This window comes from Canis lupus, chromosome 24 (assembly GCF_003254725.2).
Source record: "Canis lupus dingo isolate Sandy chromosome 24, ASM325472v2, whole genome shotgun sequence".
NCBI lineage: Eukaryota > Metazoa > Chordata > Mammalia > Carnivora > Canidae > Canis > Canis lupus.
In genome coordinates, this window is record NC_064266.1 from 16875842 (window position 1) to 16946716 (window position 70875).

Sequence of the window (70875 nt, forward strand, 5' to 3'; positions counted from 1 at the left end):
TCAATACATCCAAGAATGGAGGGGGAGCTTTGATGGAATGTAACCTTTGGGTTAAGGAAACTTGAATAGATTCCTAGAAAAATTATGTGAAATCTCCCATCTAATATGAAACACGGTTCCGTTACCAAATTCTGTTTATAAGCACTTTGTTTAGAGGGATAGCTGCTCAGAGAACTTCGCCTTATGGCTCTCTACCAAATAAATACTTACTGGGAAAAGATGCATATTTGCAAGAAATGAACTGAGTCTAAGCTATGTACTCTGAATCCTTTTCTTTCCTTTCCCCCCTCTCACAAGTGAGGGAAAAATCTAGTAAGGTAAGTCTCCTATCTGGGGCCCAAGACTCGAGCACTAAAGCCTACTTAGATGCCAACTGTGTGAGAGCTTTAATCTACCCTCCAATCTCCAAAGATGAGAGTCCAGACACCGTACTGTATAAATATTTAAGATGCTATGGAAATTTCTTAGTGGTGGATAAGGTGGACTCTTTTAATTAAGATAGCCCTTCTCCATGAAAGACAAACCTGTGGGGTTCAGTGACAAAGTCTGTGTTACTCAAATTTCCGTAGATCTCTCCACTTTATGAAAACAAATAGTCACATTAACAGCCATAAATAGAAATTTCACCAGCTCACTGAGACTTCAGCCATCTATAACTCTATACTGTTTTTGGAAGTGGGGTGTCTGTAGGGGAAGAATTCCCAGAAAGCATCTACCACAAGCTTGTAAACAAAGCCAGGAGACTCCAGACTTGTGTCCACCAATATTCTGGTTGTGTCTGCCTTGCCCATTTTATCTTATTAAGCTTTTTCTTCCTTTGTATTAAAGGTTTTTATTTTTTGTGTTTTCCCCTCCGGCTTTATTGAGATATAATTGACATACAACACTAATGTAAGCTTAAGGAGTACAGCATGATGATTTGATACATGTGAGCATTGCAAAACAATTACTCCAATAAGATTAGTTAACACATCCATCACTGCCCATAGTTACTATTTTTTAATCCTGTTAAGTTCTTTAATAGCCACTGCTGTATGATGAACAATCTGGACCTTAGTGGCTTAAGATGACAATCATCTGTTTTGCTTGTGCTTTTACTCCTTCACACAGCAGTGGTCAACTCTGGATCAGGTAGGGGGCTTTACAGATTTTGGCTGGGTCTTTCACATGTCTGGGGCCTTGGCTGGGACAGCTGGGTTGCCTTGGCTCTGGGTCATGAGATCTCTCACCTACCAGCAGGCTAGCTCAGGCTTACTCATAGGGCAGAGTAATGTTCCAATGGAGAGAGAAGAAGGCAAGGCTTCTTGAGGTCAGGCTCCAAAAAGGTACTGTTCAGTACCTGCCACATTCTATTGGCCGAAGCAATAGTGTCAACCCAGATTCAAGGTGGGGAAGTAGGTTCTCCTTTTTGTGGGGAGAACTGCAAAATGTTTACAGGAAGGGGAATAATTGTGACTATTTTGGCAATTCATCTACTACTTTCTAGGTAATGTCAACATCCCAAGCTCTTGAAATGGAGAAGCTGAGTAGAAAGTAGGTTCCTGAAATGTTACTTAGCAAGAGGGTCCCCAAAGCATTGCTGCTTGGGCCCCAGAGTCTCCCTGCAGTTTATGAAATACTCAAATTGTAACGTAGAACTTCTTCTATCTTCCTAGGATCCCTGGTGTGTCCAGAGGGCCAAGTTGGGGGCAGAGGTGAGTGACAATTTCATCTTCCTTCTGTCAACTAAAACTTTGTTACCGGACCAAACCAAACATGGTTTCTTCTTTCCTTGGAATTAAAATGATCTCCCAGGAGGACTTTTTTTTCCCCCTCTCAAGCAAAGCAAATAGATTTCCAGCCAGCCCACTGTGCTGTGCCAGACATGTCCAGGTATATTTGGGTCCCAGTGGCAGACCTTGCTTAGTCTTCATTATGTCTCTATAACGCGTTAGATATTCTATTGTAAATCCTCACCACCTGGGTGGCGCAGGGAAAAAAACGGGATCTGAGGCAATAATTCAAACAGTCTCTCTGGTCTCCTTCAAAACTTCCCACGTTTCTCCTGTGGTGGCATGTGAGATGATGCCTCTGGGTCTCCCCTGGGCCTCCAGAAAATCTGCTCTGGATCATCCCTTGAAAGCAGAATGCTGAGGGGTCATGGCTTCATTCCGAGTGTTCAGCTGCTGATGCCTGAGGCTCATGTATCTCATGGTCTGGGTGTTCCATGCTCCTTCAGAGCCCTGTAGTAGCCCCTGACCTCCTCAGTGGTGTTAACCAATGTTCCCTCACCAATGTTCCCTCTGAGTCCCCCTCATGTCCTCCCGTCAGCCCCTGACCTAGCCTCCAGGATCAACTTGCTCCTGTCCATGCTGGGTCTCAGAGCAGATGATTTGCATGTTCTGTGTCACAACCCCTCAGCTCCCCTCTCACCCCAGCAGAGCTGTGGTGGACAGCTTCATGCATGATGACTCATCCCACTCATCCCCGCAAGTGACAAAGGCAGTGGCTCCTGCTTTTCTGCCTTAGATATTTCCTTGAGACCAAAGAAGTCCACACAACCAGGAAGTAAGAAGAAGTAAGCTTTCCTGGGAGTAATCCTCAACTGGTGGGAGATGAGGTAAATGCCCCAGTCCCCCGACCTTCAGAGAGGATAGTTCTGAGGCACGTCTTATACAGTTCCTCAGAGGGGCCCCAGTTGTAGACCGCTTGTTAGCTTCTCTTGTCCCCCTGCCTTACTTCCCTGCTATCTGGGATCAACTCCAAGTAAGTAGCCTGCACCCGTCTTTATCTCAGGTTCTGTTTTTGAGAGAACTCAAACTAAGATAGGCCCTATAGGAAGCCTGGGACTCACAAGTTAGCTTTCTTCTAAGGCCTGTGGTCCTCGGGAGCAGGTGGAACTTTGGCATCTTGTCTGCTGGCACCACAGCAATTGTGGGTGGCTCCAGAAAGCTAAACCCAGGCCCTACCTCTGCATAACTCATAAGTAGTGTCTTTATATTGTTTGCATGTTTAAATGGTAATATTTTGAATATATTGGGTTAAATAAAATATATTATTAAAATTAATTTCACTAGGATTTTTTTAAAAATATTTTTTATGTAGCTAGACAGCTGTAATTGTACCTCGGCTTGCACTGTTTCTGTTGGAGAACAGGTTCTAGACAATGCTTACCTGCTGCTTCCCTGGAGTCATGTAGTTCATAGGCCAGTCCCCAGGAGTGCATGGTGGCAAGAAAACATGGTTTGAAGGTGGACTTTCATGTATCAGTTTAGTATTTGTGAAGTATTAAACCTGTTACAGATGTATTGTCCCTGCACCCCCTGGAAGGATAAGGACCCTTTCCTTTCTCTTCTGTGGCTTCCATATGGGGAAATTGATGAAAAGAAAGATGTTTTCTGGTGTCTTGAACTAATCAATCAATTTATTCACCAAGACAAAAAATATAAGTAGAGGGGAATGGCTTATGTGTTTTTTAAAGATTTATTTTTTTGCGGGGGGATGGTGCAGAGAGGGAGAGAGATAATCTCCAGCAGACTCTCCACTGAGCATGGAAGACAAATGGGCTTGATCCCAGGACCCTGAGATCATGACTTCACCCTAAACCAAAAGTCTGATGCTTAACTCACTGAGCCAACCAGGCGCCCCAGGCCCGGGATTGAGTTTTAAATCAGGGTCCCTGGCAGCCCAGTTTGTAAGTTGATTGGTCATAGGATGGTCACCTGACCTGAGCTGGGCCCAGGAGCTGCTCTTTTGGGGGACTGGCCCACAGACTTTAAGGGATTCCAGCTCTAACAGGCTACTGTCTTCAGTAGGAGAGCTCCAAGACCCAGCGATGGAAAAGGCCACCCTTTGTCATGTGTCTAGGGTGCAGGGAAGGCCATTCTAAGATGAAAGGGAAGAGCTGGCCTCTCAGAGAAGACTTCCTGGGTTACTGGAAGCTCTCCAGGCTCTGGATTTGCTTATTACTGAGCTCTCTCTGCAGTTCTGACCTCCAGGTCATAGAGAAACATCATGTCCTCAGAATACATTCCCCTGATGGTGTTCATGTTACCTGCAAAGGAGAGCAGCTTACCAATACAGACTAGTGGCTGAGGGGTGGGGGGAGAATATTAATGGGAGATTTTTGTATTTATAGGTCAAGGGGAAAGTACAAGTAGATAATTTTTTTTTTCCCTACAGAAAATGCTGATCAGTGGCCTTCTTGTTCCAGGGTAGCTGACACAGTTTTCAGCACCACCCTACAGCTGCATTTTGGGTTCAAAGGCTTTTGTGGCTGGACTGGGAAGCACATCACCATTTATAACATTGTTTCTAAGGGAGACACATTCCAAGATCCAAACAATGAATTTAGTAAAGAATGTTTGGCTTTCAGGAGGGATGAGCAGAGCCGGCTGTACCCTGGGGGTTAGCTACCCATTAACCATTAGGCTCCCTTCCCTTTAGACAGGGAGACTCACACTGCAGGGTTGAGGCAGGTGAGTCTGCGAGCGGGCGCGTGCTCACTGGCGCGCTCGCGCGTGTATGTGTGTGTGTGTGTGTGTGGGGGGGTTATGATAAAAGGAAGGAAATAGATAAAGGGCCCGCACCTGGGATGCTCTAAGGCATCCTCTGCTCTGGGAGCCCCTAGAGTCCAGGGATGGATGCGAGAGAGGTGAGAAGTGGACAAAGAAACTTGGCCTCCTTCACTCACTGTCAAGTCTGCCCACCGGCCTGTCGAAGGGGGCTTGCTGGGCCCTGCTCAGCTCAAACCCTTTTTGGAATAAGGCAGGGTGTTAGAAAATGAATCCCGCATCCTCTGCCGGGGGAATCCGGGGCGCTGCAGGTGGGCTCCGCGGGGCAGCGTGACTGTTCCCCGGGAGTGGCCGCCACAGCGCGGGCCGAGCTCAGGGGCTTGGGCCAAGACTCCATCCGGCTGGAAGAGGGAAGAGGCGAATGGGGTGAGGGGATCCAGACCGTCCTCCGTACCCCCTGCACTGCTACGCCCCCGTCGCCCCCCGTCGCCCCCCTCGCCCCCCCGTCCGGCCCGGAAGAGGCGCTGGCAGCCGAAGCCCCGACTCGCAGGAGGAGAAGGGGACGCGCAGCCCCAGCATTGTCTGGGAGGGAGGGGAGAAGCTCCGCCCCCCAGGGGGAGGGGAGGGGGAAAGGGAGGGAGGGGAGGGAGGGGAGGAAGAAAGGCGAGGGAAGAGGGGCGGGGGAGAGATGGAGAGCTAGAGGAAGCCGGGGGAGACGCCGAGCCGACGCGGTAGGGACGGATAAAGGCGGGGGGGGGGGGGGGGGCGGGAGGGGAGAAGGGGAGGCGAGGAGGGCGGGGCGCCCGACCCCCAATCGCGCGGCCGCCGCCTGCGCTGCGGGGCTGGGTTTGAGCCGCGCCCGCCGCTGGCTGACCCGGGCGCGGGCTGGAGCACGCCCCCGCCCCGCCGAGGCACCCCCGCCTCCAGCCCCGCGGGCGATGCCGCTGGCTCGGGACGCAGGCAAGGCGCGGGGCGCGGGGCGGGCGCGGGGCGCGGGGCGCGGGGCGCGGGATGCGGGGCGCAAGGTGCCGGGCGCGGGCCGGTCTCTCTCCCCAGCCTCCCTCCCTCCAGCCTCGCCGAAAGTTTTCCCGCGGTGTCCCCGGCCCGGCCCAGGTCAGCGCCTCAGCCCTCGCCGGCCGCGGTCCCCCCCTCGTCTCCCGGCCGCGGGGGGTTCCCGGGCGTGCGGACCCCCCGCGGGCCGCGGAGGAGCCACCCCTGCGCTCCCGGCTTCGGGCCGGAGAAAGTTGTGCCTCCAAGCGCGTCTTCCCTCCGCGACCCCTGGGGGGTCCCTCCTGCCCTCCGCGCCCAGGGCGGCGACAGGAAGGCGCCCCCGCCCCATCCCTGGGGCTCCCGGGACTCCCCTGGCGAGCTGGGACCCGGTAGCAGGTGCAGGAACGGGAGGCCCGGACGGCTCCGGGGAGGGCCCGACCCCCGCCGGGTCCCGACTTCTCTGCCCTGCGGACGGTCCCCAGGGGCGGGCAGGAGGCGCGGGGGCGCGGGGTCCTCGTGGCACTTCCCCTCCGCGGTCTCCCCGCGCGCCCACGGAGCCGGTGCCCACAGAGCTGGCGCGAGGTCAGCTTTGCGTCCTCTCTCGCCCGAGAGGGCAGGCTCCTCGGGCGACCCAGCCACTTCTGCATTTGGGGCTCCTGCTTTGCGTTCAGCTCCTAGGCTGGGAGAAGCCTGGGGACGGCACGGAGCGGCGCGGGGCCCGGCCGCGAGACCCAGGGCTCCATCTTACTGTGGGGCTCTGTGTCCTGGGCTGTTCTCGGCTAATGCCACGCGGTGACAGCAGGAGCGGAGCGCCGCTGCTCAGTGCCGCATGTACTCTATTCCCAGGTGTCCGGAGTCCGGGTTCTCCCAGAGGACAGAGGCTGTGACTAGTGCTGGCCGGGTTTATAGTAAGTACTTGAACGAAATGAATGAAAGTTTGAATCAGGGAGCTGCCAAGTAACAATTCATCCTGGAGCGGGACTCTGTTCCTGTCACAGTTGATCCGGGTACAATGGGAGGAAAGAATTAGAAACAATGATTCTTTTTAAACAGCTGGGATTCAGAGCCAGGGGCCTTCTTTCTAGAGCATCTGGAAGAGGAATCTGGGGTTGGATTTATTTTACGTATCAATCCACATTTATTTACTGAGAACTTTTTCTGCAGGTGGTCTGAGGAATTAAAGAAACTTCTCAGGGCTAAGATGTATTGGTTGTTTGAGGAGAGGTGGTTTTGATTGTTGTTGTTTTTAGCTTGTGTCCAAAGGCAGTGTCCCAGGGACTGAGTGTGGAGCCAGCCTGGGAGGTGCCCACTTGGGATCAGAGACCTTGGACTGGGGTGGTGAGTGTGGGCACCAGCTGTGTTTTCTCCTCTGGAACTGGCAGCCTGATGCCTGTGAGCCGCTGCAGTCCCCAGGGCCTTCGCAGGCTAAAAGAGGGCCTCACATGGTGGCCGAGCTTGGAGAGGTGGGGTTGTTGGGGAAGGGGGGCAGGTGGTTCTTGCCCTGGCAGAAGAAGAGGAAGCCCGCCTGGGCACCTGGGAGTGCGGGCTGGCACAGTTGGGGATCCCCTGTGCTGGAGAGGCTGAGGGGTGAGTCCTGCCCCTCCTTCAGAAGACAGGAGAGCAGGGGTGGTGTATTGGGATGGGAGACAGGATAATCTAGCTGGGGTACTGTTGAGATATATCCCTTGCTCCTTGCCCTCATTTTTGTGCTGGTGAAATCCAGTTAGAATGAAGGGCATCTTCAGGGAGGGGCTGAAAGAAGGCCAGGTGACGGGGGCAGGGGGTGGGCACTGAGGCATGCCCCTCTCCAGGGCAAGGGATGTGCCCTTTGCACCTGACTACAGGGCCGAGCCATATGCACCTGTGCCTCCCGCGGCAGCATCCCCCCCTTCCTGAGGGGCATCTCCTCCTGCCCCACCCCCCGGGCTCCAGAACCCACCCCTCTGCATTTCTGCACAGTGTCTGACTGGGGCTGCAGGCCCTCTCCCCAGTGTGTGCTTAGAGGTCAGCTAGCGGGGCAGTGCCCTACACCACTTTTTCAGTCCCCCAGTCCTTCCTATTCTCAGCTGTGCTGTCCTACCTGGGACCTTTCAGTCACCCACTAGTTTTGCTTTGATTTCTTGGTCTATTTCCTGGGGCCCCGGAGCCAAGCTTCGTGTCTGCCTTCTGTGCGTGAGCTGCTTAGGAATGGCCAAGAGACTTGGCTGGAGAGGTGCCCAGGACTGCACATCCTGGCACCTCCGCTGGAGTGCCGATGGCTGTCCCAAAGCACAAAAGAACATTGGCCTGGGTATTGCCTTCAGTCCTCCCTACGATCCTGGGGCAGGAAGTGCCCTCACTGAGAGGTGGTTTACAGGCAGGACCAGATTGCCAGAAAATCCTGCTGAGAGGCCTGGGACTTGCCCATGTCCCCTCTCCCCCAGGCTGAGGAGCTGGGCAGGTCTCAGCAGAGTCCTTGGAACAGAGCAAGACGTCCAGTCTCTGTCTTTAAGACACAGCTGCTGAGAGCTGCTGCCACTGCGTTTGTGAAGCTAGGGCAGTGGTCCCCTTCTGCCACTTCCCTGTTTCTCCCACCACTCTACTATACGGTCCAGCGATTTACCCTAACGACCGGCTGTCCTCTTTAAACACTTCCCTGCATCTCCAGAAGAATTTGAAATAAGTCCTTAAGGTGGGGTAAGCTCCTGCAGGCCTGTGATTGCTGGGTTTGTTTCTTTGGCCTGCTTGTGGGTTCCCATGGAGGAGGTGTCTGGTGAGGATGAGGGGAGAGGAGAGGGCAGCAGGCACTGGGAAGCAGGGCACCGTAAACAGGGGCATCCTCCAGACTCGGCCGGCTGGGTGTCCAGTGGGTCATTTTTGATCATCCCTGGGGTGGCAGGCAGACTCTGGAGCCTGTAATCACAGGTTGATGCCGCTGCTTAGGAAGACAGCTTGAGGCTGTAGCACTCTTCCCACGTCAGCTGTGGCTGAATCAGAGGGAAACCTTACGCCGAAGTAGGGGGCAGGGAAGCGCTCTTGGCTCATTCCCCTTGGATGAGCAGAGTGACTTAGGAGGGCTTTTCCTATTCATTCCCTTGATAAAACTTGAAAAAAAGATACTTGTGCCGTCCTTGGACATCTCAACCCAAAGTGATTTGGCAGGGTGGGCTGACTTCACCAGCATGGTGCTTTCCCCATAGTTGACACTCAGCTAACTGCTTGTTTCTAGAAGAGTAACGTAGAGTATTGGATAGAAGTGGGTATTACGATGGCCCATGAATGGCCGGTTATAATGCTTTGGAGAGAGGCTATCCTTAGCTAGGTGAGAAAACTGAGTTCACCTGCTCATGGCTTTCGCATCTAGGCTGTGACCAGTGATAAATGTTGAACAACTGGCTCTACAGGGGTTGGGGGTACTTATTGATTTCTATAGTGTAAATAGTCCCATCATGGCTGATTTCAAGCTACCAACATGGCACCATGAACACTGAGTCGGGAAGAGATGTGCTTAGTCAGCCCTTGTGAGCCAGTAGGAGCAGCTCCAGTAGGTAGCTGACCATGACTGAGCTGGGATGTGACGTCACTGAGCTTAATTTCCAGATTTTGTAGACTGAGGAGGATAAGAACTGTATGAGGCATCTAAAATTTGGGGTACGTTGAAGCTCTGACCTTGAACAGCCAGCCTAATCACTGTGTGCGATGCTTCTGGGATTTATTTAGACACTATTGAAATGTTGATGCTACAGTCTTTTTGGGTCTCAGTTTTCCCATCTCCAAGGCAAGGGATTGAATGATTCCACTGGACCCTTCTAGCACCGAGTCTCTTTAGGAAGAGTCTACTGCATTCTTCTTATGTCTACTCAGGAACAAGACTTTTAACAAAAGAAAGTCTTTCACATGTCCACACTTAAACGTTGTCCACCACAGGGCACCCAGCCCTGGGCCATCCTGGAATTTTGCTGTAGTCTTTCCTGCTACTAAAAGGGAATTCAGTAGCTACTAGCCCAGCCACTTTCTGCCTTCTTTGTGTAGCGGTTTCTCTTCCTGACACAGGCCTGGTGTGTCCCCTGAGGAGGCCAGGGCAATGGGGAGGGAGGAACTGATTTCTTATGGAAGGGACGGCCCCTACTTCCCTGAACTGCGATGCTTTGTCACAGACACCCAGGTGAAAGCCAAGAAAAGCCCACGCGGAGAAAGAGACTTAAAAAAAAAAAGATTTTATTTATTTATTCATGAGAGACACACAGAGAGAGGCAGGACATAAGCAGGCTTCCTGTGGGGAGCCCGATGCGGGACTCCATCCCAGGACCCCAGGATCATGACCTGAGCTGAAGACAGATGCTCAACCACTGAGCCACCCAGCTGCCCCGAAAGAGGCTTTCTTTTTTTTTTAATTTTTATTTATTTATGATAGTCACAGAGAGAGAGAGAGAGGCAGAGACATAGGCAGAGGGAGAAGCAGGCTCCATGCACCGGGAGCCTGATGTGGGATTCGATCCTGGGTCTCCAGGATCGCGCCCCGGGCCAAAGGCAGGCGCCAAACCGCTGCGCCACCCAGGGATCCCCGAAAGAGGCTTTCATATGACAAAATTCAACATCCCCACTGTGATTTTACTCATAAGGGCTCTGTTGACAGTCCTCCCAGGGGAGTCCCTGACTCAGCAATTGCACTGGTAGGAAATCTTATCCTAAGGATATAATTGGACAAGTGCAGAAAAATATGTGCACAGGGATGTCCCTTGCAGTATTATTTGTAATAATAACAGCAACCAAAATGGAGGCTAAATCCCAACAAAAGCAAACTTGTTAATTATGGTACAGGTGTCCGTCAGTGTTCCAAAGTGGTTTGCCTTATGCTGCTTGGCTTTTATGAAAGACCTACGTTTGTACCCGTTTTGCTAACAGAAAGAAATCCGAAGAGGATTTTCATTTTTATGGAAAAAAAAAAAGGCAAAAAGCAAAAATAGTGTTCAGCATTTGTTTTGCAGCGAGCTCTTACAGAGGCCACACACACCCCAGTGCTTGAGAGCGGGGCCCCCCCAAGCTCCTTCCCCGGGACCTATACTCAGCATCGCAGCATCCAGCTGCTACAACTGTGTCTGTGGGCATCTGTGCTTTATCTCAATTTATTTTGTGTTTCCATTAGCAAGACGTATCCTGAGGTATCAGAAAAACCTAAGACATGTTAATTTTTGGGTCTGGGAACACTCAAAAATTTTCCCATATAAATTAATGGTGATCGCTTCTTTGCTTTATGCCACTTGGGCTCATGAAAAGTTTCATAGGAACACTCCACTTTTGGGTGGCAGGGAAGGCCTGCTTATCTATACACTGGACTACCATGGGGCTACAAAAAAATATAAGGTAGAGATGTGCATCTGTTACCATGGAAAAAACATGATATTTCTCAAAATCAGGTTACCAAACTGTGCTATTTGTTTTTGTTTTTGTGTTTGGTTTAAGATTTTATTTATTTATTCATGAAAGACACAGAGAGAGGCAGAGACAAAGGCAGAGGGAGAAGCAGGCTCCCTGCAGGGAGCTGGATGTGGGACTTGATCTCAGGACCCTAGGATCATGACCTGAGCCACAGGCAGAGGTTCAACGGTGGAACCACCCAGGTGCCCCTCTGTGGGGTCTCTTATAAGGGCACTAATCCCATTTGTGAAGGTAGAGCCATCCTCATGAATCCTGCCCAAAGACCCCACTTTCTAATGCCATCACATTTCAGGTTAGGATTTTAACATATGAATTTGGGGGAGACACAATCATTCAGACCGCAGCAGTGACATTAAGTGTACTCACAGCGTTGTACAACCATCACTAATACTGTCTCCAGGACTTTCCCATCATCCCACACAAAGACTCTACCCGTTAGACATTAACTTTCCATTCCTGACCCTTGAGCCTCTGGTAACCTCGATTCCACGTACTGTCTGTGTGAATATGCCTATTTTAGGTATCTCATAGAAGTGGAGTCCTTCGATAACTGTCCTTTTTTTGGAATAATCTTTTTGCTTATCTATATTTTTAAGATAAAAAAAATGTTTGTTTTACTTAGGTCATAAAAAGGAAAGAAAGAGAAAGCCCTGTGATGGAGTGGTGGGTGTGTTTTGGTCCCAGTGGTTTCTTTTCTTCTTCTTTTTTTTTTTTTAAGATTTTATTTATTTATTCATGAGAGACACAGAGAGAGAGAATCAGAGACACAGGCAGAGGGAGAAGCAGGCTCCATGCAGGGAGCCCGATGTGGGACTCGATCCCGGGTCTCCAGGATCACGCCCTGGGCCGAAGGCGGCGCTGAACCGCTGGGCCACCCGGGCTGCCCAGGTCCCGGTGGTTTCATTCCAGGCAGGGCCGCGTGGTCCCGGCCACCGTTCACGCCCCTGCCATCCTGGGGTCTGGCCTCCACGTCAGCCTGGCAGGGCAGGCCGGCGACCAGGCACTGACGAATGCCGCCTCCTGGCCTCGGAGCTGACCGCAGGTGGCTTGCTGGTTGCTGGCAGTTGGGCCCCAGGCCTCAGGCAGTGGCCTCTGTGGTGGGTTTGCGTGGGAGCGCTTGGGGTTCACCGTGCCTTGAACCTCAGAGCTGTGCTGCAGTGAGTGAGGTCCAAATCACGTAGAGGTGGCTTGTTGAGACCATCTTTCTTGAAGAGACTGAGAATAACATCCTCAGTATTTCAATTTCAAGCATCCTTTGTGTGTTCCAGATCCTGGGGCTCAACTGGCCCTGCTAAATCCTCACCGTGGCGGCTGTGGGTATGGCTCCCGAATATTCTGTCCACAGGCAGAGTGGCCCGGCTGGCATGCAGGGTGCACTTCAGCTGGTGGGGTTCATGAGGCCTCACGAGCTCCGGAGAGATGGTGGTATCCTGAGGTAGTTGGCACCCTCTTCCTGAAGCCCCAGATGGGATCTCACAGTTGATCATAACAGACATTTGAGACAAGGGATGCTTTCTTGTGTACATGACAAGATAACCCGGGACACGGTGCAGTGGGCTGGGGGGCAGGGGAGATGGTGTGTATGCTTCAGGTTGAGTCTGAGGTAAAAGGGGGTTGGGAAGTTTCGGGACCCAGAAGTAAGAGACCAGGTTGTGTGGCTCTGACGTCACGGGAGTGGATCAAGTGGCTTCTCAATGGGACACCTTGTTCTGTGAGAAAAGCTTTACATTCCTTGGAAGGGGAGCTCCCAGAAGGGCCTCTCCAGCGAGTCAGTGTGAGGATTTAGGTGTGGGAGGGACAGACTCGCCCACTGGACTCTGGAAGTTTCTTCACCTGGCTCTGCCTGTTTTCTCTCTGTCCAGTGGGAGGCTGCTCTTTTAACTCTAGACAGTCGGCAAAGTGTAAAGATTTTACAGAAATGGCCTTTGAAGCCCATTTTGAGAAGTTCTGGGTTTCATGGGACTGATTTTTCTTTAGGGTCAGTCGGCTGGTCGCAGGGCAGGCAGAGGAGGGTGTGGACGTGGTTTTGTTCAAAACTCCCTCAGCCTCCTGGAAATGCTCTGGAAACCCCCAAATGAGCAGCCTCCCCTAGGAAGGGCCTGAGATCTGTTGTGTGGGGGTGAATTCTTCCACACATGGGTGTTAAGGAAATGAAAGGAGGGTGGTTGTGAGATGCCCCCCAATGGCTGCCCCAGGGGAGGGCTGAGTGAATGCTAGATCCTTCCTTTCCTCTCCCTTCTTGACTGCTTCTAAAGTGCAAGGAACCTGTTCATCTTGGCTGGGAGTAGGAGTGGGGAAGGGGTGGGCGGGATGGGGGTGGGGGATGCCTGTGAACCTGGCTCTCGGGGTTTCCAGTCCTGGCCCCAGGTAGCCAGGAGCAGAAACCCCAATATCTCTGCACACAAAGCTCGATCTTAGCCTATAGCACCAAAAAAGGAAGAGCTGCTGGGGTTCCCTGAGGAAGGGGAAGTGAGGTCAGAGATGAGTCTCGGAGAAATCACTCAGTAAACAGGAAGAGTGGCCAGAAAGAAGCCTGTGCTTGTAGGAAGTGGGGAGCTGGAGGCAGCCCCCCCTCACCTGCCTGGCTAGGTCAGTATGTCCCCTGCAGAGTTGAGACTGACTCCAGACCGCATAGGCACTGATACAGGCCTTGGGCCCTCCCTGTGGAATGGGGCTTCACCTAGATCCCATAATTATTGGGCAGGAGGAAAGCTGAATTTGCCCTTCCCAAGGTAGACCATGAAACTGACCTATAAAATAGCCCTGGTTTCGAGAGATGCAGGTCAAGAAATGCTTCCTCTTGTTTGCCTTACTAGGGCCACTGTGGCTTCCACCTACTTCCCACTCCTTCCTCAGGCCAGCTCAGCCATACAGAAGTTTGCACATTGCTGAACTTTAGCCCATGGGTGGGGGGTGTAGTCTTGGCAAGAACTCTCTGGTTGAAGGTGGTGAAGAGGCTGCTATAGGGAGGCAGGGCCTTCCTTGGTGGATCTGTTGAATTGGAAGATTGGCTTTCTATACCTCTGGTTCCTCTGAGCCAGAGTCTAAATTCTACACATAGACACACACACACACACACACACACACACACACACACACACAGAGCTTTTTCTGTCTGGAGTGTTTTTACTTCCTTAATGCCTTATTATTATTGTTTTTTGTCCTGCTCCAACACCCTAGTTCTCTGATATGAGATTAAGGGCCTTTGGGTTTCTTTCTAAACATCATCCAGAAGGTCAAAAACTTGTGGACACTGGTGGGACTTTTCTGTAAACAAGGAGTGGCTCATCCGGGCCTGTGAAGTGATTGGGTGAGTACTAGTGGTGATTTCCCAGGTTACTCACCTGGCCACCACCCACTGGTGGCGAGTGGGAGGCATGTCCCTTCTGGCGGGAATCCTAGGACCAGTTCCTCAGAATGGCCCCAGCCACACTGGGGGCTCAGATCTGTGCACAGAAGGCCTGAGCAGAACAGGCCAGGGTCCCAGTTTGGCAGTGGAAGAGCCAGGGCTTGTCAGATCAAGCTGCCTGCAGGGAGCCTGGCGTGGCTGGAATCTCGGCTCCGCATCTGGATGGTCCAGGCAGGGGCTGCCTCCTGGGATGGGTGTCAGCAGGGGCCTTGTGCCTGTCATCAGTCAGGCCCCAGGCTTTTTCTGGGTTGGAGGAGCAGGTGGTCTGTGGGACCATTGAGCGTGAGGGGTGGGTAGCTCATTCTTTGGACAGAGGGTAGATATGACTTTGTGGTGTGTGGCACGGTGACATTGCAGGTGCCCAGGTCCATGGCCAGGGTCTCTATCCCTGGCTCCCGCAGGGTCTGCTCTATGGACATCCTGTCCGTGCAGCCATTCACTCACTTGCCTTCCTTCCCCAGACCCTCCAGGGCCCGCTGGGGCTGGCAGCCGAAGCCTGCCTGTTCCTGCCTGCCCTGCTCAGGGTCCCCCATATCCAGTGCTTGGCCAGGGCACCACAGACAGGGCAGTGGGCTTCATGTCGGCTCTGTGACCTGGGACAAGTTGCCTAACCTCTGGGACCTTCTGTTTCCTCATCTGTCAAATGGTGAAGATGAAGCATTCCCCATGGGTTCTTTCTTGTAAAGGACAAAGAAAAGCTTCTAGAGCCTGGTTACTGGCACTGCCAGCCTCACTTGGGAGCTTGCTTGTTAGGAATGCACATCCTCAGCCCTCATCCAAAAGGACTGAATCAGAAGCTGGGGGAGGGGGGCGGTTGGGGGGGGAAAGGAATATGTACCTAATGAGCCCTCCAGGGGCTTCTGGACTCCAGTGTGAGAACCACTCCTCTAGGATATGGCTGGGTCAGTTGAGTTTTAGCTGAAAACTTTTTTTTTTTAAGATTTTATTTATTTATTCATGAGAGACACAGAGACATAGGCAGAGGGAGAAGCAGGCTTCCTGCGGGGAGCCTGATGTGGGACTCGATCTCAGGACCCCAGGATCGTGACCTGAACCGAAAGCAGATGCTCAGCTTCTAAGCCACCCAGGTGCCCCATTAAAACTCCTTTTTTTCCCCTTCAAAGCAGAGGGTTCTGCTTTGCAAGGATTCGCAGGGTCCCAGGTTTGACCCCAGCACCACCTGCTCCAGACTGTGTATTTTAGGACAGTTCTTTGGCTTGCTTGTGCCTCATTTGCTTCATCTGCAAAAATGGGGATATTAAGGTTTCTCCATAGGTTTGTTGTGGGGACTAAATAAGCCAAAGCAGATATTAGGTCTCCCACAGTAAACTCTCATTTGTGGTAGCTGTTATTCACTTCCGGTGTTTTATTATTAGCACAGTAATAATTTTGTGATTGCTCTGTTCCTGGTTTGTGGGGGCAACAGGTGTCAAAGTCTCCTGAGACTAGACTTCTGCTAGTTCTCTTGAGCTATGCTCTCTTTCATTTTTTTTAAAAGATTTTATTTATTTATTCATGAGAGACACACACACACACAGAGGCAGAGACACAGGCTGAGGAGAAGCAGGCTCCAGAAGGGAGCCCGATGCAGAACTCGATCCTGGGACTCCGGGATCACGCCCTGGGCCGAGGGCAGGTGCTAAACCGTTGAGCCACCCAGGGATCCCCGAGCTATGCTCTTTTCCACCTGCCAACCTCTTACCAAGTAAGAGGTTCCACTCCCCCTTTCCTGATGCTTAGCATGCTTTTTGGGTGGGGATTAGCAAAGCCTTTTATTCACAGTTAAATGTAAAGCTGAGAAAGAACAGCATACACTCAGGACACTTGACCTTAACTCCCCTTTTGGTGGTGTTTGGTGCCAGATGCTTTCTGAGTAGAGTGACTGGGGGAGCTGTGGGACTGGGTCACTGGGGGTCAGAGGAGGTACATTCAGAAAGGGAGGATCAGTGAGGTGAACAGGTCCCACAGAGGACCTGGGCCTTGCCAACCAGCAGACCTTTTATTGAATAAAGGTGGAAGGCAAAGTGTGCCATTTCCTTTCCGGGCAGCCTGAATTTTGCCCATGTCTGGGACAGGTTCAGGTTCAGGAACCAGGAGGTGGTATCTCTGGTAATCTCTAGAACTTGGCAGGGTCCCAGGCCACAGCTCTAGTCTCCTTCCTCGTGTGGCGCAATAGGGCTGGGGTTTCCTGTTTGCCATCGACGCTCCTTCCTGCCCCTATACCAAGGGGCTGAAGTACACAGGGGTCAGCCCTATCTCCTCTGTCACTGCTTGGTTACAAAGCAGAGTCCCTCAGGAGACCTGATGAGGTAGTCTTTAGCACTATAGTATGAAGCACTGTGTAGGATAACTTTCTACTCCAACCCAGGAGCTCCAGATTATTCCATGCCTTCCCCCCCCACCCCCAACACTGACGGCAGTGGCAGAGCAGGACTCAGAGAAGAGGTGGGGACAGGCCCCAAAAGGGGAAGCTGTGGGCCTCCAGTGAGCATTTCCTTTGTTTCTGGGGCCCTGGGCTGGCTTCCTGGCTTCTGTGGTGTGTGGTGTCCTGGTTTGCATGATGGAGGCCCTTTGCATCAGCTAGGAGGCCCTTGCCTCCTTGTATTCACCGACCCTTTGGGATGCTCTCCACTGCCCTCTCACCCCTTTAAAATATTAGTATTGGGGAGGGGGTTGCTGAAGACCCAGCTCAGTTTGCTTTTAGAAAATTCTATTCCGGGCAGCCCAGGTGGCTCAGCGGTTTAGGGCTGCCTTCAGCCCAGGGTGTGATCCTGGAGTCCCAGGATCGGGTCCCATATCCAGCTCCCTGCATGGAGCCTGCTTCTCCCTCTGCCTCTGTCTCTGCCTCTCTCTCTCTCTCTCTCTCTCTCTCTCTGTCTCTCTGTCTCTCTCTGTCTCTCATGAATAAATAAATAAAATCTTAAAAAAAAAAGAAAGAAAATTCTATTCCTTCCATCCCTGAAAGGCTGCTTTGAGATGAATTTGAGGGCACCTGAGTTACTCAGTCACCTGAGTTACACGATGAATCCCTATCAGATCTCTAGGTCCTTCTCAGCTCTGATTGTATATTGGCACCACCTGGGAAGGCCATAAAAATGCTCATGCCTGGGCCCCTTCCAGAGGGTCTGATGTAAGGGGTAGGGGTTGCAGTTTGGACATCAGGAATCTTAAACCAACCCCTCTCACCCTCCTCCTCCCCCACCCGTCCTCACCCAGGGAGAGTCTGATGAGCATCTAGAATTAGAACCTCTGAGCTGTTGGGTGTCTCGAGGCCAGCTGCTTCTCCTTCCCGCTCTGGTTTCTGCTGAGGCCTTGCAGACTGCATGTCCCTCCCATTGGTCAGAGGGTGGCTCTGTGGGGTTTGCCCCTCTGGGAATTTGTGGAAAGCCTCCCTTCCCTGAACCTGCTTTGTTTTCCTAACTGAACTTAGGGACTGGGGCTGCCTGGGTCCTGTCAACTGGCTATTGCCCCCGAACCTTCCCATCCCACCCCTGTTGCCGAGGTCAAGCCTGGCTCCCCCTGGGCCACCAGGAAGACCGTGTAGGAAACAAAGTGGGGTTCTTGGTCTCCTCTGGACTTTCCTGCCAGGGTGTTGCCAACCTTTCTGTCCTGTGTTTGCCCTTCTCCCTCTGGGGACTTACCAGTTGATTCATAAGATGAGAGCCTCGGCCCTGCAGGCTGGAACAGGAACTGTAGGGAATAGCCGGCATCCCAGGGCTGCTGAGGCCACATGTACCTTGGGGTGCTCTCCAGGCACACAGAAAGGGAGGAGGGCACTGGAGTTTGGAGGAGCCCAAAGCCCAGAACATAGGACATTTTGTCCTCTTTGAAGGGAGCTTTGAATGCCTCCTCCTGCCTCCTTGAACTTCTAGAGTGCCCTTGAAGCCAGGCTGGTGACTTCCAAGGGCTTGCGTGGCCCCTCATTTATTCTTGGGGGGGATTGCTGGAGACACTGAGAGGGGGAGGGTCTGTGGAAGGGAAGAGGGAGGGGTCCCTTCATGCCACAGCTGCAGGGCTCTGATTGGGCCAGGGCTCTGGCACAGCTGCTTCTCCCGGCTGGAGGGTGGGTGGGAGAAAGTGGATTGCTTGTGAATCTTTTTTTTTTTTTAAGATTTTATTTATTTACTCATCAGAGACACACAGAGAGAGGCAGAGACATCGGCAGAGGGAGGAGCAGGCTCCCTCTGGGGAGCCTGGTTCGGGACTTGATCCCAGGAGCCTGCTCAACCACTGAGCCACCCAGGTGTCCCTGCTTAGTTGCTCCTGAGTCCAGAGAAGGGTCTCCGTGGGACAACGCCTGGGAAATTCAACTCCCACCTCCCCCAGGGCAGCTCTCAGCCCCAGATAGCCTAGATGGGGATACAAAGGCAGGCCAGCCTGTCTGAAGGGGGGACGACTCTGTGGAGTTACCCCCACTGCAGAGCCCCCCAAGATCAGGCTGTGGCTGGACTCTCACAGAACCCTGCTCACTGAGCACCGTCCTGCTTCCCTCACTTGCTTACACATTTCTCTTGGAGATGCTTCCTCAGTAACTCAGGTGTCCCCAAAAATCCTTGTTTGGGGCTTGCTTCTAGGAATCCTCTTTCCTGAGTCATCAGTAATCCACTCCCTCCCTTGAGAATGTAGTGATAATGGGAAGATTCACAGGAGAGAGGCACAGGCTGGGGGCTGGGGTCCAGAAAGGGGATGCTCCAGGCCCAGGAGGTGAAAGAAACACCAGAGGGATGGTTTCTACATGGTGCTAAGTGCTGTGAAGGACAGGCTGAGTGTGAGCACCTGTCCCCTGACACTGCCCAGGGGTAGCGGGGATACTTTAAAGGGGTGGCTAAGTTTTGGATAAGGGTCTAGGGAGCATGTGAGTTTGCTTGGGTCTGTAGAGGAGCACAGGTGTACTCACAGAGCTTGAAAAGCAGGCCCAGAAAGTTCTCTGTGGCTGGGATGTGATCACCTCCAATGGCTTTTAGGAACCTTCCCATTGTCAAAACGTTGTCTTGGATCTTAGGGAAGGTTGTACAAGCAGGAAGTAATGGAGGGGGTCTTCCCGTGAAACACACTAGGTTCCACTAGCAAGGCACATGGTACTGCCCAGGCATTTGATGGAGCCAAGGAGAGCCTCGAACATTCTGCCAAGGCATGAAGTCAGTGCCAGAAGGAAAGACTGACTAGCTGGAGGCCCCAGTGGGTCTCCCACGTGACTGAGGCCTGGGAGGCCCATGTCCCAACCTGGCAAGCCCAATGACACACAGATCTCCAGACATTTTAGCAGACGTGCTTCCATATATATTTTGCCTCTCAAAGTCTTTTTCTACAGGAAAGTTGTACTGATTTAGAATTCTTGAGGGGTGAAGGACTGTGTTCCTATGGGGTAGGAAGCTTTAAATATGATACAGGCTTCCAAAAAGCAGCTCCACATTAAAAATTATTTTTTATGAATAATTAATAATTATTTTTCTATAAAATGTGTGTCTCGTGTCAAAGTCATTCTTTCATTTGGGTCCCTTTCTCTCCCTTCTTTTTGAGTGGGGAGCTGTGAGCTGTTTCAGTTCTGTGTCTGAGATGCTGGCCCACAAGGGAAGCCCCACCTGCTCTCTCTTCCTTAAAGAGTTGGTGCCACTTTCGGTGTTCTCAAGGCACCGTGGAAGCGTTGCTTGTAAATGATTCTCACAAGGCATTTTGGAGTCTCAGAGTCCTCCATAAATTCTTTTTTTTTTTTTTTAAAGATTTTATTTATTTATTCATGAGACACACACACACACACACACACACAGGCAGAGACAGAGGCAGAGGGAGAAGCAGGCTCCATGCAGGGAGCCCAAGGTGGGACTCGATCCCGGGTCTCCAGGATCACGCCCTGGGCTGAAGGCGGTGCTAAACCGCTGAGCCACCGGGCTGCCCTCCTCCATAAATTCTTGATAATATCAGAGAAGGCAGAAGAGTTGGAACCAGCCATCTGAACAAATCCCTCACTCCAAGGCTGCAGATTTTGGCAGGCGCCCTGGGAGGAAGTGTCCCACGGAATGTACATTCCGGCCCCATCAACCATCTTCCTCTGACCCTTCCTTATGTGAGGAACAATACTCTGTGTAAGGAATATCAGACTGAACTCTAAATTTCCGGCCCTTTGTTAGCTTTGCTGCTGTGTTTGCCTTAAAGTGAATGTCCATTTAGCTGGTTCCCCTGCCCCCCGCCGCCCAATTGTACCCCGCCCCCCAAACCCCAACTGATTGGAAGTAGCCCATGATTTGTGGTGCTGGTTGGAAAATTTCTGAAGAGAGATGCAGATGTTTTCCTTGAGACAGACAAAGAAGGGATTGGGTCCTAGAATCAGTTACCTATAGTTTTAATTCAACAATGTTGTAGGCTTTAAGTATTTTTCCTAAGACTCCTAACTCAAGATTTGAAAAAGTAAGAAAAAAAGTGGGGAGAAGTTCAGGTTGGAGATAAAGATTGGGCAACATGAGCCAGTAGGTCTGATACATAGTGATGGCCTTGCTAAGATCACCCGACAGGTAGCGATGGAACCTTCGAGGATCCTCACGTTTGGGCCATCAGACTACTTGAGTTATACCAATCTGGCAAGTAAAAAAAAAAAAAAAAAGTGATTAAGGAGGTTGGACATCTTTTCATAAGTCTATTAACTATTTGTATTTATTTTTCTGTGAATTAACTGTTCATATTCTTTGCCCAATTTCCTATTGGGTCTAGAATCTTTTTCTTAGGGATTTATTAATTTTACAAATTAGGGGATCCCTAGGTGGCTCAGCGGTTAGGTGCCTGCCTTTGGCCCAGGGTGTGATCCTGGAGTCCCGAGATCGAGTCCCACATCAGGCTCCTGGCATGGAGCCTGCTTCTCCCCCTGCCTGTGTCTCTGCCTCTCTCTCTCTCCCTATCATGAATAAATAAATAAAATCTTTAAAAAAACTTTTTTTGCAAATTAGTGGCCTTAACCCTTTGTCATATATATTATAAATGTTTTCTCCCAAAACACATTTCTCCCAAAACACATTTCTCCCAAAAGTCATTGACTTTTGACTTTGGATAGGGAAAAATTTTTTTTTCTAAACAGAAGTTGGAAATTATTATAGATTGGTTCAATTTCTTTTTTTTTTTTTCAATTGTGCATTCTGAATTTTGGGTCTTTTCATAGGAAAATTTTTCCCACTTCAAGTTTATATATATCCTGTGTTTCCTTCAAGCATTTTATGTTTTAATGTTTAAATTTTTTATTCATCTATGATATCTTTTGGTGGAAGGAGTAAGGAAGGGACCTAGCTTCCCCAGCTTCCCCTTTCCAAAGGCCAGTCATTTATCCAACAACATTTAAAATAAGATTTTATTTATTTATTGCTGAGAGAGAGGCAGAGACACAGGCAGAGGGAGAAGCAGGCTCCATGCAGGGAGCCTGATGCGGGACTCGATCCCAGAACTCCAGGATCATGATCTGAGCCAAAGGCAGAGCTCAACCACTGAGCTACCCAGGTGTCCCTCCAGCAACATTTTAAAAATTAATCTTTCTCTTACTATTTAGAAATGCACCCCACATTCTATGTTCCCAAATATATTTGGGTCTATTTCTGTACACCATATTGTTTCATTGATCTGCCTATTTTTTCTCAAGTACCAACTAGTTTTAATAACTGTAGAGAAGACTTAAATTCTCTAATTGGCATGCTCAGTAGATTTAAGAGGGCGTGCTATCAAAGGGAATTGTCTTAAGAACAGGACAGACTGCTTTCAGATGCAAAACAAAATTACTAAATTATAGCTTACGATGGAGGCAGTGAACAAAAGAGAGAGTCCTGCAGAAAATCTGATCTGTGAATTAGAAGATTAGCTGCAGAATCAGAAGGAAAAGAAGGAGATGGAAGATTATGAATACAAGTGATGTGATTCTTGGGGGATGGGAGCAGGGATGGAAGGACGGATGGGTAGATGGACAGACATAGGGCGGGCACTGCTAACCTGATTTCTGCACCAGCCAGGCTGTGGAATTGAATTGGCTGAGGTTCCCCCATGACTGCTCACAGGTTGCTCCGGGTTTTCTTCCTTGGGCTCCTACCACCAGCTTCTGGCTCTGTTGACCAGCCTCCTTTTCAAGGCACCTTATTCTCTTGGCTTCCAGGGCAACGTGTCTCCCTCCTCTTCCAGGGACTTTTATTCCTCTGCCCATCACGGACCTACTGGACGCATGAGAGCCCTGCTCCCTCAGCCCTCTATGCTTTCCTGCCTCCCTTGCTGGGAGCTCCATGCTGTCACCTTCCTGGGCCACAGACCTGGCTGTGCTTGTTGTCATTGGCACTAGAGGGTTCCATGGGCATGTCTCAAAGCCAGCCCATGTTCCTCAACTTGGCACGTGTGAACGTGGCACTACTCCCGTGTCGCTGTCCTCGCCGGCAGCAGCCTGGGCAGCATCCTGGACTCTGCTTCTAACCCCACAGTGAACCTGGCAGCAGGCCCTTTCCCAAACCTTTTTATTGGTGCATCACAACTTTTCCCTCCATCTCTTTAAACCCTGCAGACATGTGACTCTGCCCCATCGCCCCCTCCCTGGGTCAGGCCCCCTGCACCCTCCCCCTGCCTCTGTTCTCTTCCACAATCCTTTCTCAAAGTAGGCAGGATGGGGCAACCGGTCCGAAGTTCAAGTGCGGTCACACTCTCCTCTGGTTTCCGTGTGGCCACTGTAAAAGTGATGCTAGACGGGGTGGTTTAAAACAACAAATTGATTCTCACATTCTGGAGGCCAGAGGTCTGACGACGGTTGGTTTCCTGGGGCCCAAACCCAGGTGTCAGGAGGGCCTTGAGGGGAAAATCATTTGCTTGCCCTTCTGACCAGGCGAGCCTCGTTCCTTAGCTCATGGCCCCTCTCTGCATCCCCATCCAGCATGGTACCCCCCCGCCCCGCGTCCCCCAGCTGGGGTCAGTGTGCCAGAAACTCCCTCTGCCTCTCTTACAAGGACACTTGTAATTACATTTAGGGCCCGCCCAGGTAACCTAGGATCACCTCCCCATTTCAAGGACCTCAATTTAATCACACCCAAGGGGGGCCCTGTACCATATAAGGTAACACTCACAGACTCCAGGCATAGGACCCTAGTATCTTTGGGACCTTTATTCAGCCTACCACACTCCCGTGGTACCTCAAACTCCTCGACGTGGTCAAGGTCCCAGAAGGGCCCGCCGCATCTTGCACAGCTCTGGGGTGCATGCTTCTTCCAGCTTGACTACTCTGCCCTGCACTTTTCCAGCTCTACCTCATCCCTGAGGTCTCAGCCTAGAGCTCACTTCCTCCAGCATGCCCCTGGGACCACCCGCCCCCAAGTCCAGATTAGGTGTCCTTCTGTGTGCTGTCATAGCACCTGCTTTCCTTGCTAGAACAATCTCCTCTCCATCTCTTATTACATTTTGAGGGCAGGGCTGTGCCTGGTCATTTTGCTATTGAATCACCATCAGTAAATGCAAACGTGGCACGTTAGGCACACAATAAATGTTAAATGTGGAAATTTAAAGATACATAGAAAGGGTACTTTCTTTTTTAAAATTTAAATTCAATTTAGTAACATAATCTGTATTATTAGTTTCAGGGGTAGAGTTTAGTGATTCATCAGTTGCACACAACACCCAGTGCTCCTTATATCATGTGCCCTCCTTAATACCCATCACCCAGTTACCCCATCTGCAACCCTCAGTTTGTTTCCTAGAGTTAAGAGTCTCTTATGGTTTGCCTCCCTTTTGTTTTGGTCTTAGAAAGGGTACTTTAAAAAAAATGGGTACTCATCAGTTATGGATAATTGTTATTTTAAAAAAAAAAAGCAACTTTCTCACCAGTCTGATTCTCTTTCCTTTTTCCTCCTCCTCCTCCTCCTTTTTTTTTGCAGGGATCCCTGGGTGGCTCAGCGGTTTGGCGCCAGGGCATGATCTTGGAGTCCTGGATTGAGTCCCACATGGGGCTCCCTGCATGGAGTCTGCTTTTCCCTCTGCCTCTGTCTCTGCCCCCCACCCCCACCTCTCTCTGTGTGTCTCTCATGAATAAATAAATGGAATCTTAAAAAAAAAACACATACATTTATTATCTTAGGGTTCTTTAGGTCAGTAGCTATGGGGATCTCACTGGAATAAAATCAAGGTGTCAGCAGGGCTTTGTTCTTTTCTAAAAAACCCAGGGAAAAATACATTTGCTTGTCCTTTTAAGCTTCTAGAGGCCACCACATTCCCTGGGTTGTGCCCTTCTTCCTCTAGCTTCAAAGCCAGCAACAGCAGATTGTGTCCTTTTCATGTTGTATCACCATCACACTGGCTTTTCTGCCTCCCTCTTCCATTTTCTTTTATATCATGGCGAAATACACATAAAATATGTATCAACTTCATCATTTTTAAGTGCACAGTTCAGTGGCATTAAAGATATTCGCATTGTTGTCCTAGCAACCCCCCATCCATCCACAGAACTCTTAAGGTTGCAAAATGAAAACTCTACTTGTTGAACACTAATTCTCCCTCTGCCCCAGCCTTGGCAACCAACTTTCTACTTTATGCTTCTATGATGATGCTTTGAAGACTTCCTATTAGTGGAATCATACAGTATTTGTCCTTTTGTTGCCAGCTGATTTCACTTAGCAGAATGTCCTCAAGCTTCTTCCATGTTGTAGCACATGTCAGAATTCCCTTCTTTTTTAAGGCTGCATAATATTCCATGGGATGTGTCTACCATACATTGTTACTCCATTCATCTGTTGATGGACACTTCAGTGGCTTCTACATTTTGGCTGTTGTGATTAATGCTATTATGGACATGGGTGTATAAATATCTCTTCAATATCCTACTTTCAATTATTTTGGATACATATCCAGAAGTGGAATTGCTAGATCATATGGTATTTCTATTTTTAACTCTTTGAGGAGCTGCCATTCTGTTGTTCACAGTGGCAACACCATCTTACATTCCCACCAATAGTGCACAAGGGTTCCAATCTTTCCACATCCTTATTGACACTTGTTATCTCATGTCTTTTTATTGTTAACCATTCTAACAAAAATATGATGATATCTCATTGTGGATTTGACTTGCATTTCTCTAATGATTCTGATACTGAGCATATTTTCATGTGCCTGTTGATCATTTGTATGTCTTCTTTAGGAAGATGTCTACTTAGGTCCCCTGCCCATTTATTAATTGGATTATTTGGTTTCCTTTGCTATGGAGTTCTATGTGTTCCACATATAATTTGGATATTAACCCATTATCAGACATATTATTTGCGAATATTTTCTCCCATTCTGTAGGTTGCCTTTTCATTTTGCTGATTGTTTCCTTTGCTGTACAGAAGCTTTTTAGTTTTATGTAGTCCCATTTATTTATTTCTACTTTTGTTGCTCATGATTTGGGTGTCATATACAAAAAATTGTTGCCAAGACCAATGCCAAGGAAATCTTGTTCTGTTTTCTTCTTCAGAGTTTTACAGTTTCAGGTTTTACATTTAAGTCTGATTCAAGTTAATTTTTAAAAAGGTAGGCTGCATACCCAACATGGGGCTTTAACTCATGATCTCAAGAGTCACATGCTATACCAGCTGAGCCAGCCAGGTGCCCCTCAAGTTAATTTTTGTGATTGGTGTAAGGTAAGAGTCAAATGTCATTCTTTTGCATGTGAGTTTCCAATTTTTCCAACATTCATTGAAGAGACTGTTCTTCCCCCATTGAATATTCTTGGCTTTCTTGTCAAATATTAATTATATGTGCATGGGTTTATTTCTGGGCTCTAAATTCTGTTCCATTGGTCTATGTGCCAGCATCATACTGTTGTGGTTGCTATAGCTTTGTAGTACAGTTTGTAATCAGGAAGTGTGATGCCTTCAGCTTTGTTCTTTCTCAGGATTGCTTTGGCTATTTGAATTCTTTTGTTGTTCCATATAAATTTCAGGATTATTTTTTCTGTTTCTGTGAAAAATGCCACTGGAATTTTGATTATGGGATTATGTTGATCAAGAAATGACGTTGGGTAGCATGGACATTTTAACAATGGTTTTCTGATTCATGAACATGGGATATATTTCCATTTATTTGTATTTTTTTCAATTTCTCTCATCACTGTCATTTAACTTCCAGTGTACAGATCTATCACAAACTTGGTTAAATTAATCGTATTTGGGCGGCTTGGGTGGCTCAGCAGTTTAGTGCCGCCTTCAGCCCAGGGCCTGATCCTGGAGACCTGGGATCGAGTCCCATGTCGGGCTCCCTCCATGGAGCCTGCTTCTCCCTCTGCCTGTGTCTCTGCCTCTCTCTCTCTCTCTCTCTGTGTGTGTGTGTGTGTGTGTCTCATGAATAAATAAATAAAATCTTTAAAAAATAAATTAGTCCTATTTTATTATTTTTGATGCTATTTAAATAGGATTGTTGTCTTTATCTCTTTTTCAGTTAGTTTGCTGTTAGTGTATAGAAACACAACTGATTTTTGCATGCTCATTTTGTATGCTGCACCTTTACTGAATTCCTTGATTAAGCCTAACAATTTTTTGGTAGAGTCCTTAGGATTTTTTTAAAATTTTATTTATTTATTTAGTTGGGGGAGTGGGGGGAGAGAGAGAGAGAAAGAAAGAGAGAGTATGCACAAGCCAGGGGAGAGACAGAGGGAGAGAAGCAGAGTCCCCACTAAACATGGAGCCTGATGTAGGGCTTGATCTCATGACCCTGAGATCATGACCTGAGTCAAAATTAAGAGTCGATGCTTAACTGACAGCCACCCAGATGCCCCATGAAGTCTTTAGGATTTTCTATATATAAGATCATATTATTGCAAACAGAGACAATGTTACTTCTTCCTTTTTGAATTGAATGCCTTTTATTTACTTTTACTGTCTGATTGCTCTGGCAAAGATTTTCAGTACTGTGTTGAGTAGGAGCGGTGAGAGTGGGCACCCTTGTCTTGCTCCTGGTTTCAGAAGAAAAGTTTTGTTTTTCACCATTGAGTATGATGTTAGCTGTGGGCTTGTCATATCTGGCTCTGTGTTATGAATAAGGTACATTCCTTCCATACTGGTTTGAGTTTTTGTTGAAAGGATGTTGAATTTTGTCAAACGCTTTTTCCGCATCTGTTGAGGTGATCATCTGTGATTTGCATGTGTGGAACTATCCTTGTATCCCAGGGATAAATCCCACTTGATCATGTCGTATGATCTTTTTCATGCACTGTTGAATTTGATTTGTTGAGAATTTTTACATTTACACTCATCAGGTATATTGGCCCGTGGTTTTCTTTTCTGGTAGTATGTTTACCTGGTTATAAGGATATCAGAACAACGCTGGCCTCATAAAATGAATTTGGGAATGTTCCCCCTCTTCAGTTTTTTGAAAGTGTTTGAGAAGGACTGGTATTGATTCTTCTTTAATGGTTGGTAGAATTCACCATTGAAGCCGTCTAGTCCTGGGCTTTGCTTTGCTTTTCAAAACCTGCGAGGTTTTTGATTACTAATTCAACCTTACTCATTATTGGTCTATTAGATTTTTCTTGATGACTCAGTCTTGGTAGGTTATATGTTTCTAGGAACTTATTTTTCTAGGTTATCCAATTTGTTAGCATATAATTGTTCATAGTAGTCTCTTAAGGTCCTTTTTATTTCTCTGGTGTCAGTTACAATGTCTCCTTTTCATGTCTAATTTTGTTCATTTGCGTTTTCTCTTAATCTAGCTAAAGGTTTGTCAATTTTGTTTATTTTTTCTAAAAACCCGCTAGGGGATCCCTGGGTGGCTCAGAGGTTTAGCACCTGCCTTCGGCTCAGGGCATGATCCTGGAGTCCTGGGATCAAGTCCCACATCAGATTCCCTGCATGGAGCCTGCTTCTCCCTCTACTTCTGTCTCTGCCTCTCTCTCTCTCTCTCTCTCTCTCTCTCATGAATAAATAAATAAAATCTTAAAAAAAAACAGCTTAGTTTCATTTATCCTCTCTATTGTTTTCCTGGTCCCTCATTTATTTATGCTCTGATCTTTGTTACTTCCTTCCTTCTTCTAATTTTGGGCTTAATTTATTCTTTTTCTAGTTCCTTGAAGTTGTTTATTCGGGATCTTTCTTTTTTCTTAATGTGGGTATTTATTGCTATAAAAGTTCCCTCTTAGAACTGCTCTTGTTGTATCTTATAACTTTTGGTGTATTTCCATTTTTGTTTCCGGATATTTTTTGCTTTAATTTTTATTTTCTTTTTGAACCATTGGTTGTTTAGGAGTGTGTTGTTCAATTTCCACATATTCATAGATTTTCCAGTTTTCCTCCAACTGTTGATTTCTAGTTTCATACCATTGTGGTCAGAGAAGACACTTGATATGGTTTCAATCTTCTTAAATTATGAAACTTTTCTGTGTAATTTATTTTGAAATGCATAAAAAATAAGGTGGATTGGGGCAGCCCCGGTGGCTCAGCAGTTTAGCGCCACCTTCAGCCCAGGCTGTGATCCTGGAGACCCAGGATCGAGTCCCACATCAGGCTCCCTGCATGGAGCCTGCTTCTCCCTCTCTCTGTGTGAGGCAGAGCCTGTGTCTCTGCCTCTCTCTCTCTCTCTCTCTCTCTGTCTCTCATGAATAAATAAATAAAATCTTTAAAAAAAAAGGTGGATTGTTGACTAGATAAAGGAGTGTAGAGCTGGACAGATGTGTGATAAAGAAGGATAGTAAGCGTTAAGGGTAGAATAGCCATACACACATGGCTGTTCATTGTGTTATTCTTCATCTTTACATTTGAAAATTCTCATAATAAAATGTTGGAAAAAAACTTTTGGGTAATGCTATTACCCAAAGAAAGCCTATCCTTCATTCATTCATATACAGATATACATATGCCCGAGGTTCTTAACTGGGGGCCGTTTAGCCCATAGGGGATGCTAGGTAATATCCAAAGACATTTTTGATTGTCATGGCTGGGTGGTGCTGCTGGCATCTAGTGGGTAGAGGCCAGGGTGCTGCTAAATATCCTCCAATGCACAGGACAGCCCCCACAGCAAAGAATGATTTACTCCCAAATGTCAGTAGTGCTGAGGTTAAGAAACCCTGACATATATATTTGAATATCTGAATATATATATCCATTCATATAAATGTATGTATATGCATATTTTATACTTACACATATATATTTTTGCTTACATATATTTTAAACAAAATTGAACTCATGGTTTTCATAATGTATTATCATTTTCCCAGGTAATTAATTGCCTTTTTAACATGATTATATTTTAATGGCGATTATAGATGTATATGCTTGATTTATTGAGCCCAGCTCTATTTGGGCATTTTTAGGTGGTTGACCAATCTTTAGTGTACTATAGTCAAATTTGAACCTTCCCAGTCAGACAAATCTCTATTCTGTGTTGTGAAGATCTCTTCAGGGAAGATCTCTTCAGGTCACCTTTGGGACCACCTTGGGTGTCAATATTCTTTGTGACTGGAGCATTTGTTCTGGGGCTGTCCAAGGGTTGTCATCTCTCTTTTGGGTGTTTTTTCCCCCAGAGGCTGTGGTAAGCAGAGACAGCAGCCAGCAGTGTGATGTCTCACCAACCCTGGGTCAGCCCAAGCTGCGGATCTGGGGTGGCAACAGAGAGTCATGTGTCCCCTCCCCGGCCCAAGTTCTGCTGAGTTCCTTAGGACCCAACTTGACTTTGACCTTTGTCTTTTTTCAAATATAGGTCTCCCCTTCTGATGAAAAGAGAACAGAAGAATGGACTATAGTCACCAAACCTCCCTAGTCCCATGTGGACAAGATAAATATATCTCCAAGTAAGATTTTTTACTTTAATCTTATGTCCTCAGTGGCCAGTCCCACGTGGATGGAAGCCCCTGGCAGAGGAGCTTCTTCTGTACCTGGCTGACAGGGACTTCTGTGTGTGGGAAGTAGTGAAGCAGCTGAGTGTGAACCAGTGAAAGCATAGGAGGGTTGGTGTTGTAGATAAAAACACGACCCCAGAGACTGGCCATGGACAGCAAATAAAGGGGACCTTCAAGACACAGCACTTTTGGGGGCTCAAGAGAGATGGTGTCCTAGAGGACTTCCAGGAAGAGGAAGTAATGGCGGCTGCCCACTGTGCTGTCTATTGGTGTCCCCTGAGGGAGTCCCAGCTGACTTGTGTCCCTGTGCTGCTGGGGTCCTGACTAAAATGAGCACAGGTGCCCCTTAATAGGAGACAGTTTCATTGCTTTATATGCACTAAAATCTCTTGAGCTCATATTTTTTGCTAATGTGAGCCAAAATGGATGTTTTCAAATTATAAGTTTGAGGACATATTTTTATGTCCAGAAGAGAGATTTGTTCATACTGACTGCTCTCTATCTGAACTGAATGTTTAACTTATCTGAGACCAAATTGTTTTAATTCCTTTACACATATTTGGCCATATACAGACACACAGTTGTGTGAACTATGGATCGTTCCTATCTCTTCATTGAGAGATTGCCCCGGGGACCTCCACTGGCCAGTAATTTTAGATCTGTGTGTTCAAAAGTACCAAACAGCTTTTGTGTTAGGTTATTTGGAGTCACATTTTTCACTAATTCATTTAGGCTTGCATTGAATTACTCTGATTCTTCTAGGTTTAACTTGTCAGGAGCTTCTTGGAATTTCAAGCCCGCGTTGACCTCTTGTGTGGCCCCAAATTGCTGCATTGAGTGGCTGGATTCAGAGAAACCAAGCTTTGTGGCCTCTTGCCTGAACATAGGCAAAAGCACACGGCGACCTCTTCAAGGCCCTCATTTCCTGGCTCTCTTGCGCTAGCATGCACTTTCAGATAAAACTTGAGCAGTTTTTTCTTAGGTTTGATGAGGGCTTCTCCTGATCACAAAGGTGGGAAGTCCTTTCTCCCTCTTGTTCAGTAGAGGTGTGTTTCCAAGACCTCACCTGGCAACCAGGGGATTTAACAGCTAAGGAGACCTGATACAAGGCTTCAGAGGGACATTTGCAAATTAAGAAATTTTTTAAAATTTATTTATTTATTTTAAAGATTTATTTACTTATTTGGCAGAGAAAGAGAAAGAGAGAGAGAGAATAAGCAGGGGGAGTGGCAGGCAGAGGAAGAGGGAGAAGCAGGCTTCCCACGGAGCAGAGAGCCCAATAGGGGGCTCGATCCCAGGACCCTGAGATCATGACATCTGAGCCAAAGACAGATACTTAACTGATTGAGCCACCTAGGTGCCTCTAAGGTTTATTTATTTAAGCACCCAACGTGGAGCTTGAACTCATCACCCTGAGATCAAGAGTCACATGCCCCTCCCACTGAACCAGCCAGGCATAACCGCCCCCCCCCCCCAATTTTTTTTTAAGTAAACTGAAAGAGCACTTAGACTAGAATAAAGAGATAAAAAGTCGTAGAACAACATATTGCCAGGGCCCAGAATCCCCTCATATTCCCTTGTGGTACTGTTCCCAAGGTGAGCTGCTATCCTGAATTCGAGCACCCATTTTAACTTGAGATAAAAGACATCATATAATACATGACCTTTGGTCTCAGGCTTCTTTTACTCAACATAATGTCTGTGAGTATCATACATGTTGTGTGCCACTCATTCATATTCTTGTTGCTGTGTAATATTCCACTGTGTGGCTACAGCTCCCTTTATTCATTTGCTCCACTGTCGATGGAAGTTTGTAAGTTTTTTTCTTTTTTAGGATTTTATTTACTTATTCATGAGAGACACACAGAGAGAGGCAGAGACATAGAGGAAGAAGTTGGCTCCCTGTAGGGAGCCCGATGGGGGGCTTGATCCCAGGACCCCAAGATCATGACCTGAGCCAAAGGCAGACACTCAACCACTGAGCCACGCAGGTGCCTGAGTTTGTAAGTTTTTTAACATGCCATAAGGTCATGTCTATGAAGCATAAGTCAATAGGTCCAGACAGACCTGTCCCTTTTAAATTTCTGAAAAGCCTAGGAGTCTCATGAAAGCCTGCAATTGTCCTGATCTGACTCACAGCACCCGTGACAGAGAAAAGAGTGTCGAGGCCAGAGAAACCTTGTCTGTGGACTTAATAGTGTGTTTGCCTCTAGGAAGCTGTGCCTTATTGAGGACTGTGTATGTGGCTTGAGTTTGGAGAGTGTTGTCAGAGCTGCCAGCCTTTGTCGGCTGGCGCGGCCTGCCTTGCTTTGCTGGAGGTGTTCCCTACACTCAGTCTGTTCTAGGTGGGGTCTATTCTTGACCTGGATCCTGGGGAAAGATGAGGCTGTGTGTGTGTACGTGTGTGTATACATACGTGTGGGCAGACACCCGGGCTGGGTGAGAGGTCAGGTTAAAGGTGAGAAAAGAGAGAACAGCTGCATTACAAGTGGCTTCAGCTGAGAATGTTACACCTGTTGCATTTTTCCCCTTAGGAACGAACTTCTCCTGCACCTGAAGACCTACAATTTGTACTATGAAGGCCAGAATTTGCAACTCCGACACCGTGAGGTAAGGAGTCCCTGGGGAAGGCCTGTAGGCTGGCGCAGTCTGTGTCCATGTCTCCAGGGTCTAGGGGTTCCTGCTTGTCCTGTCCCCTGAGTAGCCCCTCATTTAAGGTGTTAGCGGGAGTCCCTGGAGTTCTTTGGAAGGAGATCCTAGGCTCATTTTATTCTAAAGAGGTTGAGCTTTTCTGTTCCAGAGACATTCCTGGGGATGTGAGGCTGGGCTAGCATCTGCTTCAGAGGGGGTCCTCCCCTCCCGTGGCTCTCAAACAGGATTCTTCTTGGGCAATTCAGGAATCTTACCCAGGCCTCTGTGTTTACACATCTGGGCCCACGTCTGATAGCTGCAGCAACTGGGCAAGTCGTGTCAGCTCTGTGTGGAAACACTTGGCCCCTCCCCAAAGCAGTGGTCTTCCGAGGGTCCCTTCTTGGGATGCTCTTTACTCTCCATGCAGTTTTCCCCAGCCCCCATCCCGAGTCTAACTTACTCATCCCATATCCATTTCTATAAAGCCTGTTATCAGCTAGATGGTGAGTTACGTAGGAGCCAGGTAGGGTAATTTATACTCAAGTGTTCTAGACTGATAAGATATGTGTAATACCCTTCCAAACACATTTTCACATTATCAAGCCATGGTGATTTAATCCATAGAAACAGATATCAGATGGTAGAATTTCAGCTACTCAGGCAGGCTGGTTGGGGAGAGTATGTGAGACGCAGTGGCTTTCTCTGTGTCCCTCAAACCAGTCCATGTAGACAAAGTCCTACTTTGGGGCAAATTCTGTCCTAAAATTATGTGATGTAAAAGTAGTGATGCTAGGCTTAACCAGCCTAGAAGACCATATATATATATATAAAACCTGTTCTTAAATAAAGCCTTTCCCCCTAAAATCCCCACATGCCTGAAAGTTCTTCTACTCCTCTCCTGCCTTCTTTTGTTCTCCCCTTCCTTGCTGGGAATAATCCTGGGATCCCAGTCCATTGTTCATTGGGCAGGTGTCATCTTGATCCATACGGCTGTCCTGAAGACGTGGCTGTGGCCCAGGTCTAACGTCTGTGGGTTTTTCTGAGACTTGAGAAAGAAGGCCTGACCCTTTTAGGCATTGTCCTTAAAGCTTCTCCTAATGAGTGGCTGGGCCATTCGAAAGATTTTGGTCCTTGAACAGCTTTTCTGCCGTGTGTCCTATAGAATAAATTTTCAGAATGCTCTAGGATTAAATAGAGACTCATTATAATAAATGAGACTCATTTCTTTGAGATAAGACATGCAGATACCCTTAGAAGGGTCTGACATTTAACTTGCTAGCAATCAACAACCCTTGAGTATAAATTTGGAATTCTTGGAGGATTTATTCACCTCTTGGAGAGCCATAATGTAGCACATTAGCTAATTAAAGGCTCTGGAAAGTTGTGGTGGTAAGAAGTCTGATTAACATATCATCTCCCAATTCATGATCAACTTGATACCCTTTTTAAGGTAACAGTTGATCTGCTCGAGGAGCTAGTATTCTGTAGGATAAACTTGGGGAAATGTTACTTGAAATCTCCTTCAGCCAGCAGGTCAGATTGCTAAACATATGTTATAGCTTAAGACATACCACTTTCTGTGGTAGGGGAGGGGAAGGTAGCTAATTCAAGCATTTAACTCTGGTTTCTGTTAGCAAGGCTAGTCTCCCTTCCTCTAAGAGATGTATTTTTCTTCCTTTAAAGTAGAAAACCAAAAAGCCCTATTTTTATAATTTACACACATGTATTTGGTTTTCAAAGCAACTTCTGTGTTGACCTGTGAGGTTGTCTTCAGGGCAGTTGGGGTAGTTGGCAATGGGGTGTGTCTGGGAGCTGGGCTGTGTGTATAACTAGGGTGCGCCCAGCCAGGATATGTCACAGGAGTTGTCAGTTGTCCCCCAGCGCAGTGCTGGCTTCTGCAGGGTCTTCTGGGCTGGCTCACCATGCTGACTGCTTTGTGGGCAGGAGGAAGATGAGTTCATCGTGGAGGGGCTGCTGAACATCTCCTGGGGGCTGCGCCGGCCCATCCGTCTACAGATGCAGGATGACAATGAGCGCATTCGCCCCCCACCATCCTCTTCCTCCTGGCACTCTGGCTGTAACTTGGGGGCTCATGGGTGAGTGAGGAGAGACGGGACTGGGGGTGACCGGGAGTGTTTGGGGGTCCTGTTCTTAAATGACCCCGAGCAGGTATATGCCACTTCCTTCCAGCAAGCCTTGACTCGAGCTCCCATTCTCCCCACCTGCGCTGTGCACCTGTTCTGGGCTTAGGAGAAGGAGGAGGGAGCAGATGCGGGTGTGATTGGGCCACCATGCCCTGTCACTGCAATCATGGTGGGGAGAGTCAGAGGGGAGAAGCGCCAAGACCTGGCTGCAGCGTGTCCTCCCTCATGGAAAATTCCCAAGTCTCTCAGGGGTATCACTAGTGGCCAATCAGGCCTCGTCTGAATATTTCTAGTGGGAGTTTTTTTTTTTTTAAGGTTTTATTTATTTATTCATGATAGACACACAGAGAGAGGCAGAGACACAGGCAGAGGGAGAAGCAGGCTCCCTGTGGGGAGCCCGATTTGGGACTCAATCCCAGGACCCCAGGATCATGCCAGATGCTCAACCACTGAGCCACCCAGGCGCCCCTAAAGCCCTCCATATCCTGGGGAAATTTGGAAGAAGAAAAGGAATCTGGAAGAAGAAAAGGTCCAAACCACTCAAATGGGGTCAGCCAGGGGGCTGCTTCCCTCAGGCCACACTTGGAGCTTGGTGGCAGTGTGACAGTCCGCAGTCTGGGAGGCTCCCTTCCCACTGCAAGGTCTGTGAAGACCTAGCCTGTTCGTCCCCCCCCTCTGCTGCCACATAAGTAGCCAAGTGCAGCTAGTGAGGCCTGACCTCTTTCCTGGGACTGCTTTCACGGACTTCAGTTCTTGGTATCCAGTGACCAGCTGGTTCATCCTGAATCTTGCTGGTGCTGCCCTGAGGCCAGATTGTGGGTGGGATGTCCTGACCTCTCAGCCAAAACCACAGTGCTGGGTTTTCTGTTTTAAACCAGAACCAAGCCCTCCCTGCTGGACACACTGAACATTCTGTTATTCTCCACAGACAAATCAATCTTCCTCTGTAGTTGAGAGAAACCTATGCTGTGGCCAAACCCTAGAGCTCATCTGCTCTCTTTCCCAGGGAATTTTAGGAGGGTGGTCATTGCCTGACCTATCAGACGCTGGGATGCCTGGTCAAGAAGGTTCTCTGGCTTCATGTACTTTGCTAGGTTCATACTCTGCTTTGATTTCAGCCCTTTCACTATATTGGATTTCCTGTGGGCCAAACCCTTTCCACAGGCAATATCCCGTGCTTGGACTGTGCTCCCTTGCGTCCCCTATGTGAAAGGATTTTTTAGAATTCCATTCAACTGTGTGATTTTGGGCTGAGCCTGCTAAAGGGTCCTTTACTCTGCACGCTGTTTCTTCTCCCTCCCCTGCAACTTCAAGCTATTCTTGGTTGGTTCTTGAAGCCTGCCAGTACTTTGTCAAGAAGGGTAAATGATGTTATTTCTGACGCTTTTTCTAATAAAGTGAATACCCGGACCACTATGTTGAGAAGTATGCTGAGACCACGTTCTGCTTCGGTGAGGGGAGGGGGCGGTGGTCGCTGTGAGCGCCAAATGTTCACCATTCCTTAAGCAGCTCTGTCCAGTTCCCTTCTGGGGTCAGAAGTCCAGATTTATACTACAATGGGAAGTTCCTTCAGATTTTCAGTTTTCATTGTCTTTCCTTAAAACTGTCATGTCTGGACCATAAGTCCCATCTCTATTGGGTCTGAGGGAGCCCACAGTCTTCTCCTTATGGGATGGTCCTAATTGGTGAAATACGATTCTCCTTTCTGGTCAGATCTTCTGTTGATTTTGGAGGAGCTACTAGCATTATCCATTCTGGCTTATAAGGGTGTCATTTGCCAATTATTCTAGGACTCCACTCAGACTGCCTGCTTATGGTCCAGCTTGGCTGAGCATCCCATCGGGCAACCCCAAGAACCCCATCAGTGGCCCTTCCCATGCTGCCCTGACCCTCGTGGCAGCCAACCTATTACTTCCATTCCTTTTAGATGCCAGAAGTAATCCCTGAATTACTCCTCCAACAGAAAAGGATCTGAACTGGAATCTTGCCTAGAGAAACAAATGCCCATTATTAGGGTTTTTCCAAATAAGCTGTAGAACCTGTACGTGCTTAGAAACTCAGTGCAGACAACACACGGATTTTGTTCTGTGGCGTTCTCCATCCTGGGCTTGATGAATTGGGTGCTTGCGTTGCTGCAGAGGCTGGGACTGAGCCTCTTCTCCTCCAAAATACCCCCTCCACATCCAGTGCTCAGCCATGGAGCGGGGCCAGCCTCATGCGACAGTCTGTACAGGCCGCCCACATGGGTGTGAGCTGGTCCCCATCCTGGCACAGCCCGGCACAGGTAAAGTGCTCCGCTTACAGGAGGGGGAGTGTTCCCCTGCAGGAGCTGAGCAGCCTCCCTGTGGTTTTCTGTCTCCCCAGCACCATCCTGAAGCCCCTTACCATGCCCAACATTCAGATCTCAGAAGTGGATGCCCCGCCCGAGAGTGAACAGACATCGAGCCCCACAGGTACATGTGTGGTGGGAAGAGCTCCTGCTTTGGGCTCACCTATGTGAAGCCTGATGTGATATAGATGTTGTAAATTGAATACATAATATTCAATGGTTCAAGATTCAAAGGGTATTCAAAGAAACAATAGAAAGTTCTCGCTTTTCCTCTACCCACCATAGTGGTTCCCTCCCTAGAAAAAGCTTGAAGGAATTCTTTCCAAGATACTCTATACAGATACAAGCAAATACAGAGAACATACCTTTATGGTTGGAGGTCGTTTCTTCTCCTCCCCTTTCTGCACAAGCGGTAGCATTTTGCACATCTCCGTTTCTGTTAGTTGACTCGCTCCTTACTGATGGACGTTGGAGTCATTTCAGCCTTTTGCTGTGACAAACCAGGTTGCTGTTAGTGGCTCTGGACACGTGTCATTTCACACATTTGTCAGTGTCCATAGGATTCTTTCAAGTGGAATTTCTGGGCCTGAGGCAATGTGCATTTGTAATTTTGCTGTCAGTCTGCAGTATTTTGCAAATCTTATGTCATGCTTATCCTGTGCCAAGCGCTATTCTAAATGCTTTGCGTGAATTAATTCAGTAAACCTTCACAACAGTTCCCTCTGGGGGTGCTGTTATTATGCCTATTTTAAATTATGCCCATTTTATAGATGAGAGAACTGAGACATTAGAAGGGTTAGTGAAACATGGCGATGGTGGAGCTGGGATTGGGCCCTGGGAATCTGGCTCCGAAGTCTCTGCTCCGTGTTGCTTCTCAGTAAACTATACCACATGTTTTCTCCCAGCAGGAAATACTGTTTTTATGGCGGGTACTGTAGCATTGGCCATAAAGAGGGTACTGCGTGCAAACTGCCACATTCCCAGTTCAGGTAGACAGAGCTCATCTTCCCCTTTCTTCTTAGATTCCAGGGGCCTGAAGCCCCTGCAGGAAGACACCCCACAGCTGATGCGCACACGCAGCGATGTTGGGGTGCGTCGCCGTGGCAATGTGAGGACACCCAGTGACCAAAGGCGAATCAGACGCCACCGCTTCTCCATCAATGGCCATTTCTACAACCACAAGGTAGAGAGGATGAGGGACGGGGGGGCCAGGGGTAGCCCCAAGGGAATAAGGCTTCTTGGGCAGCTGTTACGTCAAAGCTACAGACATGTGGGAAGCCAAGTGTTTGCCATTCTGTCTTTGGGTCATGGGTGGGCTTCAGGCTCTGTGGGGGATGAGCGACCCCAGATCAGAAGCCCCCTTAGGGTGGTGCGTGAGATGACCTCACAAACATCAGAGCTGTCCCCCCTCCTTGGAAAATCCACACATTACCCTCTTCCTATGTGCATCTCGGCTGCTGTGTGGTCTCATTTTCTGTGAGCTAAGGGCTACCCCTGAAACAGAGCTGAAGGACTCAAATCAGGGGGTGTCCATGCACTACCTGCCTCACCCAAAGCCAGCTGTTGCTCTTTCCTTCCCAGTGCCTGGTCTAAATCCAGCCTCAGGAGTAAGTGCATCATGGGAGAGTGGTCTGAGACCTTGTGTTGAAGTCATAGTGGAAGGGGCCTTTTGTGTATTCTGTGTGGAGAGAGGGCCTCCTTCCTTATCTGGTTCGACTCCTCCCCTTCACCTCCTGCCCCCCCCTCCCCGCCCAAGCTCGGACCACCAGCCTCCCACTGGGAGTTCCTGAGTTAGGAAAAGCCCAGGGCTGCCTTACTGACATCAAAGCTCACTGTTGGGCAGGCTGTCAGGGTGCACGGGGTGAGTGCCACTGTCACTGTGCCCTTTACCCCAGGTTACGGGGCTGGGACACCTGGGTTTTAGTCCCTAGGTCTTGTCCATACTGCCACCCTGAGTGGGACCCCTCTATTGACAGACATCCGTGTTCACGCCAGCCTATGGCTCTGTCACCAACGTCCGCATCAACAGCACCATGACTACTCCACAGGTCCTGAAGCTGCTCCTCAATAAATTTAAGGCAAGTTCCCTCTGCTGGCTGGCCTGGGAGTGGGGGCACATGTGCCTGGGGTGCCCCCGAGGTGGAAAGGGGGATTGTGGAGAGTGTGCAGTAAGGGGGGCCCTGGGTAGGGACTTGGGTTCTGCAGACCCCATGGCATCAACATCCCATGGGAGCCAGTTAGCAAAGCAGCTTCTCAGGCCCTAGCCCAGAATCAGACCTGCTAAATCCGAAGCTCAAAGGTCTCAGGGGTTCAGTAGCTTGCAGGAGATCTTCGTGCCACTGAATTCTGAGAAGCACCGGCCCTCAGACCCCCAGGCTGGTGACTGGTTTGGGACGCTGTGCATAGGCTGATTACTTAAACATCTTTGGGGAACCTACTCTGAAAAATGAACTTCGACACATGTGCAAGTTTTAGTGCATGAGTGTTTTTAAAGTCCCATTACTCTGTGTGTTTTCCACAGTCCCTTTAATCAGAAATCTCTTGGAGACAAGACTCCTATTTATCACTGAGGCCAGTGCCACCTAGTGGCCTACTGGCATGGGCTCTGGGTTCAAATCCCCACCCCTCACCTGCTGATTGGATGAGCTGAGCGAGCTAATGAAGCTCCCTGTGCCTCTGTGTCATCTTCTGTAAAACAAGGATTAGTGGGACCCTGTTCAGGGGCTGTCGGGAGCATGAGCAAAGTGCAAAGTGTGTAGCATGGTGCTCTGCAGGGTGCAAGAAATGTTAGTTCTTATCAACCATTATTGGTAACATTACCTGCCTGCCCCTCCCTCCCATCACTTCTGAGAGCTGGAAAGAGCTCCCCCTGAGAAGTGCCCAAAATCCATTTAGCTTTGCATGTTCAAGAAGGAGTGGCTTACAGATGGGCTGCGTAAATATGTGTGCTTTCTTCAATACCTCTCGTTTCTGATTCAGATCGAGAATTCCGCAGAGGAGTTTGCTTTGTATGTGGTGCATACCAGCGGTGGTAAGTCTGAAAAACACAGTGTACTTGACAATTTGTACTTTACTCCAAACAGCAAGTTGGAAAACAATACCTCTGCCTCACTTGCTTGTTGTTTGGCTTTTGGAAACTTCCAAATGTTGTTTGCCTCTGAGGCTGGTGGGATCATTGGCTGAGTCCACTGAGGAATGCCCGATGTGGCCTAAAACCTAACTGCTTATTTAAAAGGGAACCAGATTTTCTCAAGAAGATAAAACCAATTCCTCTGACGCAGCATCTTCCAACGGGTTTGGGGCCTGGTAGTTTTGTCAGGGAGAGTGGGGAGGGAACAGTTACTTTGAACAGGAATTGACCATTATCACTTGAGTCTCCTGACTTACCTGGCCGTATCTTCTAAGGTGTCTGGGCCATATGGGCCCTGAGTGGGCCACTACTAGTGGTGAGCAAGGCCTCAGGCCAAACTCAGGGCTGTTCTGGCTGTGTGTGGTTTCAGAGAAACAGAAGCTGAAAAACACCGATTACCCTCTGGTTGCCCGAATCCTCCAGGGACCGTGTGAGCAGGTCTCCAAAGTGTTTCTTATGGAGAAGGACCAGGTGGAGGAAGTCACCTATGACGTGAGTCCCCTTTTGGTTGGTCTCTCCTCAGGAGGGCAGTGATTTGGTTGGGTTACCTGCGATGAGGGTATAGGTTGACTTTTTTTTTTTTAAGCTTGTATTCATTTATTCATGAGACACACACACAGAGAGGCAGAGACACAGGCAGAGGGATGAGCAGGCTCCCTGTAGGGAGCCTGATGTGAGACTTGATCTCAGGACCCTGGGATCACCACCTGAGCCAAAGACAGACGCTCAACCACTGAGCCACCCAGGCGTCACATAGTTTGACTTTCTGGCCAAGGGCCATGCCCCATTTTGCTGCCATTCTGCAATACCAGGTTTGCTTGAAGGAACAATGGCTAGGAAGCAGGGAGAGTGATACGGAGACTAGGCTGAGGGTATGCCCTAGGGAGGCGGTTGGAGGAATGCTCAGCCTTCAGATGGTTTACATAGAAATAGTCAATCTTCCATCTTTCTAGAGTCCTGTAAGAGGGCTAAGAAGTTTCTGCAAATGTCTCCTAGCAATGTCAAGTTGTTTGCAATAATTTTGCCTGATGTTATGTATTAGCCAGCTCTTGCTATAGTAACAAACATCCCCAAATCTTAGCTGCTTGCAACAGCAAACATTTACTTTCTTGCTTTGGATGCTGCAGGCTGGTAGCCCCAGCTCGGCTCTAGGCTGTGGGTTGAGTTCAGGTGTGTGTTGCATGTCTCTTATTCAGAGACCCAGGCCTAAGGGGTAGTGGCTTCCTAGGGTACACTTCCCATGGCAGTTGGCTGGAGTGCAAGAAGCCAGGCCAAACCTTGTAAACTCATCTGAAACTTCCACTCATATGTACCTTATGTCATGTCCACGCACATTCCATTGACCAAAGCAAGTCACACGTCACATAGAAGGTTAATATTAATAGGCTTTCCCATGGAAAAGAGTTGATAGAGTAGGGTGGGGATTCTTGTGTAGGAGGAGGGAGGGCTGTTTAACTTCAGCTCACTTAGGGGCCACCCTCACCCCCACAGCCTCTCCCAAGTTAAGTTCCCATTTGGATGCCCACTTGAGACTCTAGATGTAAGCCATCATCCTGAGCCATGGTTCCCTGAATCCTCTTAGGGGAGAACAGAGAAGTTTATTGAATATTGTGGGTTTGGGTCTTCCTCTGCATCACTGCCTCAAGAGAAAGTGCTTTTCCCTGTTTGGTATCACCTTGTTGTGCATTGGATATACGGGACAAGAAATGAGAAGTTCGGAGATATGTGTCATGTATAGGGAGTGACTGCAGCCTTGAGAAGAATGAGGCTTGGCTACTGCCTTTAAAGAAATCCTGGATCAGTGCAGGAATCGGGTGTCCTGTGCCTTGGTGCCTTTCATGAGAGAGACACCAAAAGGAATTGGAATAAGGTTGGGAGGGGGCGTGCATGCACCCCAGACTCACTTCTTCCTCTCCAGGTGGCCCAGTACATAAAGTTCGAGATGCCTGTCCTTAAAAGCTTTATTCAGAAGCTCCAAGAGGAAGAAGATCGGGAAGTTAAGAAGCTGATGCGCAAGTATGTGTGGCCCCAGGGCAACTGGTTGGGCTCCTGCCAGGGCCTCAGTGAGCTGGCTCTTTGTTCGGGTGCCTTGTAGGGATGTGCTGAGTGGTTGTGTGTGGGCCTGGGTCCTGTGGTCCTTCTTCCAGGGCCTTCCCATGACCAATTGAGATCTCAGATGGGGACACAAAGCTGAAGGGTGTTGGTTTCTTTGCTTCTTCTTCTTCTTTTTTTTTTTTTTTTTTTAGGATTTTATTTATTTGATAGAGAGTGAGAGAACAAGCAGGGGGAGCAGCTGGCAGAGGGAGAGGGAGAATCAGGCTCCCTGCTGAGCAGGGAGCCGAACATGGGGCTCATCCCAGGCCTCTGGGATCATGACCTGAGCCAAAGGCAGACACTTAACCGTCTGAACCACCCAGGCACTCCAGTCTCTTTGCTTCTTGTGTCAGCTTCTCACTTTGATATGGGACGTGAAGTGTTCCAGGGATTTCAGGAAGGTTGTCTTGGCAGTGGAAAGTAGTCAAAGCAACCTATCTCTGGAATCCTTTCCTCCTACCCTTCTCCCTTCTTAACATTTCTCTTCTGGGAATTACATTTGGCTTGAAAAGTCCAGGAAAGCATCTCTCTGCGGAGGATTAAAAAAAAATTATGATTGAAGTATAGTCAACATACAGTGTTATATTTGTTTCAGGCGTCTGGCACAGCGATCCAACAGTTCTATACATTATTCAGTGCTCGCCATGATAAGCATAGTCCCCATCTGTCACCTTACAATGTGATTACGATTTTTTTACTGTATTCCCTATGCTCTACTTTCCATCCCTGTGACTTTTTATTTACAACTGGATGTTTGCACTTCTTAATCCCCTTTACCTATTTCACCCTATTTCTCTGGGAAGATTTTTTTTTTTTTTTTTTTGCCACGTTTAGTCATAAAGTGGACTGCTTTTCATGGCTGTGGCGGAACAAACGATTAATTTCTGCCACCGGAGAATAGCGCCAATGCTATATTTGCCCTATCAGTGATAAGAGCTAGTAGGAAAGCAGTTAGCGTTTTCTGAATGCTTGCTACATGCCAAACTTTATTTTTTATTTTTTAAAGATTTATTTATTTATTTATTCATGAGATACACAGAGAGAGAGGGGCAGAGACACAGGCAGAGGGAGAAGCAGGCTCCCTGCAGGGAGCCTGACGTGAGACTTGATCCGGGGTCTCCAGGATCGTGCTCTGGGCTGAAGGCGGCGCTAAACCGCTGAGCCACCCAGGCTGCCCCATGCCAAACTTTAAAGACAGCTTTTGCCGTGCCGGGCAAAGCCCTGGGCATGAGGAATGTCCTCGTTAGCCCTGCACGGAGGCCCCAGCATCTGCACTCCCTCAGGTCAGGGAAGGGGTGGGGACCCACTTGCATCAAGCCGTGGATCCCCATGCCTGGTAGTCGCTCTGGCCTGTTCTGTAAAATCTGTAGGGACTGGTATTAGCTTGAAGCATATGAAGCTGCCGTTCTTGTAGGCCCCTCAGAATGGTCAAATGATGGCCATGTCAGATGGTCCAGCGCAGGTGAAGGCCCCGTGCTACTGTGGTGGTGCCTTGGGCAGAGTGAGCACTTGGAACCCTTCCTGTTGGCGCTGCTCTCTCGCCCTCCCATCCTTTTTTTGCCAGAATTTCTAGCAATAGTCAAATCGTCTGGTTTGGATTTGGTCTGTTCAGTTCCTCTCATCGGGGTATGGAAATGAACACAAGCCACAGAGTGGCTGATGGCTGGGCCGGTGATAGAAGCAGAGGGACCGACAGGCCGCCCCTGGGACCCAGGCGGTGGGGGGGTGTGTTGGTCCCTGCTGCCCTCCGCAGCTGTGTCTGTCCCCAGGTACACCGTGCTCCGGCTGATGATCCGGCAGAGGCTGGAGGAGATGGCCGAGACCCCAGCAACCATCTGAGCCACACGAGGGAGGGGATCCAGATGCCACGGGGGCCGCCGCTGACACGAGCAGACGCACGGGAAGCTGGGTGCCTTCCTTCCACGGAAACGTATAGATACAGACCTCACCAGCTCCCACCGAGCTACCATCTGTTGCCCAGAGCGGCTGGCGAAGCCAGCAGACGACTCCCCATCCTTGGATCCCCAGCTCCATTCCTTTCTTTCACTCACAGGACTTTTGAATTTTGTTATAAGGACTGAAAATGTGTGTGTGTGTGTGTGTGTGTGCACATGAGCACACGTGTGCACACGTAAGCGTGTGTGCACACATGGTACATATCCACGTGCCTACCTGAGATTCACATGGAATGGAATTCCAGGCAACCAGCACAAGCGCCCCGGGGCTTGCAGGTGTGCTGCTCGGGGGCAGGAGCATCGGGGGAGTCGCCAATCTGAGGGGCTGAAGTTGGAGAAATGATTTCTTCCCTCAAGTACCCGGGAGCGGCCACACATGTTCAGAGGGGAAGGGGTCTCAGCAAGCTCACCATTTGGGGTATTTATGTATTGGTCGAGACTCCCCTGTACATGCAGAGGGCTTGGGGATCGGAAATTAATGAAATAGCAGCCCCATAGAAATAGACCTCCTTGGGGGAGGTCTGGTGGAAAGGGGAAGATAAATCGTCTGTGGGGTAGATGCAATAAGCCCACAAGTTTTTACACTGGAAACTTTGTTTTAAATAACAAAGACGTATATGATGATCCACGTGGATTCTGCCTCTGTCCTCACCTCCATGGCCACCTCCAGGAGAGCGGGGAGGAGCTTGCTGCTTTGCTCAGCCTGCCAACCCCATGCCATGGAAGCCAACCCCAACTCTTCGGTGCCTCCTTGAGTTGAAGGAAGGGTCTCACCGGTTTATTCCTGGTCAACTGGTGGCCCAGGCCTGGCCTTGTCCTGGGGTGGTGGCCAGAGTTTCCATCTTTAGGGACCCGTAGAGGTTCCTTGCAGAAATGACAAATGCTTGGGAAGCCAGCCCATTTTTCATCATCAAGGGTCTCCCTGCACTTGGATCTGAGGCCATGTGTTTGAAGTCAAGGCTTTATTCTTTCCAGCCATGGGATTCTTGCAATTGCCCTTGCCCTGTGCCTGGAGACAGACTCCAAGCATGAGGACCTTGCTACTGACCGAGCTTGGGGCTCAGGGAAGCTCTTCGGGTTGCCCTGTGCTGGTGCATAGGGAGGGTGGAGCTTCTCTTTCTGCTTCTCTGGGCAGCCACCTGGGTGATCTTTAGAACAGACCCCAATGGGGGGAAGGGAGGGCAGTCTGGCCCCTGTGGCTCCCATCAGGAAGACTGCTGGGTAGCTAGGCACCGGTGTGGCTGACAGACTCCGAAGAGGGACAGACAGGGTGCCTGGCTGTGGAGATAAACCAAGCAAAGCTGGGAGCTCCTAACAGCAGGTGTCTCAGCCTTGTTGGGGTGGGGTCTCCCCATCTCTTCACTTCCTCTCCAAGAAAGGTTTGGGGAGCTGGGCAGTTGGCGGAAGGAGTACAAGGAAGGTGGATGTTTGCAGCAGAGCCGTTCCTGTCCTCCCGACTGCTGCTCTCCTCTGTGGCTTCCCTGGCCTCTTTAGATGGCTCACAGCTGTGATCTTCTTGTTGACTTTCCAAAAGATGGCATGCTGCCACCTGGCATTTTGCCGGGGGTCTCTTAGCAAGGCAACCTCTTTGGGGACAGCACCACCAGCCCTGTGGGGGCGTGGACTGGAAATCCGGAGGCCCTGGTCTCAATCATACACCTTGGTAGGGCTCTGCAACACGCAGAGAAAACCCCGGGGGGCCTGTGGTGGGGGTGGGGGGCGGCTAGAGGCTTCCTTTGTTACAGATGGGAGAGAGAGCTCCGGTTTGTGAATGCAAACACACTTCCTGAGTTTTGCATTTGAGAAAATGGCTTAAGAAACTTGTCTTCCAGCTACTTTTTATTTTGACTCTTCCAAGCCTACATTGGCACCAGTGGTTCTCCTTGGTGGGTGAGGCAGAAACATTTCCACAAAGCAAATGTGCTAACCGCTAACTTTTGTTGAACAGCTATTTCTGGTTTATAAAAGTTCTCTTTGATTTGCACTAGCACTATGAGAGGTTAAATATGGAAATGTTGCAAAACGTCAGGTTTGCCAGAGCCCTTTCCAAGGCAGGCCTGGCTTTTTAAAGATGGGGGTGGGGGTGGGGGTCGGGTAGAAGTGAGGGGAAATCGCATCCGACAGGATACATTCCACTTCACGCGGGCCGGACTTTCCCATTGTGGCCCACCCTGTTTAGAGATCGTTTCTCACGTCCTAATAACCGGATCAGGAATTTTGGAAAGGTCCTTTGAAATAGCAGTGGCTGAAACAGAGACACTTCTCCACGGTGTGGAGCCGGATTTTCTCACTGGTATCACATGGCTTGGCAGCTTTGAATTCCTCCACTGATTTATGTGGGTTTATGTAATTTCGTGCGATGAACCTGAAATTGTGTGAAGAACAAAAGGCCAATTTATGGGGTTATTTTCCTAACTTGTGAAAAAGCAGTAGAGCCACATCTGGCTTTCTTTTTCTAGGGGCTTGTGTTACAAGGTGATCAAATGAAGGAAAAGCCTGAGTCCATCTGGCTGGGAAGGGGGTCTGTTCCCCCAGGTGATGGTGGAATTAAGCACAAGGTCACATTCTCGGTGATCACATGAGTGGGCAGGTGATGAGTTAAAGACACGGGCGGGGGTGGGGGGGGAGGGAAGCTGTCTTGCAAAGGGACTAGAAGCACAGACTTCAGGCTTGCCAGAGCAGGCTGGAGAGGAATGTGTGTCCTGGGGTCCAGGCTGCTGGAATTGAATTCTTCAAATGAGGTTGGGGAGGAAGGAGCTCAGATTAGCCACCCACCTGTGGGAAAAATGCCGGGACCAGAAACTGAGGCTTTGGGCTGAGACTTCAAGGAGAAATATCTGCACCCTTCCCTCCTCCCTACGAGAAAGAAAACAATAGTCTCTCCTGGAGATCCCCGGATAAAGCCATTTTATCACCATTGTAGATAAGATTTTGAAATATAATGACAAGCACAAATCTGTTCCCAGATGCGAAACACCTTGGCACGAATTCTTTTCTGCAGGGTGAGGGTGGTTGTTTCAGAGTGTCAGGAGCAATGGGTCCCAGAAGAGCAAGAGACTCTCTTAAGAGAAGCTCTCATCCAAGAAAAAAAAAAAAAAAAAAAAGGCCAAGCTCCATAGCATGGAGAATATGGTGCCATAGATAGGCCAAGAGAGAAATTTTAGATGAACAAGGGATTTTTAGGGTCTCGTGGCCAAATCATGATGTGGGGCCTAAAATAATAAGTAGAGGAAGTCTCCAGCATCCTTGAGGCAGCAGCACACGTGTTTGAGGTGCTACTTAAGTTGTTTCATATGAAGTCTTGCTTGAGTCAGATGAGATGAGAAATGATCTCCGAGAAAGAGGTAGAGATACAAATGAATGTGGCGCCCCTTCTTGCAGGCGGAACTGATAAGCATTTACCCTGTCTCGGGAGGTTACAGCACCCCCTGTGTTTGAACCAAGCACAAGATGTAGACAAATCTCAGTTTGCCCTTAGAGTCTTCCCAGCGGATTGCAGACCTCTTCCCAGGCTGATGGCTTCTGGTGTGTTCCTGCTAGTATTTCTTCAAGGTTTTCCCACTTGTGTTACATTTGTGAAGTGTCTTTTCTCAACCATAACTTGCCTTCATCCATGGTACTTGACCTGGTTCAGTGTTTGGTTCTGAACTTACAAACTGTTGCATCTGGGTATCATAACGTAATTTGACAAGGCCCCAGTAGGGAGCCATAAATGTCTGTAACATTTTGATATGTTTTAATGCACCTAACTTAGATCTTGTTGAAATAAAGCACTTTTCAAAGAGAAGTCCCTCTGTGGAAAGGTCCATGTGTGGGTGCCACGTGGGGAGCCCTGCCTTGTGGGAGCGCTGGGGATGGGAATGTGAAGGCACATCCAGGAAATGAGTTGACTTTCTTCCCTCAGAGTTTATGGTTTGAATGGGCTCAGACTTGGCTATAAGATTCCAAACAGGGAGTGCAATGAGAATGTCCCCTATGAGTCTTGAGTTCAGGTCCTGCTGGAGCCAGTTGTGGTGGAAAGAGCTGGGAACTACCATTTGATGAGACTGGATTTTGTCCTGACTCTACCCCAGGCCTGTTTGGATCCTGCGGCCAGTTTGTGGAAATGTTTGCTAGGACTTGGTTTGCCTATCTCTAAAATGGCCAAGCCACCTTGTAGGGATGTGAGGACCTGGACTTGCCTCTGTTGGAGGCAGTTTCCCTTGGGTTGCCAAAAGTAAAACTTCAGACGAAGGCCCAAATTCTACCCTATGTGAGAGGCCAGTGTGATGATTAATTCTGTGTCAACTTGGCTAGGCCATGGTGCCCAGATAATTGGTCAAACACTAGTCTAGGTGTTGCAGTGAAGGTGTTTTTTAGATGAGGTTAAGGTTTACACCAGTAGACTTTGAATAAAGCAGATCACCTTTCATAATGTGGGTGGGCCTCGTCCAGTCAGTTGAAGGCCTTACAGGAAAAATAGTACCTCTCCTGAAGGAGAGAATTCTGTCTCCAGATTGTCTTTGGACTTGAGCTGCAACACTGGCTCTTCCTTGGTCTCCAGACGGTCAGCCCACGCTGCAGATTTTGGACTTCTCACCCCTCAATTGCATGAGTCAAAATAAATCTCTATGTCCTGTTGGTTCTGTTTTTCTGGAGAACTCTAACACAGAGGGGTTATATGGTTGGTTTACAGCATTTGAATATATGATTGATAATTGTCTTCCTAAGAGCATAAATAGTGACCAACATAATTTGGCCTCTCAAAAAAGCTAACAACCAAGATAAGATTTTTAACAATGTCCTCAAATAATACTTAGGTGTTTCTTTTAAAAGAGAAAGAAAGGGGTGCCCACCCAGGTGGCTCAGTTGGTTAAGCATCCAACTCTTGATTTTGGCTCAGGTCATGATCTCAGGGCCCTGGGATCAGCCCTGTGTTGTGCTCCAGATCCAGCTCCATACTCAGCAGAGAGCCTGCTTGGGATTCTTTCTCCCATCTCCTTCTGCCCCTCCCCTGCTCATACTTTCTATAATAAATAAAATCTTAAAAAAAAAAATTTAAAAAAATTAAGGAGAGAGAAGAATTTGGATGAATCAACTCTCCCTTTAAGTGTTACTTTGATTTTTTATATTTAGAATTTTCACTCTGAGCAGTAGCTTTTTAGTTGCTGAATTAACTAAGCTGGGTGAAACAGACGAACAGACAGTTAACACTTCCAAGGCAGTGAGGTTTTTGTACTGTTCAGACAGTGCATGTAAGTGACAAAGATAAAGATAAACAGTCTGTCTGTGGTCCCCCCAACACCCCAAGTTAGGCAGTAAGCCTTACAGGAGTTAAGAGTACTGAAAACTACCCAGCAAATTCTAATAACCTTTCCCCAAGGAGCCATCAGTTCTTGGCTTTCTTTATGGAAACAGATTTAATGAAATAATTTGGTTTTGTCTATTTTAGGTAATGAAGCTAGGACTGAATGGAGTTTGCCGTGAGCATAAGACAGAGCTGTGAAGTTTTGAATACATTTGAATAGGTTTTGCTAAGATACTTAGATGCAAGCAAACCTAATGAAAATTGAACTTGGATAAAATCGACATTGCTCTTTTCATTTTAAAACTATGCAAAATAAAAATGATTACTTATGATTTAAGGGATACCTGGGTGGCTCAGTTGGTTAAGCGGTCAACTCATGATCTCAGCTCAAGTTTTGATTTCAAGATAAAACCATTTAAGTTGGGACTTAAGTTTAAATTTTATGATAGAACTGAAATCTAAACACGTGTTTTGGTGAAAGGCCAAATACAATATGGATATTTTCTTTTTAAATATTTATTTATTTATTTATTTATTTATTTATTTATTTATTTATTTAGGGGGAGGGGCAAGGATGAGAAAGAAGCACCAGCAGACTCCCTGCTGAGTGCAGATGGGGAGGTGGCTCCATCTCAAGACCCTGAGATCATGCCCTGAGCAGAGATCAAGAGGGGATGCTTAACCATCTGAGCCACCTAGGCCCCCCAGTGTAGATAATTTATGTGTCAATATTTTGATAACACTGATTTAAATGTTCTTGTATTATAGTGAGATCCATTTTTCCTAAAGGAGTTTTTGCATTAATTAGCATTAATTCATGCTTGGAATGTCACTCTGCCCATGACTGCAGAGCCATCTAAGGGGTGAGCAGCACCCAGATTTAGGTCTCTTACAATATCCTCCACTGAGAGAAATCTGAGCTCCCAGGAGGGTAGCTAGTGCCATAGACTAGGGCAGAAGGTGCAGGACAGTGTGGGTATGTCTTGCTAATGGGAAGTAATTATGTCTCAGAGATGTCTGGAGTGTCATTTAGAGAACAAACTGACGAGAACTACCACATGTACCAAGTATTGGATGTCTGGGGCTATGAAAAACCTTGAGTCCAAAATGATCCCAAAGAAAGATTCTTAAAGGTAAGGCACATAATTACAGAAATGCCACATATTACCCAACTTAAGTTGTTAAAGTTCCTTAGCCAAAATTTATCTATAACACAGGTCACAAAAATACATTTGAGTGGTTTGCCTAAAAACTCTTTTTTTTAAAAAAAAAAAAAAAACTCTTGAGTTATCTAAGCAAAAAGAACAAATTACAATGTCCATGACCTATTAAAAGAAACCAGCAAGGGAAAGCTGAATTTAAACTGGTCATAATAATCTAGAAATTATTTGGAAGTACTAAATGAATCTGTGAGGCTGACAAAACAATGAATATATACACATTTATTTTATTTCTGTGTATCAGCAATAAGAGATTAGAAAACAAAATTTAAAAATGGAAAGGTATACCTCATTTATGGATCGGAAAGACAGCAGCTCTCCCTAATGATCTAAATAATTCTAATGAAAGCCAAGTAGTGGGGATCCCTGGGTGGCTCAGCGGTTAAATGCCTGCCTTTGGCCCAGGGCGTGATCCTGGAGTCCTGGGATCAAGTCCCACATCGGGCTCCCTGCGTAGGGCCTGCTTTTCCCTCTGCCTGTGTCTCTGCCTTTCTCTCTCTCTCTCTCTCTCTCTCTCTGTGTCTCATGAATAAATAAATAAAATCTTAAAAAAAAAAAAAAAAGAAAGCCAAGTAGTATACTTCAGTTAAAAAAAAAAAAAGAAAAAGAAAGCCAAATAGGACTTTTTCTTCCTTTCTTCTGTGATAATGTTGCAGATAAAATAGAAACCATAAACAAGAATATGATTCAGCTGTTAAAGGTATAATTATGGAATTTTTGTAGAAACATGAAAAATATTATTACCCAAAGTGAATAAAATAGCATATTCAATATGATGTCAGGCTTCTACTTAACACCTATGAAAAAAATTACCTTGGGGTGGTAGGATTATGTTTTCTTTGTGTTTCTATTACATTGGCTTTTAGGTTAACATTTCCTGCTGGTATGTCCAAAAGTAGTGAGGGTCCAGAAGCACATATACTGTACAAAAAACACACAAAAAACCACAAGCAGTGGCCAGAACATGAAAGTCAGCTAGGCCCTCGTCTCCCTGCTGGGGGGCGGGGGTCAGTTTTCTCCAAATGCAAGACTTCGAAGTCCTTGTTATACAAAGAGGCCCATCATGCAATCGAAATGCAGTCCCTGTGTGCCAAAACCATATACGTGTGTGCATGTAAGAGACATTGCATGCATGCATACTAATGTAACAACACAGACACACACATACACACGACAGAAAGGAAGAATCACATCCGTAATTCTAGGGTCTTTGAGAAAACCATCCATCCTGATGTCTTGCGAGTCTGAAGGATGCAATCTCTGTGTGAGAAACTGGGGAATTCTTTGTGTTTAGGCTCAGTCACCCTGGACACCAAGTCCACTTTGTAATCGCACTCTTAATGCTTCTTTTAGGAATTAGAAAAGCAACAGCTTTCGAAAGTGAAAAACCCCTTCTTATAAATTCTGGAAACCTGAGGCCATCCAGAATATGCTGTTGGACTGTTCTACTTTCAGTTTCTGACACTCTGAGGTTCTCTTTATTAAGAACTGAGTACCAGAAGCAGTGCCTGATTGGCTAACCAAGGCCTTGAACGGTGGATTCTGGATAATGTACGCTTCCGCCCACATGCAAACAGGACATCCCCATTCCTCTCTTAGGGCCCTGGAGGTTTGATCCAGGAGCTCAGGAACTGCTCTGACTTATCTCCCCACAGAGCAGGAGCTCACCTTCTCCAAGGGCTTTAGGGAAGAAGATGTCCAGGGACAATGGCACTGAAGATTACTTTTGGGGATTCAGGGAATTTTCAAATAAACCTAATTTGAAAATAATTACCTCAGGTGTTTACCCGGACCCTACAAGGATACGTATACTAAACCAACAATAAAGAAGCCTAAACTAACCCAAATGACGTAAGTGATCCTAAAATGCCCTTAGAATCTTCCATCCTAAAAAACTTCAGGGATCCTGAAGATTCTTGTAAACTCTGTGCCAATAGTTTTGAACTTCAGAATCAGAATCACCTCAGGAACTTATTAAACTAGAACGCTGGGTTCCACCCCCAGAGTTCTTCATTCCACAGATGGTGTTGGGGCCAAGAATTTGCATCTCTGACAAGTTCTCCCATGACACCGAGGCTGCTGGTCCATGTAAGTAGCTCTGTGCTAACCCAGTATAAAGTGCTGGCTCTCAACCTGGTCATACACCACAGTCACCTGGGGAGTTTTAAAATGCCTGCATTTTCTACCAAGGGATTCTGATTTCATTCATTCATTCATTCATTCATTCATTCATTCATCTTCTTTTTTTAAAAGATTTTATTTGTTTACTCATGAGAGAAGCAGAGATATAGGTAGAGGGAGAAACAGGCTCCCTGCAGGGAGCCCGATGTGGGACTCGATCCCCCGGGATCACACCCTGAGCCGAGGGCAGATGCCCAAATGCTGAGCCACCCAAGCATCCCAAAACGCTAAATCTTAAATAACTCTAAACACTCTAACGTTTCTCAAATGATGCTTAAAACTCTAAGTCCTGAATAATCCCACATGACCCTAAACTAACTCAGACAATTCTGAATGACCCTACAGATCACAATGGAGTCTAAAGGATCTTAAACCTTGCATCTCCCTAAATGCCTTAAAAATTCAAATTTACTTTAAATGACTCTGAACCCTTACAGTCCAAAAGATCCTAAAAGACCCAAGAAAGCCTAATTACACCTAGCATCCCAGACTGTCTAAACGACTCTAATTGGTCCAAAATTATCCTAAACCCAAATTGACCTTAAATAGTTTAAATGGAGATTAGATCTAATGAGCCTGACTTTCCAACTCTCAGCGACATTAGTGCTAACAACTTAAATGAACTTGACATTAATGACGCAGCGATCTTAAAACCCTAAGGAATGAAACAGACACTTTGTCAACGGCCTATCCTGACCACGATTGCCCCACATCCCAATGACTCAACATCTATGTTCCAAAGAGCAGGGTTCTGTTTATATACCTTGACTTTAACCTTGACCCAGGGAAGCCATTCATGCTGAACCCAAAGACTGAGTTCCAGATGACAGTGGATTGATGTATGGTTGGCTCTGACTCTCTCTGACATTGACAACCCCAATGCCTGATTAACATAAACTAATAATCCTGAAAAGCAGACTAGAGCAGACCGATATATACCCTGGCCACACAACCCTAACCCTATACTCTTCCCCCTAATGATGCTATGCCTTCATCCTAATCGTCCAAATGGCATGAGAACTGTGACAGAGTGTACCCCCCCCCCCCCCCCCCCCCCCCGTGAGGCCTACCTGGACCTAAATGTGACTTTGCCTTTGAAACGCAGAGCCCTAAACCTTAATAACTCTGGCCTTAAACCCTAAACACTGAAAAACAAGAAAGCAATATTTAGGTAGACTAATTTTCCTGATGTGGCATATCATAGACCCTCTCACTGCAGCACTCCTTACCCCGAGTTCCATGTATATGCCCATCACTCATGGATCTAGTTTATTTATTTTTTTTAATTTTTATTTATTTATGATAGTCCCAGAGAGAGAGAGAGAGAGAGAGAGGCAGAGACATAGGCAGAGGGAGAAGCAGGCTCCATGCACCGGGAGCCCGATGTGGGTGGGACTCGATCCCGAGTCTCCAGGATCGCGCCCTGGGCCAAAGGCAGACGCCAAACCGCTGCACCACCCAGGGATCCCTGGATCTAGTTTAAAAATAAGATGAATAAGATGAAATAATACTTTTTAGAAGTTCATCCCACTTTTGAGCTGGGGCCCAAAAATCCATCTGAGAATCATGCACCATGTTCTTCTCAAATGTAATCACTAAAACATACCCTGAATTAAGAGGAAAATAATGCCGACTTTAAGCTTTGTAAGACTAAATTTAAGTTGCCCTTATGGTCACAAATTCCTTTTCAGGCCAGTGTGACATTTGGCATGGTGAAGGGGGAGAAAACAAAACCTCAGGAGTCACTCAAAGGATAAGCTGGCCACAAGAATCCACATAGGATATTGTAAATGGACCCTGCTGGGTGGCCATGACTTAAATTGCTTTATCCCCCTGAAGGAAGGTGCTGCACAAATGCATCCCCCAGAAGATCAAGATCTCTAATACTATCTTTCTTGGGAGACATACTGAAAGCTAATAATTTGGTTTCAATGAACTACATAGAAGATCTGAAAGTCCTGGTGATAAAGATTTGTTTCACAGTGTATGATACTTGCCTGGTTCAGAATTTGTAGAGAAAGAATGTGAAAGTCTACAGATGTAGCACAAAATCAATTTCACTATCTGAAAGTAGATACCAAGACAGAATGTTAGTGAAAATAGCTAATTGGTGGGGCACCTGGGTGGCTCAGTGGTTGAATGTCTGCCTTTGGCTCAGGGCGTGATCCCAGGGTCCTGGGATCAAGTCCCACATTGGGCTCCCTGCAGGGAGCCTGCTTCTCCCTCTACCTATGTCTCTGCCTCTCTCTGTGTCTCTCAGGAATAAATAAATAAAATCTTTAAAAAGATTAGAAAAAAAGAAACAGCTAGTTGGTAAGAGATGCAGACAGGATAGTGCTACTAATGTATCACATGCACACACACACAAATACTTCACATATCAACATGTGTTATCAATTAAGTTACCACTCTAGGCAACTAGAGCTCCATCCACCTGAGACCCCTGAAAGCCAGGACAGAGCCCACCTCAGAGGGATGAGGGAGCTGAGGTACTGACACACCCACTTCCACCAGGCATTGGTAGGGAGGGGGCTTCTCTTGGGGGTGGGAGATGCATTAATTCCCTGGCACGTCTGGCTTTCAGGGTACACAGGCCCTGATGGCCAAAGAAAGTCCATAGTCAGGTGACACAAGTGCTGGCCATTACAGGTCAGGAGTATGTGCAGAAATGGCAAGTGGATATGGATGATGTTTGCTACACGAACTTGTTGTATCTGTATGTGTTAAAAGCAGCAATTTGGTAGATATAGATCTTTAAATTACTCCACACTTTTGTAAACTTGTTTCCCATTTTTTCAGCTTGCAATTCTCTGGATGCCCCAGAAAGAAAGGTTTCTCTCCTCCATCCAAGGTGACACTCCAGAAATGTATTTATGGCCTACCTAAACAATCCATCAAATTTCTCTTTCTCAAAAAACTCAAGTTAATCACATTTGCAAAGATCCCTTTTCTAAAAGGTAATATTTACAGGTTCCTGGTATCTTTGGGGGCCATTTCCCAGCCTACCCATACTATAGAAAACCTGAATTAGTTTGGGAAAAGTGAAGTTAGATCAAAGAAGTGCCTCCAGTCTTTTGGATGGCTCTGTTAGAAGACCAGGAAATACAGACCAGTGGAAGCCCAGAACATCACTCAGTCAGGAAAAACAAAGTTAAGTGAAATGAGGCCAAGGCAGTGCTGACCCCAGGCCGCCCAGCCCAACACCCTGCTTTACAGGGACTACTCTCTTCTTGTAACCATCTCAAGGACACCACATATTTATGGGTAGTTCCCAAAGCACCAAGTGATCTTGGAAAGCTTGGTTCTTTCCCCCTGTCATTTATTGAACACTGGAAACCAGTAAGATCCCATTATGACACTGAGAGCCAAGAAAGAGGGTGTTTCATCTCTCAACAGACAGCCCATCCCAAGAAGGAGACTGCTGGTAATTCAGAAGGCCAAGCCCTCCTCCGTGTAAGCTTTAACGACCTGCTGAAATTGCCCCTCTGTTTTCTCACTCCCTGCCCAAACGATTTGCTCCAACTTATCCCAACTTGGGTGAGGTCATCTCCATTCTCGGGTGACAGCAGATAGCCCCAACTCAGATAGTCAACTTAGCTTTACCTTTCCTAAGGAGTCCAGGCCACTGGGTATTTAGGGGCAACTTTGAGTTGATTTCCTTCATTCATCTCAGAGCATGCAGATGTCAAGAATTGGGAACATTCTGCTGAGTTTCCAGCCACTTGCCCAAATTACAGAAACTCTTTGCCCTACAGACTCAGGGATTAATTATACACCATGTGGACCAACCAGGCATTTGTTCCCTGGAACATAAGGCTTCCTTAGGCTATGAGCACAGGATGGCCTGTACACTCCTATAAGGGGGCATTTATGGAGCTCAGGACAGTGGTTGGGGAGTGTCTTTCCTGCTGATGGCATTTGACCTTGTCCTTTTTCAACTGACTCAACTTTTGGCTGTTTTCCTGGCCTCCTTTTTGGAGTATGCATTGGTGCCAACTTGTTGATCAGTCCAGGCCTTGGGACCTCTCCAACACATTCTCTACTTGGGCCCTTTGAATGGGTTCTTCCTCTTGCAGCATCTTGGGGGGAAGAGACACTAGATCATGGCATGGAAAACTTATTCTAGCTCATTCTAATTGTTCAAATCTCCACTCAAATGTCCACCCGCAGAGAGGCCATCTCCATCACTCTAGCTGATGTCTTCCTTCCCATCACTTTTTTCATTTACTAAAAGTTTTTAAATGAGATAAAATCGACATACAATGAAATGAACCTATCTTATCTCATGTGTACAGTTTGGGGAATTTGAACAGTTGCATTGTACACCTGTGTAGCAATATCCTAATCAAGATACAAACTTTCCCTGTATCTTGTTATCACATTGCCTTGTTTCGTTACTATACTCAGCGCTGTAGGACATTGTCTTGTTCATTTATCTGTTTCCACCTCTCTGGGGGAACAACCCAGAAAGAGGTCTGATCCATCTGTTTAGTTCACTGTTATCTTCTTCATGTTCAGGACATCCTTTTTGCTGGCACCAAACAAATGAATGGTGTTTGTCATTTGTGTGAGCATGTACCCCCTGGCTTTAAATGTTGCAAACTCATTCCAGGTATTCTGTGGGATCAGGTGTTGCCCTTCCCTTGGTGGAACTGAATTCAAGATGCAGGTTCCCTAGGGTGAACTTCCCTCTCCCTTGAGCTCTACCTCACCACGTCCTCACCCCACGCCTGCCCGGTCTGAGAGTGCCATCTTGGACAGTCATGGTCAGGCTGATCAAACGCAGTCCAAAAGCCAACTGTATTCATGTTAACCCGGGAACTTTTGGATGATGCATGAGTGCGTAAGCTGGAGTTCACGTAGGGAGAGGCTTCTTTCAAAATCCATTTCTGTTTGGGCAGAATGTCCTGCTGGAGCTTGCCCCTAAAATCAAGAAGATCTTTAAAAACTTGTCTCTGGGACGTGGCACATGTGGAGGCAGAGGACGAGGGCGGCATCTCCAGGTGGCCCTTCGGGGCTCTGCGACTCCCTGAGGACTTCGTGGTCGTGCCCCATCTGGTGTTAGCTGAGCGTCACAGCGCCGCTCCCCGTCCTGGGCTCAGCCCCGGGAAGGACGGGGGCTAGGAAAGGCACGCCCACCGGTCACGACCCGAGAGCCCGAGGGTTGATTGCACGTGAAGAGAGAAATCTGCAGAAGTCTCGGTCTAGGCCTTCAGGTGCCCGCGCTCCTGGCAGGTGCCGCCCGCTCGCCGGGGTCAGCGGTGTTGGGGCGCCCCCCGCTGGTCCAGACGCGGGGCCACTCTCACTCCCCCACCTCTTCTGCGCAGGGGCCGCCAGCGGGGGGCCGGCAAGAAAAGCGACCACCGCTGTTTTAACTGCAATAATTGGATGTTTTAGGGCAGCCCCCGTTGGCGCAGCAGGTTTAGCACCACCTGCAGCCCAGGGCGTGATCCTGGAGACCCGGGATCGAGTCCCACGTCGGGCTCCCTGCATGGAGCCTGCTTCTCCCTCTGCCTGTGTCTCTGCCTCTCTCTCTCTGTCTCTATGAATAAATAAAATCTTTAAAATAAAAAATAAAAAAAATAATTGGATGTTTTAAATCTTGAAAGGAGCGACGTGTTGGCCCTGGCACCCTTCTGTAGCTCGTGTGCCAGCTCGATATCACGTTGTGATCCATAAAAGTGGAAGGGGCACCCTGGGGGCACAGAATGAGCCCCATACCTTGGAGGTCTGCTGGTGAGCCCTCCCTGGGCTCGGTGTTTGGGACATAAAGATTTTGACACATCCCTGTTGCGTTTTGATGCTTTCTGCACCATGCCGCTCGGGTTCAAACCCTTGTCCCACTGTCATGAGCCTTTGACCGCTCTCTGCTCACCTCCATTTCTCCGTTAATGCGGTGGCTGCGGGGCTTGAATGCCTTTAAAACACTTAGCAAAGCGCCTTGGTGGGCATCGTATAAGTGGCAACAACTACTACTTTTTAGTTTTACTTAAGCTAAAGTCCTCACAAAAATCCTAAGGGGCAAAAAACATAGATCAAAGATAATATGAGGAGGGGGGTCCTGGTTGGCTCAGTTGGTTAAGCTTCTCCCTCTTGGTTTTGGCTCAGGTGGTGATCTCAGGTTTGTGGAATCAAGCCCCACATTGTGGTTCCAAGCTTTAGATTCTCTCCCTCTCCCACTGGCCCTCCCCTTGCTCTTTCTCTCTCTCAAATACATAAATAAATCTTAAGATAATTTGAAGAATGTAAATGCAGAAGATGGGTCACTAAAATGAGTGATACTTAAAAGTACATGGATATACTTAATAAGTGAGAATGAGCACGTATGAAGAATGCCACTGGGTGATGTCCACCGTAAAAAGCTCAGGGAGCACTGTTTGAAAACCGTAGATGAAAGATGCCCAGCAGAGGCGTGGGCTTCACCCTGCACGTCTCCCTTCATTTGCTCAGCAGCCTTGTTCAGAGTTACATGGGGTTTGGTGGTTTGATGGTATAGCAGCGAGCACTCTGGACTCTGAATCCAGAGTTCCTGAGTGTGCTCACTGGCTGAGCTGGCGTCCTCACAGCAAAGGCCGCTTGTTTTCATGCTCCTGGGTGCTTGCCACAACAGTTTAACTTCTTGTCTGCCCCACTCTCCTTGGAGGCACATGGGGAGGACCATAAGCCTCTGTAACTTACCCTCTGTCTACCTTTTGCCCACTCTCTGCTCCAAAGGATAAGCAGGTTTGAGGCCAGGGTAGTTTGGGGCCAGGTCCTGCTCTGAATTTTATCAGTCTGCTGTGTCTGGGGCAGAGGATGCCTGGCATGGTTTTTGTCCTGGTCAGGGCCATTTTCATGGGCTTTTCCTGCCATTCTGAACATAGGGTAGCTGTTGTAATTCTCGGGCCATGTCCAAAACAATTGTTAACAAGTAGGTATGAAATTGCGTGTGATTAATAAAAGTCTCATTGTTAAGCAAAAGTTTGTCTGTGCTCGAGTCAATCTCTCACAGAGCCATTTCTGAAAATCCATCTGTCAGGACAGCTTCACAGACAATTGCTTGGACTTCAACATGGATTTTTTTTTTCAGGGGTTTATTCAGATGTGTAATAAAGGATTGCTGAACATCTGTCACATGCCAGACACTGCTTCAGGTACTGGAGAGACCAGGTAAAGATACGTAAGATAAACAAGTTCCTTGATTGCTCAGAGCTCACATTCCAGTGGAGAAAGGAGGAAAGAGACCAATCACAAATCACAAATGGTGGCAGTTGAATGATTGCCCTGATTTCTCTCCCTCCCTGTGTCTGTGTGCCTGCTTTGCCTCCTTATGAGTGGAGGATGTTTCTCTACTCCTTGACTTTGGGATTAATAACAAGGCTTTCTTGCCCAGTGGAATGTGGAGAGAAGTAATTGTCAGTTTTGAGTTGAGATCTTAAGAGATGTCCCACATTTCTGCTTGCTCTATTGTTCCTCTACCACTGCCATGAGAAAATGTGTCCAGTGTGGAGGATGAGGGACACGTGGAGCAAAGCTGTCCTCAGCCCACTCACAGCCCTCCCACGGGGAGCACAGCTGTCCAGCTGAGCCCAGGCTAGTGGTTGAACCCCAGCCAACCCACAGGAGTCTGGCCTTAAGCCATGAAGTTTAGAGGTGGTTTGTTACATAGCAGTAGCTAGCTGATACAGCAGCCAACTTAGAAGGGAGTAAGAGGCTAGGATAGATGAAGATACAGCAGAAGGAAACTGCTTCTGGCAGGGTGGCCTGGGAAGGTCTGGTCAGGGGCTGCTACTTAAGCTGAGGCTTGAAGGTTAAGAAGGAGCTTTCCACACAGTGAGAGGAATGGGTGAAAACAGGTAAGTTCCTGAGGCTGGAAAGAACTTGTGTCTCAGGAGCAGCCCGGGTGGCTCAGCAGTTTAGTGCCACCTTCAGCCCAGGGCATGATCCTGGAGACCTAGGATTGAGTCCCACATCAGGCTCCCTGCGTGGGGCCTGCTTCTCTTCTCCCTCTGCCTGTGTCTCTGCCTCTCTCTGTGTCTCCCATGAATAAATAAATAAACTCTTTAAAGAAAAAAAAAGAACTAGTGCTTCAGGAACTGACAGGAGGCTGAGTGGCCGAAACAGAGTCAGTCTGAGAAAAGGGGCCAAGTGAGGTTAGAGAGGTATGGAGCTTTTGAAGCCAGTGTGAGGAGTTTGGTCTTTATTCTCAATACCATGGGAAGACTTTGAAAGGCCTTAGGGAGACAGAGAGAGAAAAGGCCTTCTGTTTTTAATAGACCGCCCTTGTTCCTGTGTGAGCAGGAGCAGCAATGCCAGTTAGGAGGCCACTGCAGACAGCCACATCCAGATGAGGTGAGGGGCATCCGCACCAGGTGGTGACGACGGCATTGCTGGGAAGTGAGTGGATTAATAATGCATTTCAGAGAAGACATCAGGGGACCAAGCCTTCTGGTTTGGGGTGTGATGGAAAACTATGACCAGCTCCCAATCCCCCCCCCCAAAAAAACATTCCTGGAAACGCAGAGGAGAGAAAGGACCCATGGGTAGGCCATGGGTACGTATGTGGCATCTGAATGAAAGTGCAGAAATCATGGCCACGGTGCAGTTACTAATATTTGTTGAGCACTTCTATGCTCTAGGCATTGCCCTAAGCACTTGACAGTCTCACACCAACCCCACAGAGTAGGTCATTATCCTACCTTATGGATGAGGAGATGGAGACACCACGAGGATGGGTGACCGACTCAAGGGGCACACTCAGCTGGCAAGAGGAGCAGAGTGCTCTGGGGGTCTGTGCTGGAGCTTGCCTTTGCAAGGCTTTCAGAGGTCATCCATTCAGATCTGAGCAATGCCTCCCAGCTCTGGGGAACCACGGCCAGATACCTGGATGCTTGAGGCCCCCGAGCCCCTCTCACATATTGTTTTGTGGCATAAAACTTTTGGGATCCTTGTCTACCCAACTTTGCTCCCATCCCTGGTGGCTAATTCACCTGAGAAGCTTTTTCTTGGCTGATAATGTTAATTACCCAGAGTTAACCTTTGCTTTTTAAATAGGAGTTCTGTTTTGAATGCAAATGGAAGAAGTCAAGTTTTTTTTTTTTAAGATTTTATTTATTCATGAGAGACCGAGAGAGAGAGAGAGAGAGAGAGAGAGAGAGAGAGAGAGAGAGGCGGAGACACAGGCAGAGGGAGAAGCAGGCTCCATGCAGGGAACCTGACGTGGGACTTGATCCTGGGACTTGATCCTGGGACTCCAGGGTCACACCCTGGGCCGAAGGCAGGTGCTAAACCCCTGAGCCACCCAGGGATCCCCCAGAAATCAAGTTTTTAAGGACCAGTTTTGGGTCCCTTTTGAGATTCTAAAGGTCAAGTGTTGGGCCTGGACCCTATTTGGTGGCAAAGGGCAAGGGGCTCTCCTAGGGCTTTCTGCATATTCCCAGGCAATGGCTTTCTCACACAGACACCCCCTGGCCCACTACAATGAGCCCCCTGGGCCAGCTGTTAACTTCTCCCCAGGGAACCTCTGGTTTTTCCCTGGTTCTTTGTTCAGTTTCCTTTCCTGCCAACTCTTATTCTTCCATCAGCAGGAAGAGATGACAAAACCCGGAGCCAAGGCTTCCTTTAGCGGCCCTCACTGTGCCTTGGATGGACATCTCTGAGCCCCGTGGAGAACAATGGAGCTCTTGTGGCTCAGGAGAGCCTGTGGCTCTGCTTCCTCTGCATCATCTTCATTCCTATCAGCTGTTCTGCTTCATCCTCGTGGATCATCGCCTGTTGGAGGTTGTGCCTTAGGAGGCTACGGACATTCTTATTTGTCTTCTGGTGGACCTGACACTCCTTTCTCTTAGGTCTGTACCTAGGATTAGGACTGACAGCCTCTCTCTGAAGACTGGCAAATCAGGGTTTGTGGAATTGGCAGCCTTGATTAACCCTCAGGTGGGCAGAGGGAGAATTGGCGTGGGGCGCACATCCTCCTGGGCTTCTGGCCACCTGTTCATCAGCGTCTGAGGAAGATGCCCCAAGAAGGCGAGAGCACCCCGCAGAGCTGCACCAAGCGCTTCCCAGCAAGACGGCCCGGTCCGCCCCTCAACCCGGCCTGGCCCATGTCTCATGTGAACCAGAAATGCCTAAGTGAACGAAAGGGGTGCTCGGCTATTCTTTTCTCTGAGAGGACGCGGTAAATAGAAACAGACGTGAAGGGATCCCTGGGTGACTCAATGGTTTAGCGCCTGCCTTTGGCCCAGGGTGTGATCCTGGAGTCCCAGGATCGAGTCCCACGTCGGGGTCCCTGCATGGAGCCTGCTTCTCCCTCTGCCTGTGTCTCTGCCTCTCTCTCTCTCTCTGTGTGACTATCATGAATAAATAAAAAAATTTAAAAAAAAAACAAGAAAAACAAGAAAAAAGAAACAGACATGAAAATGGGGCCAAGCAGGGACTGCTTATTGACCTGTAGGCTGAAAGCAGGATTGTAGATCTCAGGCTTTCCAAGCCTCTGGCAGGGCACTTGGGACCAGGAACGCCAACCTAAGTGTTCTCACTGTGGGTGTAGAGTATGATGATGTCGAGCCAAGTGAATACACCTGCTCCTCCCTGCCCCTAGACAAGAGCCATGACCTTCAGTTGAAGACCCCAGCAGCAAGAGATGAGCAATTTCATTGATGAAAATTATAAAAATACTAAAATCTATTAAAAGGAGACCACAAGATGTGGGGATTAAAACATGGCCTTTAAACTCTGGGTCACCTGGTTACTGCCAACCATACCCAGTCACTGAGCCTCAGTCTCCCCTTCTGTGAAATGGGAATAATCAGAGTGCCTGCCTGATGGGGGTTAAACAAGCCACAGTGACTTCTCAGAACAGGGCCTGTGGAGGCTGAGAAAATTAAGGCCATTCCACTTTAAGTTCAGCGTTAGCACAAGTACAGCCATCCCAGGCCCCTGTGAATAAGAGCTAAAATTTACCTCACTTCAGTTACAGGAAGAAAACAGCTTACAGCTTAACATCCTAGAAAGCCCCATATTAGAATGAGAACAGAGTCAAGCCAAGGGCAGGAAGCCCCATATTAGAATGAGAACAGAGCTCAATGCCCTTGAAAGCCCCATATCAGAATGTAAACAGAACTTGAGAAATTCCTCCACCCCTTCTGGAGGTCCCCTAGACCAGCCCTTAAAACTAAGCTGAAACCCACTTCGGGGTCCAAGTCCCTGCTCCGCTGTGTCAGGTATACTTGGACCCAAGCTCGAGCTTGTAAATAAACCCTCGTGTGTTTGCATCGGTGTCGGCTCTTTGGTGGTTTCTGGGATTCTCAACCTTGGGCACAACAGGCCTGGCAAATCCAAGCACTCAAGAAATGCTCCCTGGTATTTTTAAAGCTTGGAAAATAATAGCATCTGTAGTTGTTAAATAAGTTTATTTGTATATGTTTTAATTTTTCATTTTAAGCTTTTAGTTAAAATCCTCACAGATCAGTAAAATCGAGCAAAGTACCTAAGAGAATGGGTGGACACAGGAGAGATTGTATAATTTAACTAAAACCTAAAAGAAGTTTTAGCACCAGGGTGGCTCAGTAGGTTGAGCAGCCTTCAACTCAGGTCATGATCCCAGGGGCCTGGAATTGAACCCTGCATCAGGCTCCCTGCTGGGAGCAGGGAGCCTGCTTCTCCCTTTCTCTCTCCCTCTACTCATGCTTGCTCTCTCTCTCTCTCAACCAAATAAATAAATAAAATCTCAAAAACAAAACAAAACAAAACCCCAAGCCAAACAACAAAAGTGGTCTTCCATATGTCTGATCCTTGAGCTCCCAAGCGGGCAAGGCAGTAAGTAGCCACATGTTGGAAGGCACAGGCCACATGCCAGTGAAGCTGGCTCAGACGACAGGGGTGTGCCCTGCTCCTTGCCATGTCCTGAGATTTCTGAAGCTCCTTTCCTCTGTCTTTTTTTTGAGCTAGTAATTCCCATACTGTCAAACTCACTCTTTTACAATGTACAGTTCAGTGCCTTTTCGTACATTTACAAAGATGTCTAAGTACAAGGACTGTTTTTCTTTTCTTTTCTTTTCTTTTCTTTTCTTTTCTTTTCTTTTCTTTTCTTTTCTTTTCTTCTTTTCTTTTTTTCTTTCTTTTCTTTTCCTTTCTTTTCTTTTCTTTTTTTTTTTTGGGCTATCTGTTTCCAGAACATTTTCATCACTCCAAAAAGAAACCCAGGGTCTGTTAAGAGTCACTCCCCATTCTTACCTCCCTGTGGCCCCTGGTAACCACTAATATCCTTCCTGTCTCTATGGATTTTCCTGTTCTGGACATTTTGTATAAATGGAATCATACAGTATGTGGTCTTTTGTGTCTGGTTCTTTTTACTTGTGATCATGTTTTCAAGATTCATCCATTTTTCATTCCTCTTTATGGCTGAATTATATTCCCTTATATGAATGGACCACATTTCATTCATCATCCCTCTGTTTTAATGATTCCTTTTGAAAATGACCTCCACACCATACAGCAGGTACAGCCAAATAATTCCCATTTGGTAGTAAATCATCCCTTTTCAAAGACTCATATATTTCTTCCTTTTAACTCATGTGTTTGCTGATATAGAGCGAATATATAATAAAGAGCACATACCTTAAATGTCCAGACTGATGAGTTTTTAGCTATGTCTCTACCTGAATAACCTGCCACCCAGCTGCAGATATAAAACATTCCATCCTCCCATCAGGCTATCTCAATACCACCCACTTTCTCCCCAGAGGAAACCATTGTTCTATTTCTATCATCTTAGATTAATTTTGCCTATCCTTGAACTTCATAAAAATGGAACCACACATTATGTGCTTTTTTTTGCACCTGACTTCTTTCTCCCAGCAGTGTCTGTGAGATTCATTCATGTTACATGTGGTAACAGTAGGTTCTCTTTGGCCACAGTGCTGAATTCCGTTGTATGGCTAGCCCACCATGTCGCTCTTCTACTGTACACAGACAGTTGGGGTGTTTCCAGGGTGTAGCTATTGTGACTAAAACTTTATGAACACTCTTGTATGTATCATTTGGTGGCCATAAGCTCTCCCTTTTGTAGGGTATTTACTGAGAAGTGGATTTGCTGGGCCTTAGAGCAGGTGCATATTTAGTTTCAGTAGATACTGCCCAAATGTATTCTTCAAAAGGAATGGAGCCAATCCCACCAACTGGGTTTAAAAGTCTGATTGGTCTACATCCTCATCAATATTTGGCAGTGTCAGTAACTCTGGTGTGTAGTAGTGTTTCATCATAGTTTCTTTTAAAAAAATATTTTCTTTTTTATAAAAGGGATTTTATTTATGAGAGAGAGAGAGAGAGAGAGGGAGAGAAAGCATGAACAGTGAGGGGGGCAGAGAGAGAAGGAGAAGCAGATTCCCTGCCAAGCAGGAAACCAGATAAGGGGGCTCCATCCCAGGACCTGGAGATCATGACCTGAGCTGAAGGCAGAGGCTTAGTTGACTGAGCCACCCAGGTGCCCCACATCATAGTTTCAATTTGCATTTGCCTGATGCTGAATGATACTGAGCACCTTCCTGCATGCTCATTGGCCACTGGATATCCACCCATTACTTTGAGTTATATTTACCATTATAGTCTGGCAAAAGGATTAGCCTTTCATTATCTCTGAGTTTTCCTAAAAATTCACTCACGTCCATTTATATTTAAATGTATAAGTTTTATTTGAACATGTTTGTATTATTTTTTCATCTCTTTGCTAAGAATGCAGATCACCAGTCTTTTAAGTCATAGGGGAAAACAATCCTATTGATATTTTAATGTAATGTGCATTTCTGTGACTGTTAGTGAGATCAACATTTTTTCCCTTAAGTTTATTGACCACTTGCAGTTCTTGTATGTGTTGCTTTTCATATCCTTTGTTATTTGTTTTTCTATTGGCTTGTTTTTCTTTTCCTCATTGATAACAGAAGTTATTTATATAGTCTGTGTAATAATCTGTTGTCTGTTATATACCAAAAATAATTTCTCTTTTTCTGCTGCTTGTATTTTTAAACAGGATCTTATTGTTTAGAACAGCTTTAGATTCACAAAAAAATTGGGAAGACGGTACAGAGTGTTCTCATGGGCCCTATACCCCATGTCCTCTATCATTAACATCTTACATTAGTGTGGTTCTTTTGTTACAATTAATGATTGCACATTATTTTGTTGTCATGTCACCTCATGCTCCTCTTGGTTCTGACAGTTTCTGAGACTTTTCTTGTTTTTTTGATGTCCTTGATGGTTTTAAGGCGTACTGGGCAGATATTTTGTGGAACATTGCTTTACTGGATTTGTCTCATGGTTTTCTCACAATTAATTTTGAGTTATGAGTTTTAGGGAGGAAGACCACAGTGGTAAAGTACCATTTTCCTTACATGGTATCAGTAGTTCAAACTATCAACATGATTTATCACTGTTGCTGTTGTCCTTGATAACCTGGCTTCTCCACTATGAAGTTAGGTTTTTGCCCCTCTTCCCACACTGTCCTCCTTGGAAGGGCATCACTACACAAAGCCTCACAGGAGTAGGGGGTATATTTCACGCCCTCAAGGGCAGAGAGTATCTACATAAATTATTTGGAATTCTTCTACGCAGGAGATTTCACTCTTCTCCTCCATTCATTATTTATTCAATCATTTGTTTGTATCAACATGGTCTCACGGGTGTTTATTTTATTTTATTTGGATTGTAATCCAATACTAATTTATTTTGTTGCTCAAATTGTTGCCATTTGGCCACTGGGACCTCTTCTACTGCTCCTGTGTCCCTTTGATACAGCCACATGAGTGTGGATTTGCTTGTTTTTTGTTCTGTAGCACTTCCTTCTTTTCTGTCACTACAAGATGCTCCAGGCCCTTCTTTTTTTTTTTTAAGATTTTATTTATTTATTTATTTATTCATGAGAGAGAGAGAGAGGCAGAGGGAGAAGCAGGCTCCACACAGGGAGCCTGATGTGGGACTCAATCCCAGGTCTCCAGGATCAGGCCCTGGGCCGAAGTCGGCGCTAAACCGCTGAGCCACCCGGGCTGCCCGCTCCAGGCCCTTCTTGTATATATTTGCCCATGTCATACTATCAGCCATTTCTCCAAGGGGCCCTGGTTCCTTTGATTGGAAATTGGTATCAGAAACCAAGACCTGGGCACTAGGTCTGTTTGTTACTACTGTTTCTTTCAGACCTCAGCTGACAGAGAAAGGAAATACATGGTATAGGCTAATCTAAGCACATACACGTATCTATAAATGTTTCTACATGTAGCCTTCTGTGTCTATATTGAGCTAAACATGAGTTGTCCTAATGTCTCCAACTCTGCTCCATTATCACATGGGTCATTCTACCCTCCTTCCCTTGCTTCTCTGTGAACTCCCTCTCCAACAGTGAGGAACCTGGCACCTCCTATCCACCATCCATTTAGTTAATTGTTCATTCCAGTAAACATGTATCAGAATTGCTTATGTATATCCCTGTGTTAACTAAAAAGCCCAACACATATGATGGAGAAGTCCTTGGTAATTAAGTCAGAATGGGGTTAACTTGCAGTTGTCAGGAGAGGTTGGGTGTTCAATTCCAGAAGTGTCTGAGAGTCTAGTAAATACCTTTGACCAAGATATGGATTAATTACTCTCACTGGTGATTTACAAAGTGCTTTTCGAAGTCCAAAACTCCCTCAGAGGCATCCTGTACTAGCACGTCTACATTATTTCTTTAAAATGTAGAGATTAATAGTTTGCATTTGGTTTACATGATTATCCAGCATGACTCTAACTATGTGACCAGTGGGTATAAAAGACCTGTCAGTAAGCCTGTACCTTGGCTCCCCAAGACCAGGGTATCCCACACATATTAAGAAGAAAGTGCTCATGGATGTCTTAAGACACCTGCACTGTGGTACAAATGGTTAAACAGGAAGGATTTAATACTTTTCCAACATTGGATAATTCTTTTCAGAGAAAGAGTTCATCAGAGAAAGAAATCTATGGTACATTTAAAAGACACATGAAAACACTCCAACAGAATACAAACAAGTATTTTCTATAACTCAAAGTATCAGAGAGGGTTAGAAACCCACTTGTTTTGGGGGCTGGGGAGGTTAGGGAGAAAGAGAGAGAGGTCGGTAAAAGGGTCAACCTTTCAGCTATCAGATGAATAGGGTCTGAGGATGTAATGTACAATGTAGTGACTATGGTTGACAACACCGTATTGTATAATTAAGAGAGTAGAACTTAAGTCTTCTCATCAAAAATCGATAAATATGTGAGGTGATGGATGTGTTAGATGCAGAGGATCCTTTCACAATGAATATGTATATCAAATCACTGTACATGCTTGAAATATCTTACAATTTTATATGTCAGTTATACCTCAATAAAGCTGGGGAAGGTAGGGGGAAAGTAACCCACTGTCTTCATCTCCCAACTTAAAATATTTAGCGTTCCTACTTTTGCATGTAACAGGCAAAAAAAAAAAAAAAAAAGTCTTGTGACTCAGATCTAGTAACACTGTACCAAAGTCCTACAATTTCTGGCCCATGTTTAATTCAAATGTCCAGAACTGACTGGCAGGGCTTGTTGCCTTTCCAAACAGTCCAGAAAGGTAATTAGGGTTTTATAGTTTATAGAAATAAAGAGTAAGAGAAGAATCCAGGTAAGCATGGAACCTGAGAAGTGGCTCAAGCTATTTTCACAGATGGGAGATGGGCACTGTCAGGAAGATGACCCTAGGAAGAAACCACCTAGTTTGTGTGTTTCCACAGTGCTCCCTGCTGACTGGTACTGGAACATTAATTCCTCCTGTGACTAGTCTCTGGGATGATCTAACAGGATGCCATATTGTGGTTCTAGAGTGGTGAGGGACTCAGAGCACGTGTTGAGCTAGAGGCTGATGGATTTGGCTGAGGCCCTATATTGGGGAAGACCAAGCCTGGGAAGTGGGCTTGAACAGCACAGAGGAACAACATCCCTGGAGCCTGTCAGAATAAGTGCTGGTGCTTCCAAGACAAAGGGATAGTATCTCAGTGGAAGGAAAGAGCTTCAAGGGCAGTGGAATCTGGGCTAGTGGGGAGACATGAGACATGGAAGACCCCATCCTGAGGGCTCTTGTCCCTGCAGACCATCTGGGAAATGGGGGCAGCAGCTGTGTAGAGGAATGCCAGGTGACTAAAACACATGGTTGGGTTGAAAGACACAGTCTGCTATGGGAGATACACATGTAAGTGAATAATTGTGTCACAAAGTGACAAGGAGGCTGGTTATCTTCCCTAGAATCTTAGGGCAAATCTCTTGGAGGTCATGTCTGACCTACTCACAGTAGGTGAGTAGGAATTGCAGGGTAGAAATTCTGCAGGGAGGAGTGGTGGCGGTGGGGGGAGCACTTGATAGGGTCTGGTGATGTGGTGGGACTGTAGGCATGTGCTGGGATTATGGAAGGTGATCTTGGAGAACCAGGCAGGACCAGCTTACGAAGGACCTCGTGTACTTTGTTGAGATGCCATGACCATCACCTGGGCAAGGCGGAGCATCTGTAAAGGATTTTGAAGAGATTTGGAGAACCCTTATAAATGAGGAGCAGCAGAACCAAAACAGACTGTAGAGACCACTTTATTCTACTTTCTTTGAAGGATCAGAAGTGTTTATAGCCTGTACGGTTTCTGATACATTTGAAGGATGTTCATAAATCTGCCCTATCTCTTTTCAATGATTTCATACTTTGTCTTTTTTATGGTACAGGTAAACTCTGGAGTGCTTGGGCTTTTGTATGAGAGGGAAGACAAATTCATCCCAGATCACACTGAGCCATGTCTATA

At 47.3% G+C, this 70875-nt stretch overlaps 1 protein-coding gene across 3 annotated transcripts; it reads left to right on the plus strand.

Annotated features, from left to right (window-relative positions):
- The first annotated feature begins 5132 nt into the window (after window positions 1-5132).
- On the plus strand, window positions 5133-48182 carry RASSF2 (Ras association domain family member 2). 3 transcript variants are annotated; one of them, XM_025469388.3, is made up of 12 exons: window positions 5133-5224; window positions 6330-6391; window positions 29974-30064; window positions 32647-32722; window positions 34688-34839; window positions 37252-37340; window positions 38239-38399; window positions 39193-39294; window positions 40196-40247; window positions 40717-40838; window positions 42265-42362; window positions 44210-48182. In XM_025469388.3, exons 3-12 carry the CDS (start codon window positions 30006-30008, stop codon window positions 44277-44279), a joined length of 981 nt encoding a protein of 326 aa, XP_025325173.1. In that variant the 5' UTR covers window positions 5133-5224; window positions 6330-6391; window positions 29974-30005; the 3' UTR covers window positions 44280-48182. The 3 variants fall into 3 exon arrangements, with proteins under 3 accessions (XP_025325173.1, XP_025325174.1, XP_025325175.1); XM_025469389.3 differs by lacking the exon at window positions 5133-5224 and adding an exon at window positions 5364-5453; XM_025469390.3 differs by lacking the exon at window positions 5133-5224 and adding an exon at window positions 5514-5606.
- Window positions 48183-70875: the final 22693 nt, after the last annotated feature.

Excerpts from the sequence above, each read along its gene's own strand:
- RASSF2 (XM_025469388.3), top strand. The coding sequence starts at position 30,006 with ATGGACTATAGTCACCAAACCTCCCTAGTCCCATGTGGACAAGATAAA. Across the intron at positions 37,341-38,238 it reads ACAGACATCGAGCCCCACAG|ATTCCAGGGGCCTGAAGCCC; the intron begins GTACATGTGTGG and ends CTTTCTTCTTAG. Across the intron at positions 38,400-39,192 it reads GCCATTTCTACAACCACAAG|ACATCCGTGTTCACGCCAGC; the intron begins GTAGAGAGGATG and ends CTCTATTGACAG.